Source organism: Thalassophryne amazonica, chromosome 17 (genome assembly GCF_902500255.1).
Source record: "Thalassophryne amazonica chromosome 17, fThaAma1.1, whole genome shotgun sequence".
NCBI lineage: Eukaryota > Metazoa > Chordata > Actinopteri > Batrachoidiformes > Batrachoididae > Thalassophryne > Thalassophryne amazonica.
Genome location: NC_047119.1, coordinates 28,852,291 through 28,924,379, shown reverse-complemented (window position 1 = coordinate 28,924,379; position 72,089 = coordinate 28,852,291). Strand labels below are relative to the sequence as shown.

The window sequence follows — 72,089 nt, the reverse complement described above, 5'->3', positions numbered from 1 at the left end:
TTTTCAGTGAGTGATTTATCACTTTTCTTAAATATAGGTGTCACATTCACAACTTTCCATATGTCAGGTAAAGTCCATTGTCTAATGACTGCCCTAAATATATAATACGAGGGCAAGTACACATAGTATAGTTCTTTCAACAGCCTAGGATGGATATCGGCTGTGCCATTGGTCTTATTAGGATTAATATTTCTTAACGAATGTTTCCTACTGGGGAAAAAGTCACATCTTCAATACTCGCAACATTTTTCTGGTTCAGAAGCGTTACTATCCAACACACAATGTACAAAGTCATTAAAATAAATCAGATCCTTGTCATCTTCATTTACATATACAGATTGAAAAAATTTGTTCAGGTCCTCAGCAGTCTCAAGGTCATTACTTGAAACAGAAGTCAAAATAAATGTAATACTCACTGCAGGTGTCATTATTTATTTTTGCATTTTTCATACTGTCCCAACTTTTGCAAGTTTGCAATATAAAGAACAAACAGCAAAATCTCAAGATGATGCAGCGATTTTTCGATTTTTTTTTCCCCCTCAACATAAATTCTATAATGAAAGGTTTTTAAATTTTCTAATGTTACATGTTATTTCAGCTCTAATTCTAACTGGCTGCATGTTTTTGTGCTTGTTAAAAACATAAAAATGGGTTTTGTTGCTCTAATCAGTGTCACATGCTGCAGTCTGAGTCGCGGTTTCAGAGTCACCACAAAAACAAATCAATATCTAGTCATTATTTAATCATGTTTTACACACTAGCTGCATCGCTGTCAGAGTTCAGCTTTATTCTTAAACAACTTACTGATTTCACACTGAAATCAGTAAAATGTAAAAATGTCTGGCGATGCAAGAACCAGGTTTGAGTGATAGATTGCTGGAACACCAAACAAATTATACTGTATTTGTTGTCTTGATGCCTGATTCTGTTTTTTTTTTTTTTTTCTCTGTTTTAGGTGCGGCTCCATCCAAACATGGGAGTGGGTGTCTTATTCTGTAACCATCCCATCCTCTGCACCAGAATGGGCTCCAAAAATTTTCTTTATATACGTTTTGTCAATTGTGTTGGTAGCATGGCCCAAGCAGAGGGTCACCCCTTTGAGTCTGGTCTGCTTGAGGTTTCTTCCTCAAATCATCAGAGAGAGTTTTTCCTTACCACTGTCGCCTGTGTGCTTGGTCTGGGGGTTGATAAGGTTAGACCTTACTCGTGTGAAGCATCTTAAGGCAACTTTGTTGTGATTTGGCACTATATACGTAAATTAAATGAAAAATGAAGAAAGTATTTAAACTCATCTACTTTCACCACTTCTACTCGCTATAACTGCACTATTCCGGTGGGCTCCCTCTAATTCACACACATATACCCATTCTTGCTCCTAGAGACTTTCATTCCCCCACTCTCAAGAGTGTATCTCCACATTTCCAGGCTAGACTCAAGCTGCTCTGTACTCTCACTACAGATCACAATGTCATCTGCAAACAACATAGTCCATGGAGACTCCTGTCTGATCTCATCTATCAACCTGTCCATCACCACTGCGAAAAAGGCAAGACTCAGAGCTGATCCTTGGTGTTATCCCACATCCACCTTGAATGAATCTGTCAATCCTACTGCACATCTCACCGCTGTCACACAATCCTTATACATGTCCTGCACTAGCCTCACATACTTCTCTGCCATAACAGACTTCCTCATATAATACCACAACTCTTTTCTTGGCACCCTGTCATGTGCTTACTCTAAATCCACAAACACACAATGTAACTCCTTCTGACCTTCGCTGTACATCTCCATTAGTACTCTCAGAGCAAACAATGCATCTGTAGTGCTCTTCTCAACATTAAACCATATTGCTGTTCACAGATCTTCAACTGTTTTCTCAGCCTAGCTTCTACTACTTTTCCCACAACTTCATGCTGTGGCTGATCAGCTTAATGCCTCTGTAGTTACTGCAGCTCTGCACATCATCCTTTTTCTTAAAAATAGGAACACTTCCTCTTCACTCCAAGATTTTATTAAAAAAATCTGGTTAGAAAATCCACTGCCATCTCTCCTAAACATTTCCATGTGAATCTCTTTCTCGTTACGCTTTCCTGAACATCTACACCAGGGGTGGGCAACGAGGGCCGAGACAGTGCAGGTTTTCTTTGCAACCAGTCACCTCAACAGGTGGGTTGCTGATGAGCTTCTCCCCTGAACATAAACACCTGATCTTTAATGAAATCACCTGCTGAGTGATCGGTAGAAAGGAAAACCTGCAGTGTTTGGCCCTTCATGGCACATGATTGCCCATCCCTGATCTACACTCTGCCAGCAAGTCTCCCTGTCTTCCTTCCACTGTCTAGATGTCACATCCAGTACCTTTCTAGCTGTCTCCCTCACATCTGCAGTATTCTTCCAGTTGTCCAAAACTGCTTCCCCTCATCCAGTGCCTGTCTCACCTGCTCACTGAATTTCACACAACAGTCTTCCTCCTTTCGCTCCCACATCTGATCCCTTGTTGAGCTCTGGCTATCTTACTCTTCATCACCTCTAAAGTCATTTCTTTAGCTTGCATCTCCAACAAAAAATGTAGTCCACCTGTGTGCACCTTCCTCCACTCATATGTCACCCTGTGCTCCTCCCTTTTCCTAAAATTGGTATTCAACACAGCCATTTTCAACTACCATCTGCTCTTCCACATACCTGTCCTTGATACCATATCTACCCATTACTTCCTCATCACATCTGTTCCCTTTGTCAACATGCTCTTTGAAGTCCGCTCCTATCACCACTCTTTCATGCTTGGCACACTCTCCACCACCTCATCTAACTCACTCCAGTAATCTTCTTTCTCCTTTGTCTCACAACCTACCTGTGGGGCATATGCACTGATGATATTCATCGTCACCTCTTCAAATTCCAACATCACACTTTTCACTCTGTCAGATTGTCTCGCTTAACCTCCAACACGCTTTTAACAAACTCTTCCTTTAAAATGACTCTGACAACATTTTTCTTCCTATCTACACCATGATACAACAACTTGAACCTACTGCCTATGCTCCTGGCCTTACTTGCCTTCCACTCAGTCTCTTGCACACACAATATGTCTCCCTTTCTCCTCTCCATCATGTCAGCCAGCTCTCTCCCTTTACCTGTCATACTGCCAACATTCATACTCCTGACTTCCACTCTTCTAGTTTTCCTTTTCTCCCACTGTCTCTGGACACGTTCTCCTCCTCTTCTTCTTCACCCAGCAGTAGCCCAGTTTCTGCCAGCACTCTGTTGGGCAAAGGCACCAGTGGCGGTCATTGTTAATCCTGGCCTCGACCAATCCTGTATGGAAATTTGATTTGTACTCTGCTTGTTTGTTTTTGGCTTGTTTTAACGCCGGATGCCCTTGCTGGCACAACCCTACTCATTTATCCGGGCTTGGGACCGACACTCAGAATGTACTGGCTGCACACCCCATGTGGCTAAACAAGGTTCAATACAGTTGACAAAAGAAAAATATCTCAATGCATGATGTACCACAATGCCGCCACCAGATAGCATAATTTCTTTACCATTTGAAGGGTACTGTTCAATTCTGTAACTCTTGGAACTGCTGCCCAGTTCGCTTTCAATCTTTTCTTCAGCACAAATTTTTCAAAGAATAATTTCCTGCTGAGGACCCCAGCAGGTGGAGAAGGCTCAGGGGGGGTGTTGATATTTCACCTGGCTGTGGGAGATAAATGGTTATTTTCAAGAGGTTGGTTTGGGTTGGTTGTCTGTCATGATAGTTGCCACCCAACTCCCAAGTTGATTCCGTAGTGTGGTGGATACAGCAAAACATGGCACCAAGGAATTCTCCCAGACTTGACTTGATTTCTCATAAATGAGTATCAAAGGTCACTACAGCACTTAGAAACTTGACCTGGGCACAACCTGGGTTGTGGAAAAGTGAACTTATCCTTTAACCTGTTGTGTGTGTGTGTGTGTGTGTGTGTGTGTGTGTGTGTGTGTGTGTGTGTGTGTGTGTGTGTGTGTGTGTGTGTGTGTGTGTGTGTGTGTGTGTGTGTGTGTGTGTGTGTGTGTGTGTGTGTGGAAAAATTGTGAAAACAGTCCAAAATATGATTTACTTTTCTGATTTAGTACATTTCTGTGCAGAAACAGGCATTCTCACTGGCAACCACACCTGCTCCTAATCCATCATCCATCAAGCATTCACAGTCATCTGCAGGCACATCTTTGGGATATTACCTGAGCTAAACAAAACCTAATTTTTGGATTGATCTGGTGAATCAATGTTCACCAGCCTAATTGCTCTCCCTTTTAATTTGCTGAGATACAAGATGATAGTATTCATCGTTTCTGATTGATCATTTTCAGGGCCAGTGCTAGCCATTTTGGTGCCCTAAGCACAAATGCTTTGTGGTGCCCCCCCCCGAAATGAACAATATAATTCAGAATTTGTTGCGGTTCTCTTTATTTCCCAAATAACTTCTCAATAATCAATATTAAATTAATATTGAGTTATTATTTTAATAACAATTTACTAATGTTTTGAAAACGGCTGCAAATAAATAATTTTGCATTAAAAATGGCACCAAACATGACAAGAAATAAATAGAAAATTTAAAATGAATAAATACCACCACTATTTAAAAATGTAATTAATAACTATAGTCTGTACGTAATTAATTATACTCCTCTCAGAAAAAGTTATTTTTTCATGTTTCAGCTTTTAACACATGATTTTGTGCTTTTCTCCCATTTATATCATTGTCAATTCAATTTTCTTCATATTTTTGGACCATGTCATGGAGGAAACATTATAAATTCGATGTAAATTTTCACAAATATGTGACCTTTTACACACTAAATTAATTCTGAAAAAAAATCAGAGTAATAATAAAAAGAATCAGCAGCTGCAGCATTAAACGTGGTGTACAGAACTAAAACATTTAGCAGGATCTAAATTGTGATTTTGAAATAAAATGTTCAATTACACGGCAGTTAAGGCTTATTTAACATCAGTGAGCATAAGTCAGAATTTAATCGCATCAAGTGTTACAGAGCCCTGGCTGTAAACAAAGGATCATTCAGCTCTCTGTAGCCTAATTCCAGAAAACATGATTCTAAAATGATCCGGGTGAGATCGCACTACAGAATATTAAAGTGATGCAGTGGCTTAAAAAAAAAAAAAACATACACTTTGGATCTGGAAGATTCAAGTTCTTACATGAAAAACAGCAGGAAAAAAACCCTCACTAATCTTCAAAGTCATTATACTTTTGCTCTCCTGAAATGTCAGACGGGAACAGCGTGGTTTTCTTCTTTTTAAAAAATGGAAACCTTCCGATGTGGCAACAGTGATTCCGGTGCACAGTCCGGATCTTTACCTGCACGATCAGTCAGTCTCTGCTCCCCTCCACAGCATGTCTTTTTCCTGGTTCTCTCCCTCAGCCCCAACCAGTCCCAGCAGAAGACTGCCCCTCCCTGAGCCTGGTTCTGCTGGAGGTTTCTTCCTGTTAAAAGGGAGTTTTTTCCTTCCCACTGTCGCCAAGTGCTTGCTCACAGGGGGTCGTTTTGACCGTTGGGGTTTTTACGTAATTATTGTATGGCCTTGCCTTACAATATAAAGTGCCTTGGGGCAACTGTTTGTTGTGATTTGGCGCTATATAAATAAAATTGATTGATTGATTGAATTTGCGACTGTAAAATCCAGCATGAACGTCCGCAAATCATCAAACACAACAGGGTTATTCCCTTAATCCATAAACTGAAACGTTAACTGTGATAATGCTAAACTGATTAACGTCTACAATATTTTGCTGAAGCTACTGCTAACCGCTAACTCCTATAGGTTGCCGTGGAGCCATGTCACTTTCAGCGAAGTGGCCAATCCGAAGGCGAGAATTTGTACTTCTGTGACTGGCCGCCCAATGAAAACCACCTCGGGCTGCATTGATTGTCTGGTTTTGTTTTGTCTCTAACTTGCTTCTAACAGCCAGCTGATAGCTCTCACTGCCTGGAACGATGAGATTTATACACCAAGCGGTGGTGGCCAAGTGGTCAATGCGCTTGGTTTCAGTTCGGAAGGTTCTGGGTTTAAATCCCACCTCTGCCACATTTCTCCATGTAATGTGGAGTTGCGTCAGGAAGGGCATCCGGCGTAAAACCTGTGCCAAATCAACATGCAGATCCACCTTGGATCTGCTGTGGCGACCCCGAGTGCAAACAAGGGAGAAGCCGAAGGGACTTACTACATACATCATACAGGTGTCATTCTTGTTTTTAACCTTAACGGGGTAGCAAACTCATAAATATGTTTTAATTAACTTCTACATACAAAGTGATGTATAAGTATGGCTCATTAATTTAACTATTTGAAAGTAACATCAGCAGGCAGGAGGCTGCATTTATAGTAAACACGTTAAATAGTTTAATTTCTTTCAGATGTGCAATGGTGTGCAAAATGTTCAATATCCAAATACAAAATAGAATCAAATAACATTCACATTATCTTAGAGAAAAATAAAGTTGTAATCAAAATTAAATACAATACTTAAATAATCTCCAAAATGAACATAGAAATCCACAACATAACAGCAATGTGTGTGCATAGCAATGCACAAACATTGCACTGGGGGCTATTGCTTTAACTTTGGCCTGCAAACCATTGAGAGCTGAGCTACTTTTCCCCACCTTTTGCACCAAAATAATCTGAGGAGTTGATCTACCCTGCTGTTTAACTCTAAGTTTTTCTTCGTAAGGAAGACTATCAAATGGCTTCGCCAAAATCCGGTCAACATTCAAATTGTCTGCCATTACGTGCAGCTTGCTACCTAGCTAGCTCGCTAGCTGGGACTGGCGCGAGGCTGGTGTGAAGTGTGTCCGCCTGTGAGTGCTTTGTGACGGTGGAGGAGCTCAGCAGCACCCGCTGCTCGGTAGGGACAGAAACTGCGATAGAAGTCAGAAAGAGTAATAGAAGTCAGTCTCCAAACACAAGCAGCTACAAAAAACAAAAACACACCAGAAACAAAAGCTCGATTTGTCGGTAGTCATTTTTAACAAAGAAAATACCCCTACGAGGATTAGGAAAGTCTGGTTCAATCAGAACAGAATGAAAATGCTCCCATGGATGGTTACACCAAAAGATCGCTGATTCGCTCATTTCACTGTCAATCAAAAAGGGATTCAGCCTAAGACAGATCATCCAATCATATTGCAGAAGCTGAGCGTCCGGGCCAGCCGAGGCCAGCCCACTGCCCCATAGACCCCAAGACACGCTGAGCGTCCGATGGGCGGGACAAAGCCCAGCATTTATCCAATGACTCGTCTCGTTTCGCTGCATGCTTTCTGTCGCTACACTGTTTAAAGCACTGTGAAGCTGCGGGTCTGAGTGAGCGGAAAGCCTCGTCGTTACCACTGATAGCTGATTCTGAAGAAAAGTTGAGCGCGTTGTAGCGCATATTTAGTCAATGACATGTACACACAACAACATATATTTGATAACTTATTTTTTTGACATTTTAGGGGAAGCTGAGCTTCCCTTGCAGTCTTAGAGCAATCGCCTCTGACTTTAAGACACCTAAAGCACTTTACACTAAACGAACGGAGCATTTCGCAAATAATGACAACAAAAATTGTAATATTGGACATGCAAACCTACTTTTGTCTTGTTTTTTCTCGTCTTCCAAATTCTTCTTTTTTCCTTTCTCCGCTCCAGAGGGATAATTTCTTTCTGAGACATGACTTACACTCACTTCTTTCCTCACGATTAGTCATCGACCACCGGACCCAAGCGGTGCATCTAAATTTGCCCAACGGTGGCAGCAGCCAACAGGAGGCATCAATTAACCTAGTATTGGTATTTAGTCAAAATGAATTAATTTTTTTCGGGTGTAATACAATTTCGTTTAAATTATTCAATATTATTTTAATTTCATGTATATATTTACTTTTTTATCACAACGTCTCGGTGCTCTCGGGCCCCCTGGTGGCGTGGAGGCCCTAAGCGACCGCGAATTGGCGTATGCCTTGGGCCGGCTCTGGCTGCTGGCTTTGGCCTTGCCGGGACAAAGTCATTTGAAAGCCCGCCCCCTCTCCATACAAAGTAATGAGTTCCCATCCAATCTCTGCCGTGACAGGAAGATTCCTCAACCAACAACATATTTTTTTTCGAAACTTTATTTCAACAAATGCAATAACAAACGAACAAAACACAAGAGCAAAGAGATATACAAGAAAAATAAAAAAGTTAAAGTTCCTTATGGAGGTGTCAACATTTTTTCTGTGTTCAACAAAATCTGCACAAGTGGCCATGGCATCGAATGACGACAGCGACCTCGAGGTTGAATTTGACTCTTTCTAGTCTGGTAATTAACACGTTTGTGTCCCTTCACAGAAAAAAAAATCTTTCTAGTCTGGTAGTGCATTTGCGTTCTTTTTGTGCCATAATTTCCCCATTACTATAATTACTGTTTAAAAATGTGACATAAAATTCTTTGGAAATAAAAAAAAAATGCTAAAATAGCTACGTTGTATGCGTTTTGTTTGTGTACGATAATTTCTCCCAAAATACGATAATTTTGAGGTTTTGGTACGATAGTTTCATATTTCATATCTGGCAACACTGAATCAGACACACATCGTGCAAGTGGCAAGAAGTAACACTGAAGAGATAGAGGAGCAGGAGGTAAAGCCTCAACATATTCAATTTTCAGCTGTTTTTAATGGATTTAGAGCTCAACAAGCCAAAACTAAATTCATATAGTGCAGGGGTGGCCAAGTTCGGTCCTCGAAAGCCACATTCCTGACACTCTTAGTTGTCTCCCTGCTCCAACACACCTGAATCCAATGAAAAGCTCATTAAAAGTCTGCTAACGTGTCTTTCATTGGATTCAGGTGTGTTGGAGCAGGGAGACAACTAAGAGTGTCAGGAATGTGGCTTTCGAGGACCGAACTTGGCCACCCCTGATATAATGGGTTGCTGCGGACTTTACACTGACCGCCCTCTGGTGGCCATTTCTGGCTGAAAAAACAATACAAATACATGTAATTTGGTCACTTTTCAAAGGGGTCAGACTGGTCAATAAAGTCAATTTAATGTACAGTGGCTCATTTCAGGTCCGCTTGGTGTATAAATCTCATCGTTCCAAGTTAGAGACAAAACAAAACCAGACAATCAATGCAGCCCGAGGTGGTTTTCATTGGGCGGCCAGTCACAGAAGTACAAATTCTCGCCTTCGGATTGGTCACTTCGCTGAAAGTGACATGGCTCCACGGCAACCCATAGGAGTTAGCGGTTAGCAGTAGCTTCAGCAAAATATTGTAGACGTTAATCAGTTTAGCATTATCACAGTTAACTTTTCAGTTTATGGATTAAGGGAATAACCCTGTTGTGTTTGTTGATTTGCGGACGTTCATGCTGGATTTTACCGTCGCAAATTCAATCAATCAGTTTTATTTATATAGCGCCAAATCACAACAAACAGTTGCCCCAAGGTGCTTTATATTGTAAGGTAAGGCCATACAATAATTACGTAAAAACCCCAACGGTCAAAACGACCCCCTGTGAGCAAGCACTTGGCGACAGTGGGAAGGAAAAACTCCCTTTTAACAGGAAGAAACCTCCAGCAGAACCAGGCTCAGGGAGGGGCAGTCTTCTGCTGGGACTGGTTGGGGCTGAGGGAGAGAACCAGGAAAAAGACATGTTGTGGAGGGGAGCAGAGATCAATCGCTAATGATTAAATGCAGAGTGGTGCATACAGAGCAAAAAAGAGAAATAAACACTCAGTGCATCATGGGAACCCCCCAGCAGTCTAAGTCTATAGCAGCATAACTAAGGGATGGTTCAGGGTCACCTGATCCAGCCCTAACTATACGCTTTAGCAAAAAGGAAAGTTTTAAGCCTAATCTTAAAAGTAGAGAGGGTGTCTGTCTCCCTGATCTGAATTGGGAGCTGGTTCCACAGGAGAGGAGCCTGAAAGCTGAAGGCTCTGCCTCCCATTCTACTCTTACAAACCCTAGGAACTACAAGTAAGCCTGCAGTCTGAGAGCGAAGCGCTGTATTGGGGTGATATGGTACTATGAGGTCCCTAAGATAAGATGGGACCTGATTATTCAAAACCTTATAAGTAAGAAGAAGAATTTTAAATTCTATTCTAGAATTAACAGGAAGCCAATGAAGAGAGGCCAATATGGGTGAGATATGCTCTCTCCTTCTAGTCCCCATCAGTACTCTAGCTGCAGCATTTTGAATTAACTGAAGGCTTTTCAGGGAACTTTTAGGACAACCTGATAATAATGAATTACAATAGTCCAGCCTAGAGGAAATAAATGCATGAATTAGTTTTTCAGCATCACTCTGAGACAAGACCTTTCTAATTTTAGAGATATTGCGTAAATGCAAAAAAGCATTCCTACATATTTGTTTAATATGCGCTTTGAATGACATATCCTGATCAAAAATGACTCCAAGATTTCTCACAGTATTACTAGAGGTCAGGGTAATGCCATCCAGAGTAAGGATCTGGTTAGACACCATGTTTCTAAGATTTGTGGGGCCAAGTACAATAACTTCAGTTTTATCTGAGTTTAAAAGCAGGAAATTAGAGGTCATCCATGTCTTTATGTCTGTAAGACAATCCTGCAGTTTAGCTAATTGGTGTGTGTCCTCTGGCTTCATGGATAGATAAAGCTGGGTATCATCTGCGTAACAATGAAAATTTAAGCAATGCCGTCTAATAATACTGCCTAAGGGAAGCATGTATAAAGTGAATAAAATTGGTCCTAGCACAGAACCTTGTGGAACTCCATAATTAACCTTAGTCTGTGAAGAAGATTTCCCATTTACATGAACAAATTGTAATCTATTAGATAAATATGATTCAAACCATCGCAGCGCAGTGCCTTTAATACCTATGGCATGCTCTAATCTCTGTAATAAAATTTTATGGTCAACAGTATCAAAAGCAGCACTGAGGTCTAACAGAACAAGCACAGAGATGAGTCCACTGTCTGAGGCCATAAGAAGATCATTTGTAACCTTCACTAATGCTGTTTCTGTACTATGATGAATTCTAAAACCTGACTGAAACTCTTCAAATAGACCATTCCTCTGCAGATGATCAGTTAGCTGTTTTACAACTACCCTTTCAAGAATTTTTGAGAGAAAAGGAAGGTTGGAGATTGGCCTATAATTAGCTAAGATAGCTGGGTCAAGTGATGGCTTTTTAAGTAATGGTTTAATTACTGCCACCTTAAAAGCCTGTGGTACATAGCCAACTAATAAAGATAGATTGATCATATTTAAGATCGAAGCATTAAATAATGGTAGGGCTTCCTTGAGCAGCCTGGTAGGAATGGGGTCTAATAGATATGTTGATGGTTTGGATGAAGTAACTAATGAAAATAACTCAGACAGAACAATCTGAGAGAAAGAGTCTAACCAAATACCGGCATCACTGAAAGCAGCCAAAGATAACGATACGTCTTTGGGATGGTTATGAGTAATTTTTTCTCTAATAGTTAAAATTTTATTAGCAAAGAAAGTCATGAAGACATTACTAGTTAAAGTTAAAGGAATACTCGGCTCAATAGAGCTCTGACTCTTTGTCAGCCTGGCTACAGTGCTGAAAAGAAACCTGGGGTTGTTCTTATTTTCTTCAATTAGTGATGAGCAGTAAGATGTCCTAGCTTTACGGAAGGCTTTTTTATACAGCAACAGACTCTTTTTCCAGGCTAAGTGAAGATCTTCTAAATTAGTGAGACGCCATTTCCTCTCCAACTTACGGGTTATCTGCTTTAAGCTGCGAGTTTGTGAGTTATACCACGGAGTCAGGCACTTCTGATTTAAAGCTCTCTTTTTCAGAGGAGCTACAGCATCCAAAGTTGTCTTCAATGAGGATGTAAAACTATTGACGAGATACTCTATCTCACTTACAGAGTTTAGGTAGCTACTCTGCACTGTGTTGGTATATGGCATTAGAGAACATAAAGAAGGAATCATATCCTTAAACCTAGTTACAGCGCTTTCTGAAAGACTTCTAGTGTAATGAAACTTATTCCCCACTGCTGGGTAGTCCAGCAGAGTAAATGTAAATGTTATTAAGAAATGATCAGACAGAAGGGAGTTTTCAGGGAATACTGTTAAGTCTTCAATTTCCATACCATAAGTCAGAACAAGATCTAAGATATGATTAAAGTGGTGGGTGGACTCATTTACATTTTGAGCAAAGCCAATTGAGTCTAATAATAGATTAAATGCAGTGTTGAGGCTGTCATTCTCAGCATCTGTGTGGATGTTAAAATCGCCCACTATAATTATCTTATCTGAGCTAAGCACTAAGTCAGACAAAAGGTCTGAAAATTCACAGAGAAACTCACAGTAACGACCAGGTGGACGATAGATAATAACAAATAAAACTGTTTTTTGGGACTTCCAATTTGGATGGACAAGACTAAGAGTCAAGCTTTCAAATGAATTAAAGCTCTGTCTGGGTTTTTGATTAATTAATAAGCTGGAATGGAAGATTGCTGCTAATCCTCCGCCTCGGCCCGTGCTACGAGCATTCTGGCAGTTAGTGTGACTCGGGGGTGTTGACTCATTTAAACTAACATATTCATCGTGCTGTAACCAGGTTTCTGTAAGGCAGAATAAATCAATATGTTGATCAATTATTATATCATTTACTAACAGGGACTTAGAAGAGAGAGACCTAATGTTTAATAGACCACATTTAACTGTTTTAGTCTGTGGTGCAGTTGAAGGTGCTATATTATTTTTTCTTTTTGAATTTTTATGCTTAAATAGATTTTTGCTGGTTATTGGTGGTCTGGGAGCAGGCACCGTCTCTACGGGGATGGGGTAATGAGGGGATGGCAGGGGGAGAGAAGCTGCAGAGAGGTGTGTAAGACTACAACTCTGCTTCCTGGTCCCAACCCTAGATAGTCACGGTTTGGAGGATTTAAGAAAATTGACCAGATTTCTAGAAATAAGAGCTGCTCCATCCAAAGTGGGATGGATGCCGTCTCTCCTAACAAGACCAGGTTTTCCCCAGAAGCTTTGCCAATTATCTATGAAGCCCACCTCATTTTTTGGACACCACTCAGACAGCCAGCAATTCAAGGAGAACATGCGGCTAAACATGTCACTCCCGGTCCGATTGGGGAGGGGCCCAGAGAAAACTACAGAGTCCGACATTGTTTTTGCAAAGTTACACACCGATTCAATGTTAATTTTAGTGACCTCCGATTGGCGTAACCGGGTGTCATTACTGCCGACGTGAATTACAATCTTACCAAATTTATGCTTAGCCTTAGCCAGCAGTTTCAAATTTCCTTCAATGTCGCCTGCTCTGGCCCCCGGAAGACAATTGACTATGGTTGCTGGTGTCGGTAACTTCACATTTCTCAAAACAGAGTCGCCAGTAACCAGAGTTTGATCCTTGGCGGGTGTGTCGTCGAGTGGGGAAAAACGGTTAGAAATGTGAACGGGTTGGCGGTGTACACGGGGCTTCTGTTTAGAACTACGCTTCCTCCTCACAGTCACCCACTATAACTCAATAGTGCAGTTATTTGCTGCACTATTGAGTTATAGTGCAGCAAATAACTGAAACAATACTTCACATGGTGATAAAAGCACGAAATCCAGCACAAATTCTCCTTAGACATTACTCTTTTGAAAAAACCGATGGACCACTTGAATTTTCAATAGGTGGCCACGTAGGGGTCAATTGAAGAATTACATAGGGGTCAAAATATAAAAAGCTCCAGTCATATTGAAAATTATACCACATTATTTGTCTGATTGGAAAGATTGCAAAAAGGTATAGTTTGGACTATCTATGACTGAATGTTATGCAGTTATGTGCTAAAAACCTTAAGAATGGTGACAAAGGTCAATTTCAGTTTGTAGAGGGTTCAAAAATTAAAGTTGCTCCAATTTTAGTAAAAAACGGTGCAAATTGTTGATTGAGCTACTTGGATTAATAAATGGAATAGTTTTGACTGTGTTGAATGCTTGGTATCTAAAGTAAAGGTCAAATAATGTTGTCGTCCATTGAATTCTATGACATGTGACATGTTACCCCGTAACGTGATAGCTAAGCATGATACATGGTGCAAACTATTCCTTTTTGAAACCCTATTAACTCAACCAATAATTTGCATCACCTCTGAACAAAATTGGAGCAACTCTAACTTTTGACCCCTGTACAAACTCAAACTTTGTCACCATTCTTGTTGTTTTTACCCCATAACTCTATAGAATTCAGTCATAGACAGTCCAAACTATACCTTTTGGAATCTTTACAATCAGACAAATAATGTGGTATAATTTTCAATATGACTGCAGCCTTTTTATATTTTGACCCCTATGTAATTCTTCAATTGACCCCTACATGGCCACCTATTGAAAATTCAAGTGGCCCGTCGGTTTTTTCAAAAGAGTAATATCTAAGGTGTACTTCTGCCAAATTTGGTGCTTTTGTCACCATTTGAAGTATTCCTCTGTAAATATTCTGGTATCTGCTGCACTATTAACGGAGCTGGTAAAATGGATATTTGCTACCGTAATCCAGCATGAACGTCCGCAAATTATCAGACACAACGGGGTTATTCCCACTGTAATGCAATTCCATCGTTTGCATGGTTTATTTTTCTGTAAGTAATTCAGTTGGTTGTTGGCTCATCAAAGCTTACCTTGCAGCAGCGTCTTCATGCTAAACTGGAAATTCTGCGAGCAGACCCACAGATTTCTCCATCTCGTCAGCTGCATTAAGTTAAATCCACGGTAAATTCATCAATCAATCCAGTTAAATCCACTTATTTCGACATTGTCATCGCCATATTAGTTTCTGTCACTCTCAGCTGCACCGCCATTATTGACACCTGCGTAGCAAAGCGCTAAACTGTAACTTTGTTAGTGGCATGCAGTGGAGGTTGAGGCTGCAACTGGTGGTAGGTACTTGGTAGAGGTTCACCACAAAGACCAGTTGCTGGTAGTGGCTAATCTTGCAGTAGTATTAGCTCAGAATGAAGGTAAAGACTATAGCTGCTAATGGCTGGGTGGAATAGCTATCAATGGAGAATGAAGCTGTAGCTTGCTAGAAAAGTGATCAATGAAGGGCAAACCTATAGGTAATAGTGGCTTGCAGTAAAGGCAGAAACTATAGCTAGTAGTTGAGGCAAGTAGGCCCAGGAGCAGTAGCTACTAGTACATAAGGCTAGCCTGCTTTGCAATTCCAGAAACCATCACCAAACATTCACACAATCACAAAATGCAGCTAGATTTCAAAATTGTACTGACATTTTGTTTTTACTCCCACCCCCATTTAATTTATTTCTCACAACCTTGCCAGTGTTCTGCTAGCCGTGTTCAAGCATGACCATCAGTGTTGCCAGATAGTTTATGCTTTCCAGCCCAAAAGCTGTCCAAAAACTGCCAAAACGCACACAAAATTATATAAATATAAAAATATTTGTTATTTAAAACATAAATATTTTATATCCATCCCAGTTGCTTAGTGTATCATAAAACCCAATGCAGACGGAGCATTCATATAAATCCTACAGGAACAAAAACTGTTTGTTTGCAACAAACCAAATTCATCTGCCTTACCATCTGCCTTGGCTTCCAGGTCGACTAGTCATCCTCAATCATTTTTGATGGTTTTAGGATGGAGTCAGCAAATGAATCTCATGAAATAATGGTGCATCATCCTCTGGAAGTAATTTACAGATATCTGAGTATTTTAAAGTGTTGAGGAAAAAACAGGAATACAACCTGCAGAGGTGAGAACATACTGGCGCTCACTGCCGTGGAAAAGTGTCTGGCAACAATATTAATGGAAAATGCATCATCTGCAATATTCAACACAAAAGGAAGAGAAGATCGATGAAGACAGAGTGGGTCAACCTGGTAAATAAAGCCTTACATTTTAGTGCACAGCAGTTACTGCCCAGTGTTAGCACTGAAGTTACTTTATTTTACATACAATACATTTTCCTACACATTTCTAGATTTGAATACACATCACTGCCTGACAGCATGCAAACCTTAAAGCTACAGCGTGTAGGATTTAGTGCCATCTAATGGTTATGTTGCAAATTGCATGATGCAGTTGCTGGTCACAGTTTTGAGTTATGTTTTCCTTCACATTCCTGCTGATTTGGCAACAGGGATTCATGCTCCCTTGCCTTCTCTTGTGATTAGAACTATGTATGATCATACATTTAATGGAAATGAGGGTTCTCAAAGTTGTTAGCTTGCACGAGCTACCAGTAGACAGTGTGGAGGGGAGCAACCACCGATTCCTCTTCTTTTTTTTCTTCAGTCTTACAGCTGCACTGTAAAATGCAAAAGACAGTAAGGATGTCCCTTTTGGGCTACCATATAAACATATTGCTGCAACATGCGGGCCTCTGCGAGAGGGCCCACCCCATGTAGATATGAAGGGTTCATTCTAAGCTTATGAAAATGCATCAATGAGTTGTTAGAGGTAATTGTACACCAATGATGAATGCGAGGGAAGGAGGAATAACAGGAAGACAGAGGTCAGGAATGAGAATGAGAGGAACAGTAGTAGCCAGTAAACCAGTATTGATCAGTATGTTTGGTATTTATATTGCAAACTGATTTTTCTTTTTTTGCTTTCACATTTGATACTCTGTGTGCTTCTTCGCCTATGTGCTGCTATACAATGCTGCTGGAACCTCAATTTCCCTGAGGGAGTCTTCACAAGGGATCAATAAAGTTCTATCTAATCAATCTCATTTTTAAGACTCTGCAAAGTTTCTTCCTAATTTAGTCAAAGAGAAAATCTATCGACTGTGCATAAGATGCATCATAAAAAGTGTTTTATTAAGTTCTAAATATTACCAATAGCATATCAAGTCATTGTATTCCCTGTAAGGAAGGAGGAAAAGGAATATGCATTAGCCCATCTGTGGAAATCAAGAATTAGCATCATAGAGAGGAAAAAAATCAGAAGTTGCATCGTTCTAACAGCAGAAAAACTTAATTAACTAGGTGAGCCTTGAGGGCTCTTTCAAAACGCCTCCCCAAGCAACAGCAGCCGAGCAAGAATGACCCCCAGCTACCACAGACCTGCTTACTGATACAGAAAATGTGATAGTTTTTCATATTCCAGTGAATTTTCACCATTTCCCCCATTTTACCTCAGGAAACACAGTCGCTCCCAACACAAGGATAGGTGCACTGCAGCAAAAAGGGCAGCTCACGTGGGCGTTATTAGCTAAATGAATTTTAATAAACAACAATGAAACCTAATGAAACGTAAGACAATGTGAGAGGAGAAATTAAACGCTTGAGATTCGTGAGACAGATAATGGGACACACTGGGAGAACAGATGAGTTTAAAAAGGTGTACCGCTTGTTCAATTTATATGTAAATCAATCCACCTAATAGAATGGCCTCAGCCAGGTGCCAGAGGACAGGAAAGCGATCCCGTCCCATAGCATTTTAGAATTTTTGAAATCTCCTGAGCTTTGCGTCAACTCAGCGCTACAATAACCTAACAGAGAACTGGCTAATGAGGTGATTTATTTGAGTTCCGCTGAGAGTTCTACAAACGCCGAAGCAGTCTTCACGTTTGGTGTCTATGTGATATTACCCCCCGGGGCGCAGGGTAGAGGAGGGAGAGAATTCGATAGATGAGTGGCAGACATCCAGGCGCTATCTGTCACTGAAGTGTGTCACATTTGGTCCTGCAAGAGAAAAGCTAACTGTCTGTCACACTGACCTTCCTTGTTAAGAGAGACAGCAGAGGATAATCAAGAGAGAACAAATGATGTGCTTCAAACCTCCTGCTGTATGACCTTTGACCTGGCGCCTACTGTAGACACGCCGGCCGGCCGGCCGGGTGGGCTGCCGTGCTGCGCGCCCCTACAGTACATCTAACAAGTGGCTCATGCACGTTCAAACAGACTTTTCCTTTTGCAAAAACAGAACGTAGATGTGTTCCGAGGAGTTAAAAGTGCTCGTCCCGCCGTCTATCTTTCACTAATGGTGGAAAGCAGCAGGAGCAGGACACCTGCGCCTGCTGCCTGATAATGAATATGATGAAGACTGATAATACTTTACCCTGTCAGAAACCCTGCTCTCAGCCGGGGAGTGATTACTGCTGTAATTAGGTTCCTCTGTGACTGCTGGAGACACCGATGATGAGACTGTCTTGACTAAAATGTAGATAACATTGACATTATTCATATTGAACCCAAGAGCTACAATTTAACAAATCACAGCTGACAACCTGATAATCAAACCTGCAAACTGTCTGATTTCCTGGATTGGCAGCGTGCATGTGTGTTATTTAATACCCTCAACACTCAGGTGAAAGAAGCGAATGATCTCCACATATAATCAGCACTCGATTGCAAAATCCTGATTGGGCCAATAAGTTTTACATAACATGAAACATGTTGTTACACGACTGTCTCTTGCACTTATGCACCATGTATGTAACTGAAGTAGAAGATGAGGTCAGTCCTACATAGGCCCTGAAGCACATTGGTCTAGTGCTTATCTCCACATACAGTAGCAAGAAGCAGATAGATAGATAACTTTATTAATCCCCGAAGGAAAATTTCGAGGATTAATAAAATTATCTATCTATATGAGAGTCTGGATGGGATGCCACCCCAATGCAGGTTATTTCCCTCCCCAAGGCGGGTACCCATTTACAGCTAGGTGGACTGTGACAATGCAGATGAAATGTCTTGTCCAAGGAGACAGACAGGTAGCATGACTGGGAATTGAACCAAAGTTTATCTATTGGTAGCCCAACTCCTTATCCCATTAAACTACCTACTATACAATTAGCAAAGAACAAGAAGTAAGTCCTATACAGGCCCAGAGGCCCATTGGACCGGCGTTTATCCCTCTATACTCTAGCGTGAAAAGGATAAGAGACCATGAGTGCTTCAGGAAGAGAAGTTTGGTCCATCGCAAGTTACTTCCAGCAGTCAAGGCTGGCACCCATATACAGCTGCAGGTAAAGCAGGGTGCTATGCAGAAAAAATGCCTTGTCCAAGGATACAGACAGGTAGGATGATTTGGAATCAAACACAGGTCAACATGGGCGCAATTTGGTGGGGGATAGGGGGGACATGTCCCCCCCACCTTTTCAACCAGGGGGGACAGAATATGGTATGCTCCCCCCCACCTTCTGACATATATGTGTGTACTTGAAACATGCTATGCCAGACTCAGTAAGCGCATCGGAGGCAGCGCAATCGCAGTGATGCCGGTGCCGGTGGCGCGACCGGCCCGCCTGATAAGGATGCAGAACACAATGCGCTGTTTATCTCTGCTTCTATGGTGTCCGGTGGGTTGCGCGCACCGCATACAAGTAGTTTCCGTATTCAAAAGACCAAGATTCCTTGCGGATAGGACATGCACAGAACACAAAATAATGTTCCTTTCTATGGGGATATCCCGATGTGCATTTATATGACCTGATATTCGGGTTAGAAAAGGAGTAACCCAGGGGTCTTATTTGGGTTTTTAAAAACTGGAATATGAGCATATTCGGGTTTTTGCGGGTGTTTACATGGCCGTGCGCAACCGGGTTATTGCTAATATTCCGGTTTTGAAAGGGTTATTGGTTGCATGTAAACGTAGTCACTGCTGGCTATTCTCAGAATAAAGTACTTATATCCACAGTTTCAAATTGCATAAGTCAAATAGTGTCCACTTTATGGTCTTCTCAAAACATTAAAATTACTATTCTGGATGCTCAGAATGCATCTGAGCTTATCTAGAAACCGTTGGCTGCGGGCCTCGCACTTTGTCCCCCCCAATTTCTACTTCTAAATTGCATCCTTGCAGGTCAACTCCTTATCCCAGTGAGCTACCTGCGCTACAGTTGATGAAGAAGATGAAGTACTATATCCCATATAGGCCTTGAGGTGCATTACATCTGTACTTATTCCCAGGTACTGTAGTGTGAATTGCTGGAAGGGATGTTAGTCCATCACAAGTTACTTCCTCAACCAAGGCTGCTACCATTTATAGCTGGGTGGACTGGGACAATGCAGAATTGTCTTGTCAAAAGACACAGACAGGTAGCAGAGTTTGGAATTAAACACAGGTCTACATATTGGTAGTCCATCTCCTTATCCCAGTGAGATACCTGCTCTACAAATGAAGAACATGAAGTAAATCCCATACAGGTCTTGGGGTCCATTGGGTCTGTGCTTATCAGTGATGCCGGTAACGCGTTACTCTAATCTGACCACTTTTTTTAGTAACAAGTAATCTAACGTGTTAATCTTTCCAAATCAATAATCAGATTAAAGTTACTTCTCCAAGTCACTGTGCGTTACTATTATTTTTACATTGTGGGTCGATAGCAGCATTAAACTTGGTCCGTGGGCAGGAGGTCGGGGTTTGACTGAACAGCCCACTTTAAGCAGAGCTGTGAGCTTTTCATCCGCGGTTTTCTGTAGCAGCTCGTCCTCACCTCTTAAGCGCGGTGATCAGCACACCAGCACTGAACTTTACAAAGACATTTTTATACTTTTTTCCCTCCTTTATTTAGAATTCTGAGCTGAGCCGCTCCGTATCGTCTCGTTAAAAACAGCTGATCCTCCGCGACGCGTCAACAACTAACACTATTTTCCACTCAAATGCACCTAAACTCTCTTTCTGAGGACCACATGATGTGAAAACGCAATAAAACTTTCTTACCTGTAAATCTGGTCCTGTTTTCCTGCATAAATAAATGTTATCCATTCTTTGTGCTCAAACGCCAAAGCAGGGGCGAATCCAGATGGAATGGGGGCGTGGGGCAAGGATGTGCCCCCCCTCCCCCACAACACCCCTAGATTAAAGGTCCAGTTTTGAAGCCGTTTTTTATTACAACTACTAATATTGCTTAAAATAATAATAATTTCGACAAGTAAAATGTTTAGAGAGAATTTAAATGTTAGAAAAATGTTAGAATTTAATAGTTACATTTATAAACAATGTAGGTTCGAAATTGCAAGTTTTACTGTTACAGTGCTGTCAACAGTTAAATATGAGGTCAAGAGAGAGGTCTTTATTTTACTTTTTTATAAAACAAGTATTTATTTTCATTGAAGTCAAGAAAGGGTGACTATAAAGTGAGTTTTGGCAAAACAGGTATCATTGTCATGTTGAGGTGGCAGAGGGTTGTTGTCGGCAGCTGGGGAAAGTAACTAAAAAAGTAACTAGTAATCTAACTTAGTTACTTTTACAATTGAGTAATCAGGAAAGTAACTAAGTTACTTTTTCAAGGAGTAATCAGTAATCAGTAATTGGATTACTTTTTCAAAGTAACTGTGACAACACTGGTGCTTATAACATGAAATGCACAATGGGAACTGAACACTGGTCAACATAGTAGTCCAACTACTGTAACTGAAACTTGATATAAAAGTGTCATAGTGTGCAACATTGGTAATTATTTACTCTTTCCTTTTAAAGATGTTTGGGATTTCATATTAAAAAACTTAAAGATCCAATAAGTCTAGAGTTGTGCAGAAACCACACAGCTGTAAGCAGAATATAGTCCTGAAATGTTTCAAAGTGTGTTCCCATTATCTTGGTCTTGTTCTCTGTGCACCATATTGTCTATACAGATATTTACCAGCCCAGAACTGTCAGTGACGATGCACTTTCTTCTGCTTTGCTGCCATTGCTAAAGATAGCTAGCATTAGCTCTTTCATTACTTCAGCTACATTGTTTAACACTTCAAACTGCTTTTATAATAGACAGTTGCAACTGAAAGGTGGCATTTCACCGTGATTAACTTGCTGTTACTCAGTTCTGAAATTCACCATATTAGCACTAGCATCATTGCTAAACATAGCTAGCATTAGCTCTTTCATTACTTCGACTACACTGTTTAACACTTCAAACTGCTTTTATAATAGACAGTTGCAACTGAAAGGTGGCATTTCACCGTGATTAACTTGCTGTTACTCAGTTCTGAAATTCACCATATATTAGCACTAGCATCATTGCTAAACATAGTTAGCATTAGCTCTTTCATTACTTTGACTACATTGTTTAACACTTCAAACTACTTTTATAATAGACAGTTGCAACTGAAAGGTGGCATTGATTAACTTGCTGTTACTCAGTTCTGAAATACACTACATATGATATTAGCATTAGCATCATTAGCATTGTCAGGACAGTCACCGCCCTACTCAACACTCACTGGCTGTGCGTACAAAGGTCACACTGATGGGGGGGTCACACTGCAAGGAATGTGAACTTTCAAAAAAGGGGGAGCCCCTCGCAGTACATTTGGCTAAACTATAAGTAGTGGGTCACATACACAAAAATGGAGATACGGTACACTCAAATTATGTTTTACCACAAAATTTCAACACAATGCTTGACTTTGGTGACATACGACATGTTACTGGCTTTTACATATGACTATGTATAAGACTTTATTGATCTCACAGAGGAGAAATTCACATTACGTCAGCTCTTAAAAAACACACAAGATGGGTGCGAGTAGAGTACATATATAAGCACAGAGTGTGTGTGGGAGCAAGACAAGCAGACTCTCCTCCCTTAGGAGGGGGCGTGGCAAGCAACACCTTTCCATTTAAAACAACAGGTGCAAAAAAAGATTGTTCCCGATGGATCTGAAAATGGATGATTTTTAATATGAAGCACCTCGCTGTTGCATTTTGGGTAGAGGTGAGGAGGCTGCAAGCAATAATATCTGTTTTTTAACAGGCATGTGATGACCCTTTTTTTCTTGTTAAAAAGGAATCCGAGCAGAAAAGCATTGCTCTGCTTATTACTCGTCCTCTTCTGCCAATGAAATTACTCATTTCTTTGAGCTTCTCCGGTGTTTGCCCAGAGGTCTCCACTGAATGTTGATTTTGCACAAGTTTTGCACAGGATTTCTTTCCAGACACAATGGATGGCCTCAATCCAGGAATCTTCTCACTGCTAACTTGTTTTTTCCAAACCCACAAGAAATTTGGAGCAAAAACTGGACCTGCAGTAGCAAAATGTTAAATTTTTCAGATTTGCATAAAGGGGACAAACTTAGCATTTAAAGCAATCTCTTTTTTAACACCAGATGTTTGGGCTTGGCAAAGAAATGTGTGAATGTCAGTGTTTTCCTTGTTGTTGCTGTTATTTTTATAGCCGTTACACATATTTATGACCCCCGAGGGGTCATTAGCAGATGACATTGTAGAATTTCTTCTTCTGTGGTAAGGTTGTTGGGTCTCCTGAGGGATGATGGGTGTCCTTTAGGTAGTGTCCGTGTGCACGGTGGGTGCCAGTACCACAGGAGGGTGGGGTGCTGTTAATGACCATCTGCTCAGAGAGTTTTTAATGAAGATGGATGCTGGGAGAATCTGACCAGGGGGCTGCTGCAGGCGCGGGTCTAATGACACCCTTCAATGGAACTTCTTGGTCGTCTTCCTCGCCCTGACAGCCCTCACCACATAGAAAATCAGACTCACAGACTTACTGAAGATATTCTACAAAGTCAACTCCAGAGGCATTTCCTGTATCACTTAATTATGACAGCTCCAGTGGTACAACTTGTATGCTGTATAAATACACACCTCTGTCTTAGACCATGGGGTTTGTCATAAATACTGCTGCAGAAGATTTGCCATCTCCATAGTTACGGCTAACTTGGAAATTATGCTGTTACTGACTTCTGCTTGTTGGTTTATCAACAGTTTATTTCAATTCTAGTTAAAATTGGTGAAAATTATAAATACTGTATTATGGTGAAATATTAAATAGTGTAATCTATACCCACAATTATGGAAACTATCAAAATTGTCACAACCCAGTGCTGTTTAAAGGAGTTAAATAAGGATGGGGTTACATGTTAAACATCCTCAAAGTCCCATCTTTTTATGTGTGCGTGGAGACAAACTAGCCTGATACACAGCAGCGGCATGAGAATTTTTTTCTTGGTGGTGCTAGATGAGGGCACAGTAATTTTGTTGTGGAGTGAAATAATTTGCAATAAATGTGTAAATGTATTAAAGTGCATATGCCACACATTTTGTTAATTCACACATAGAGTACACAACAGGGCCGCACCGTAGCTCAGTGATTAGCAATGGGGTCACTTCTCACCTGGTCCTTTCCGTGTGGAGTTTGCATGTTCTCTGTGTGTTCCCTGCAGGTTCTCCGGCTTCCTCCCACTTCCAAAGACCTGCACGTGGATTCTTTAAATTGACCTTAGGTTCGAATGCATTTGTCTACATGTCACCCTGTGACACACTGGCAGCCTGTCTAGGGTGGACCATGCATCTCACCCAGTAACCGTTGGGATAGGCTCCGGCTCCTCTGTGACCCTAAATTTGATTAAACCCACACAGAAGATGGATGGATGAAATGAACAATAGTAGAGAAGCTTGAATCTCCGACTGGACTGGGTTGCTTGACGCAAGGACGTTTCGCTTCAAATCGCAGAAGCTTCCTCAGCTAAAATTCTTGCTGTGGTAGTCTGATGTCTGTCTTGACTCTTGTAGAGAAGAATAAACAGAAGCCACAAAAGCTGGAGTTTTAAACCTAACCAGACCCCTCCTACCGAGAGGCAGACTGTCTCTCCCTTATTTAGCAAGGAGCAGGGGAAAAACTACAGAGGATCTTCAGACAGCACAAAATCCCAGTTTACTTTAAACCGGTTAACACCTTGAGACAGAAATTAGTTCACCCTAAGGACAGGATCCCTAGTTACAAACAGAGCAATGTAGTGTATTCTATCAGATGTCAGGAAAACTGTAACGAACACTACATAGGTGAGACTAAGCAACCTTTACACAAAAGGCTATACCAGCACCGCAGAGAGGTCGCCAGTGGACCTCAGTCTGCAGTTCATCTCCACCTTAAAGACATTAACCACACGTTTGAGGACAATGAAGTTAAAATCTTAGCCAGAGAGAAGAAATGGTTTGAGAGAGGGATCAAGGAGGCATTCTAGGAGAGACAGCTGCCCTGTCATTAGGAGAGTGGTAACTAGAGCACAATAGGTGCTAATTAGAGCTATTGTTTAGTCACTAGCCTATAGCAGTCTGCCTCTCGGTAGGAGGGGTCTGGTTAGGTTTAAAACTCCAGCTTTTGTGGCTTCTGTTCATTCTTCTCTACAAGAGTCAAGACAGAAGTCAGACTACCAGAGCAAGAATTTTAACTGAGGAAGTTTCTGCGATTTGAAGCGAAACGTCCTCACGTCAAGCAACCCAGTCCAGTCGAAGATTCAAACTTCCCTACTATGGAAACCACCTGGACAACTGAGAGCCTACACAGAAACGAAATGAACAATAGATAAAACTCACCATAGCAAATGAAATGAAAAAAATTGTAATTATACCTTTCTGACTGGGTATGAATTCAAATTTTATAAATTAGAACCAACTTCTACAACTTATACTTCTACAACTCAAATTTGATATTAAAGATTTCATAATATCCAGTTAAAAAAAAAAAGGAAAGCGACACATCACAACACCCTGAGGCTTCAAACCTGAATGCGAACTTAAATTAAAAGTGAGCCCGTGGTCTAACAGGTTTTACACGAGGAGGCTGCTGTATCAGCGGAGCTTTATTAAAGTCATTCTGCACAAAATCACAAAATGAGGAGGGAAAGAGGTGGCGCTGGTAAACACACACTGGCTGCCAGCATCTTCCATGATGTTCTTTCTTTCTTTCTCATCACATGTCATTTATGTCTAAAGATTAAGTCTGATATGAGTGATGGAGGAAGATGAAAGCTACTCAGAAGCCCATCACTCTCTCTCATATCTTCATGTTATAATATAGATACACACACACACACACACATACATACATACATACATACATATATATATATATATATATATATATATATATATATATATATATATATATATATATATATATATATATATATATATATATATATAACATATATATATATATATATGTGTGTGTGTGTGTTCTTATGGGCATAGCAACTGTGGGGAATGCAATTTTTAAACTTATGCCCCCCCCCATAAACACACACACACACACAGAAATTGGATTATATATGTGGATGTGTGACAGAGTTATTAAGTTTTAGAATGTAACACTGTCAAACAATCAGAAAGTAACAGTTAAGTAAATTTCTGTGTTGAAATTCTCTCTCTCTCTCTCACAGACCACATTCACTGTGTACCGTGTTCCACCATCCCCCTTACTTTTTTATATCAATGCTAAATTCATACAAAATCCTCTCTGTTGGTTTATATATATATATATATATATATATATATATATATATATATATATATATATATATATATATATATATATATATATATATATATATATATATGTGTGTGTGTGTGTGTGTATATGTATGTATGTGTGAGTGTGTGTGTGTCAATCCAGCATCCACTGTTACAAGCACAGGTTATTAAACAGGAAAAATTAAGTTGCTTTGTTGTTGTTCATCATATGTAAAAGCGTTTGCCTTGTTAATTTGGTGGGTTATTATTTTTATTATTTTTGAGTTATTGTGTTAAACCCAAGTGATGGACTCGTGTTCATTTTTTCATTCAATCCTTCATTTATTCTCTCAGTTTTTCAGAGAGTATAAAAACATAGGACTTCATAGTTCATGTTACATTCATGCTAACTCTCAATGAACACCATTAGTAGCTGTAACTTTTTTAAAAATTCAATACATTTTTTTTCAGTGTCCCATAAATGGTGGCAATGTTAACCTGATTCTTACTGTCACTGACCACCTTTAGTAACTAATTTTTGAAAAGGAAACAAGTCTAAAATAAAAAGCAAATAACCATTCAAATGTTTCATTGTAATAATAACCCCAATAATAATAATAATATTAATAACACCAATAACAATAATAATAATTTTCTTATATTCCACAGTTAGAAACATAAGAAAGTTCTATTGTCACTTTCTGATCATGTGCAACCAAATCCAAAAGAGATAATGTTTTCAGTGCACATACGAGTATATGGGTAAAAATATTTCAAAATTGCTAACTTGTGAAAGCAATGTGAGATCTGATTGTGTGTAAGTGCGGTGAGCACAATAAGTGGCATCATGGGCACACAGGAGCTGTTAGAATGAGGGATGATACCAATAGATGAAAGCACAGTCTTCTCTGTGGCCGCAGTTAAAAGGATTGACTCAGCCTTTGCTAACCTTGTGTTTGACTTGAACTGTCATTAGCTAATCAAAAGCGGATTAATTAATCACAGGTCCATCGGGGTGTGCATTACCTTAAGTGACTATTGTAATGGAACTTAAAGAGAAATCGCCCAATTATTTCTCGTCTTGACACTGCGACCAATGCTTTGCTCCTTCCAGGAGTGCTGATGCTGTCATCAAGAGAGGGAAAATGGATCTTGTAAGTGGTACGAAGTCTATAAGCTCATTAATTGTGCTGCAAATAGAGCACTCTGCAAGGCTGAAGTCTTACTTACCTTCTACCTTCAAACAGCATTTACCAAACCTGAATCATCCGGATTGTACAGTGGGGTTTTAGGAACGCTTTTTGCATGTTTTGCAGCCCAGATTCTTAAAGAGGTCGTATTATGCAGCTTTATCTCCTTACTGTGTCAGCTCGCCTTCTGGAGAGGTGCCATCTCACAGTTTCTGCACAGCAGACCTCATGGGTGACCACAATCTGGATTAATGGGCGTGACCTTATAGTGGGGTGGCATAGCAAAACAAGTGTTTATTTTGTGGTAAAAGCATGGAATTTGGCACACATTCTAAATTAACTAATGTTTATTTTCAGATATGGAGCCATCCTGGAGCTGACCTCTAATGAGCTACAGGAGTCAATAAAGAGTTACACAGGGGTCAGAATTTTAAAATGTTCCAATCATGTTGAAAACTATACCATATTATTTTTATGATCATAACGATTCCAAAAAGGTATAGTTTGGACTATCTATGACTGAATGTTCTGGAGTTATGGGGGAAAAACAGCAAAAAATGGTAACAAAGATCAGTTTCAGTTTGTACAGGGGTGAAAAGTTAAAGTTGCTCCAGTTTTGGTAAAAAGTGATATCTCATATACGTATATATTAAAAGTGTATTAAAAGTATATTAAAAGTGCCTCAATCAATCTCCGTTGTGACAATGAGATACAAACTAGCACTCACAATGAACAGACTAATCCACATCTGACCCGTATTGCAGATTTAGTGGATATTTGGTCTATATTTTGTATTATATTTGAGTTTATGAAAAGCCACTTCTAAGGACAAGGTCAAGGTAAAAACTTGTGGAATTGGAAACTAGTGTTGGCGGAGGTTGGCGCTCTACGAGTGTAGTGCTCTAGTTATTTAGTTTGTTTATTTGTTTGTTTTTCATATGAAAATTCTTCTCTCTTCTATTCCACCAACTGTGTTGATTGTGTCACAACAGACAAAAGTTACACTCTGCAGTTTTTCCCATCACAGCCACAGAAACCTATAAGTTCTGAGGTGTCCTGATTGTCTTGGTGGCTTCCCTCACTGGTCTCCTTCTTGCCTGTTTAAATCGAGTGCAACTGTCACTCAGTTTGTAGGTCAGTCTGTATATTAAAAAAGACTGTGGGTTTGATCCCTAATTAGTGCCTAATTTTGAAGCAGTCTTCACCAAAACTGCAGTCTTTGACCAAATTGACCCTACATGAGGGAGGAAAAAAAATCTAGAAAATAAAACAAGAGGAGAGATTCATCTAGCAACTTGGTTTCAATCAAAAAATACTTTGTAGCATCCAGGATCCCTTTGAGAAAGCTAACTGCTAAAATTATAGAGCATGTGAACATGCAAAGGCACAAGAGAAGCTTAGCGAGGTGGAGGGAGTTTCTATGAGACCTACTGCACCGCTTGAGACTGGTAGTGAGAGTAAACATACATTAAAAAGAGTGGTTCAAACACGTGTGTGAGTTTGGCTGAGGTTGTGTGAGTGAGCTGTCCGGCCTTGCAGGCAAAATCTGAATGGATTAATGATTGGTGACACAAATGATCAGAAAATAAACACGAATGCAGCAGCAGTGCAGCCAATGCAAATCAAGCTGCAAACTGCGACTTCAGCGCTCTATCTGAACTGATGCATAAGTTTAATTAATATCCGCTGGAACATGTGCGCGTATTTCACTGAAATATGTCCTTCTAATTGTCTGTCAGTCGATGCAGATGGAAGAAAGGCTTCCCAGTAATTCTGCACAAAGACAGAAAGGCAAAAATGGTGATGACAGTGCAGATGAAGGTTAGCTTTCCTGCAAAACAGGAAAAAAGAGATGATTGTTTCACTTCCACAAACACTGTGATCACCTGGAAACGGCGGTGTTGCAAAGTGTTAATGTTTGTCATGGTGATTAAAAACAGTAAGTGGCTACGTCTGAGTGTTTTTTTTGTTTTTGTTTTGTTTTTTGCTGCCTCAAGCTCACACAATCCTCCATCCGGTTCCACTCTGACATTTGGAGGCACCGTGAGTCACTGAGCCAAAGGATGAGAAGGCCGAAACACGGCAGGTACAGCGGATCACCGCTTCCAGCATCAAATCCCACCAAGACCCAGAATGTTGTCAATAATAACGCAAGCAAGGACACAGCATCATGTTTTGACCAGTCTGCTTCTGATTCCGATTATTTAAAAAAAAAAATTCTGCAATTAAAAATATCAAACGCCACTGACTTGACCTGCAACCATCCCACAAGTGTTGTAACAGCTCCCCCTGCTGGCACCAATAGGGATTTCAAACAAACCTGAATCAGCAACAACAGGAGGAAAAAAGACTTTTGTTCAATATAAGAATAATGAATAATAATAATAATAATAAAGAATAATGAATAACCTTATGATATTTGGATAATTGTACACACACAAATACATACACATAGCATGATTTGATGTTTTCATCAAATCATGCCAGGCACCCAGCACTTTACTATTATTATTTGGAACTTTATTTTAAAGATATTTTCAATTAAATGCCAGCAATTTTTTTATTGTTGGTTTTTCTTTTTTCTTCTTCCGTTTTTTTTTTTTTTTTTTTTTTTTTTTTGCCGTTTTCACGTACCTGTTCCTGCGGTGGTTTCATAATGATCTTGTTGCCATGGTTGGCGAAATTTGCTATGCTCACTGAAATTGTTTAATTAAATTAATAAATTAAATTAAATTTAACAGGCCATACAGGTAGAGCCACTAGAGGTCGCTGTGACCATGTATTCAAAACAGAAATCTTCGTGCAATGTTGAATTGTAGGTTTCTAGTTAATTAAAAATAATACATTAAAATATTTTTAATTTGGCAAATAATTTAACAAATATAGTTTACAATTTGTACATTTTATATTTTACAATCTAAATAATATTTTATAATTATATATATGTATGTATATATATATATATATATATATATACCAATGGATGACGTCATCCATTGGTATATATATATATATATATATATATATATATATATACAGTGTATGGTAGTGAAGAGAGCAGATGGAAGATTCATGACAAGCTTTGCAAGAATGCACAGCAGGAAAAAAAAAGAGAATACAAATGCAAAAAAGAAATGACTTCTTTGTTTAGTTGAGCCCATTTACACAAATGGGTGCACTGTATGTAACAGTTAAGCAATTAACAATCAATGAAATACTGTGCACATCCACTTCATTTAGTTACAGTATGGAGCTCTGACAGCTATTGAGTCAGACAAACTTGAGTTCAAACAACTTAATAAATTAAGTTGTTTGAACTCAAGTTTGTAAGTTAATTTGATTCATTTAGGTTTTACGAATTGTAACACTTTTTTAAGTTGGTTCTTTTTTCAGTGTGGTGATGGTACCAAACGTTTTGTAGATACTACAAACTAGCTCAAAACGCTACTCTGAAATATTCTGAAACCTTTCAAACATTGGAAGCATATTTTGAACATTGTTCCAGTGTCAGCATGAATTGGAATGCTGCTGAACACTGGCACCTGCTGGAGGGTTTAGGAAATTGTATCCATATAAAATGATGAACTTCATATTGGCTACAGTCAGCAAGGCTCTGTCCAGTGTCCAGGCAAGATGAAAAGCTCCAAGTGACATAAGAAAAAAGAGGGTTCATTGTTTCAACTCACCCGGCGAGTGTTTCAGCAAGAAACGTGGCTAAGGTCGAGTTTGCGTTTAGATTTATGGGAAAGGGGTGAGGATCAGCACTTTGTGAACAGCTGCGTGAAAAAGTAGTCCAACAGTTTCAGAACAATGTTTCTCAATGTTCAATTGCAAGGAATTTAGGGATTCCATCATCTACAGTCCGTAATAGAATCAGAAGATTCAGAGAATCTGGAGAACTTTCTACACGTAAGCAGCAAGGCTGAAAATCAACACTGAATGCCCGTGACCTTCGATCCCTCAGGCGGCACTGCATTAAAAACCAACATCATTGTGTAAAGGATCTTACCGTGTGGGCTCAGGAACACTTCAGAAAAACATTGTCAGTTAACACAGTTCATCGCTAGATCTACGAGTGCAAGTTAAAACTCTACCATACAAAGGGAAAGCCATACATCAACAACATCCAGAAATGCCGCCGCCTTCTCTGGGCCCGAGCTCATTTGAAATGGACAGACGCAAAGTGGAAAAGTGTGCTGTGGTCTGATGAGTCCACATTTCAAATTGTTTTTGGAAATCATGGACGTCGTGTCCTCCGCACAAAAGAGAAAAAAGACCATCCAGATTGTTACCAGCGCAAAGTTCAAAAGCCAGCATCTGTAATGGTATGGGGGGGTGTTAGTGCCCATGGCATGGACAACTTACACATCTGTGATGGTACCATCAATGCTGAAAGGTACATTCAGGTTTGGGAGCAACACATGCTGCCATCCAAGCAACGTCTTTTTCAGGGACGTCCCTGCTTATTTCAGCAAGACAATGCCAAGACACATTCTGCACGTGTCACAACAGCGTGGCTTCGTAGTTAAAGAGTGCGAGTACTAGACTGACCTGCCTGCAGTCCAGACCTGTCACCCATTGAAAATGTGTGGCGCATTATGAAGCGCAAAATATGACAACAGAGACCCCGGACTGTTGAACAACTGAAGTCGTACATCAAGCAAGAATAGGAAAGAATTCCACCTACAAAGCTTCAACAATTAGTGTCCTCAGCTCCCAAACACTTATTGAGTGTTGTTAGAAGGAAAGGTGATGTAACACAGTGGTAAACATACCACTGTCCCAGCTTTTTTGAAGCATGTCGCAGGTATCCATTTCAAAATGAGCAAATATTTGCACAAAAACAATAAAGTTTATCAGTTTGAACATTACATTTTTTGTCTTTGTGGTGTATTCAACTGAATATAGGTTGAAGAGGATTTGAAAATCATTGTATTCTGTTTTTATTTACATTTTACACAACGTCCCAACTTCATTGGAATTAGGGTTGAAAACCAAAATGAACCAGTCATGAAGGGGGATGGGGGTTGTTTCCAATAATGATGACATGATTCTCCCTGGTCTCCCCTATGTATGCTACAAGAATGATAAATTAATTCCTCTTCTTTTCCAGCAACATTGATATGAAAATACGAGGTCTGTTAGAAAAGTATCGGACCTTTTCATTTTTTTCAAAAACCTGATGGATTTGAATCACGTGTGCTCATGCAAGGACACGTGATTCAAATCCATCAGGTTTTTGAAAAAAATAAAAAGGTCCGATACTTTTCTAACAGACCTCGTATAAGGTTTTTTATTAAAGTGAAATATCTGCAAGTAAATTCACAATAAAAAAAACCAAACAAACAATTAAAATTAATACCATAAACCTCAATTAAAAAAAAAGTAAAAACTGAACAGAAAATACTAATTTACTGTACTGTGGAGGCAGCTTGATGGAACATCATTCACAAAACGTTTTTTTTCCAAGGACAAAAAGAAAAAAGTTGCTGAGAATTGTGCAGAAGAGAGAGAGAGAGGGAGAGAGAGAGAGAGAGATGAGGATTATTTGGCCCAAGTCAAAGACCACAGTGCAGCAGCCAGTCCACCTGACAACGTGTCACTTCTTTGGAAACGTCTCTAAGAAAACAACAATAGGTGAGTAGTTAAATAAAAGGACTTAAAAGGTCACATTTTATTCTGCACTTTGACAGAACCACTTTCACTCTTTACAGCGTACATGAAACATTCAGAGTAGATAAATATGTTAACTTCATACTGCATTCAAAGATCAGGAAGAAAATTCACTTATTTGTACTCCTTTACAGTAACAATATTGATGCTGTTGTAGACAGTAACCTTCCTCATCCTCATCACGTTTTGTGTGTGTGTGTGTGTGTGTGTGTGTGTGTGTGTGTGTGTGTGTGTGTGTGTGTGTGTGTGTGTGTGTGTGTGTGTGTGTGTGTGTGTGCAGGCGCATCAGAACATGATCAAATGAGTTTGTGTTTGGTAAACAGGTAACCGGCAATCTAAAGCAACAGACAGGTGTCAAACTGTCGGAACAGGGGCCGTGTTCGGCCATAACTCAGTCGTTAGCAGCCTGCAAAATGTGAAATGTCTCCTTCATGAGTTGTACATTTAACTCTAGAAGCTGGATAAAAATGGCAGCAACTGCAAAAACCATATTTATATAAATGTGGTTTTGTCAACCAAGGAATTTTTTTTTAATTTTATTTATTTATTTAATTTTTTTCTCACAAGATGATCTCAGTCACAACATAGGAGTAGTTATGATACCAGTGTTTTTTGTTTGGGTTAGATCAATGAGATCTGATGGGATCACATGCACAACTAGAGCACCGCGTTCAGAGTGCAAACCTCCGCCAACACTAGTTTCCAATTCCACAATTTTTTAAGGTCAAAGTCCTGTTAGAAGTGACTTTTCATGCACTAAATTAGATGTAATCAAATGTCAGGAGTATGTAATTATTTCAAGCACTTGAATCAAAGTTGTTTGTTTTTTCGAGGGGGGGGGGCAACTTTTTCAGTTCCTGAATTCTTTTTCAGATCATTTTCACAGAACATTTGTTTTCTCTGCTTTGCACAGTTTGTCATTAATTTTTGGCACTTGTTTCTGACTGATAACTGGAAGACAAACACATAAAATTGGAACCTCCATCCATTTTTGGTGGTGCAGGTAAATCTGTAACAGAAAAATGAGACTGATTGAGGCACTTTTGATTGAGATATAATGCAAAATGTACACCAAATGGGCTTTTCAATGTTAAATTCAAACCTCCACAAAATCCACAATCCAGATCAGATCTGGATCAAACTTTGTCAGGCGATGGTGAGTGCTAGTCTGCACCCGACTTTCAAGTATAAGAGTGATTGAGGCATGTTTGATTAAGATATAATGTAAAATGTACATTAAAAGGGGGTTTCCAATGTTAAATTTAAATGGCCACAAAATCTCTAATCCGGATCGGATCTAGATAAAACTTTGTCAGGTGATAGCGAGTGCTACTCTGCACCTCACTTTCAAATATGACAGTGATTGGGGCACATTTGATTAAGATATAATGCAAAATATACATTAAATTGGATTTTCAATGTTAAATTTAAATGGCCACAAAATATGTAATCCGGATCGGATCTGGATCAAACTTTGTCAGTCGATAAAGGGTACCATCCTACGTAACACTCTCAAATACGAAAGAAATCCAATCTTTTTTGACAGAGTTCTGAATTTTTGAAAATTCATTCAATGTTAAAGGTAGGGATTTTCCAATATTTTTCCTAACTTAATCTTTGACCTATGACCTTGAAAATTGAATCAGTTATTGCCTATCAGGATATGAATCCTCTGTAAAATGTTTATAATGATATGTGGAAAATTGTGGGTTCCAGGCTGTTCACAAACAAACAAACAAGCTTTGTTGGTGGAGGTAAAAAGGTCAACATCAAGATCGAGAGTAAAATTTTGACTCAGAGAAAGCTGGGAGAAGAAAATATGACCTTTGCATTGATATTTGATGTTTTATTCATCACAAAATACACTTAAACTGAAAGTTATAGTGAACTGCATGAACCACGTCTAATGGAAATGTTTACAGAGCTAGTTTCTTCATGGGATAGGACCCTTGGCCTACCAATATGTAGACAGGTTCAGTTCCCAGTCATGCTATCTGTCTGTGTACCTGAACAAGACACTTTTCAGTCTACCCAGCTGCAAATGAGTACTGGCCACAACTGGCAAAGTAACCAGGTATAGAGTAGCATCCTGTCCAGAAGAAGATGTAAACTCTCATCTGGTAAAGCACAGACGCTAGTGAACCACGGGTTCTAATACAGGAGGAAGAGTTTACAGCACTGACAGTTTTCTGGAGCTTGTTTACTTTCACAGAGTAGTTATGTTTTCATTTCAAAATACATTAATGCTTATACTTTCGGATTCCACATTTCTAATTTATCCATACAGCTATGTACTGTAATATGTATATGATACTGAAGGATCTGCTTCAACCAGGAAGGCCTGTCAGAGCCTGGTGTTTTCATGCAGGGTGGGCATGATCATAGGACAAGGGTCCCAGTCCATCAGGACCGCAAGCTGGACCCATCTCCCCCGCCAAAGGCCTGATCCTGATCTAAGTCCATCCTCCAGCATGGGCAAAGTGACAAAAGAAGCCCTGCAGTCCTTCCCTTCCATAAAACAGAGCAGAAGCCACGTGGTTCGGCCGACGCTAAGCCTCCGCAGGAAGCTGTTGACCAATGGAAAGCAGCTGAACACACCAGATGTTTCACCAATCCACCACGTACCCAATCATCAACCCCCAACCACGATGGTGACCGCTACCATCCAGGCCGGGTTCTGCTCTTCCAACAACTTCAAAGGTAAACTTACCGAAGGCTAAAAATGGCTTATCAAATTTACCACATAATGTAGGTGTGTCCTTTTCTAGAAAGTTATTTAATAACGTAGGAAGCAGTGTGGCATCACACCACAACAGTTTCTTCATCTGGTCCAGTATGTATCCACATTTTCATACTTCCTTCCTCTTTCAACCGTTGCCGTCTTCACGCAGAACCTCTTGCTCGCTTATTTATTGATAATTAACCAAACAATAAACTTGACCCAGTGTTATTCACAAAGGAAAGTGGATGAGGGTGAAAATCTCAAAGAGATTAACAGAGGAGGTTGGTGAGGGGAATTCCTCTATGTGGTACGCAGACCATCAGGAACTGTTGTTGACTTGTTTTTCTTGTTTCTTTGACTTGTCTGAAGGATTTTTCAAAATCTGATGACCTGATTTTAATCAAAGTGGGTGAAAGGTTTGGCTATAGTTTATAAGAGATGCTGTTCTTTTTGGGGGAGGATCCAGATGAATGAATTTAAGTATGTGTGTGCATGTGCGTGTTTATGGTTATGACTAGTATATTCACATTTGAATAGTGTGTTTCCAATATGTGTGCTGTGTATTTTGATTTTAAGGGCTTGTATCCACCAGGTTGTGCCATATCAAGGCCTATGATGGACGTATTAGGCCACCCAACTGGTTTTAACTTGACAGTGACCAGTAGTCCCATGACTGTGACAGGCCAGGAATATTATGCAGGACCGCACAGTGGAAATGTTCCCTATGCTGATGCCAGGTGGGTCATATCACTGACAATATACGATGATGAGGTCACTAAAAATCTTACTGTGTTAATAAAATGGATAACCACAATCTGTTTCAGGCCGTTGCTGTCCAGCGAATCCTTGGTGTCCACTACACTCAGTCTGTCTGAAACCCAGTCAATGTTTAGTGGCAGACATGATTGGCCGTATGGCTACCGTGTCCTTCCCCCAGTGGGTTTGCATCAGGCCAATGAGGGCAGGGAGCAGCGCAGCGTTCCTCCTGGCACAGCCATGTCTGGTACAACCATACCAGGAGGAACAAGCACTTCTGCCTCTCCGCCCTCACACCTCTTTGCAGGTGACGCAGGAAGCCCCAGACAGCATTGTTCCAAGAAGCGAGCCCTCTCCATGTCACCTTTGTCAGATTTAATGGGTATTGACTTCAACTCCATCATACGAACCTCGCCAACTTCCCTTGTAGGTTACAACAATGGATCCCGCAGCTCTCCGTCCTCCCACCCAACACTGTCACCTGTCCACTCTGAGGGTTATGGACACTTTTTGGGAGTGAGAGGATACTGTATCCCTCAGGCTAGTCCTCTCAGTGTGCCAGAAACCTTGCGGGCTGTGGCCGCACAAACAGAATGTGGTCATGTGCAGCTGCTTGAAAAGGGAGGAGGTTTGGAAAGCCAGATGGCAAAAATGGTGGTGGAGCAGCAGTGTTTCCCAGAGGAAGGAAGGGCATTGGAGAAGACCTTAGAGAGCCAAAACCAACACATCACCAACCTACTGCCATCCCTTCATTTACAATCAGGACCAACTGCTGCTCAAGGAAATGATATTCTACAGGGTCCTCCACCACCTTACCACTCTCACAAGCACATCTACCTTCACAGACATCACAGCCAGATAAAGACCACCTCTTTCACTCAGGTCTCCACTGGACCTTACAGACATCGGATGAGCTTTTTACCACAGGTTCCAATGCTGGAAGAAGAGGAAGGTGAGCGAGAAGAGTTTGGGGGCTTTTGCTGTATGTGGTTGGACTGCAGTGCAGTATATGACCAAAAGGAAGAGCTAGTAAGACACATTGAAAAGCTACATGTGGACCACCGCAAGGCTGAGGACTTCACATGCTACTGGGCGGGATGCCCACGCAACTTCAAACCCTTCAATGCCCGATACAAGCTTCTGATCCACATGAGGGTCCATTCTGGAGAGAAACCCAACAAGTGCACGGTACAGCATGATCACATTTCCCTCTACTTTTGTGCAACTGAAACCAAGCCGTAAGCCCTGTTCCCACATATGCGATTTTGACCATGACACCACCATGACTACCAAATCATGGTGGGTCTCGGCAACTGTCTAGGTGAGTCTTCAACACTCTTGATTAGTCCTGATGGTACAAGATCCCATCACAACAGTTTTAACCTGTTAAGACTGATGTCACCTTTTGTGGAAATTGTTGCCATCTTGAAGACAATCCTATGCCTTCTTGGATATTCCTGTCAAGTCGGCCAGCAAGACTATACAGGACTGTACCACAACAGAGTCTTAGTAGACTCTTGATATAGTCTTGAGGGTGTTGCACTAAATCATGATGGTTCTTGGTTCAGTCATGATGAATTATCTTGTACGTCACAATAAGGTTATGGTGTTGTCTTAGGGAAGTTGGCAGGACGTAGTCAAGATTCACCCCAACAACTGATGTGGAGAATTTGTGAACAGTCATGATCAAAACCATGGTAATGTGGGAGCGGAGCTTAATGCAGTGTTGTTGTTTTATATACATCTCAATTTAGTCCATGGGCCAAGTAGTTTTTTGGTACCACTTAAGGGGAAAAAATGACACTTAGAATCCAGCCTCAGTGTATCATGGCCTACACAAAAATGTATGATAGCCATCCCAGGGTGGTAGCTGTAGCCAGGTAGGGGCCAATGAAGAATTACACAGAGGTCAAACTTTAAAAATGCTCCAATCATGTTGAAAACTATATCACATCATTTGTCTGATCATAACAATTCCAAAAAGGTATTGTTAGACCATCTATGATCGAATCTTCTGGAGTTATGGGGTAAAAACAGCAAAAATTTTGACAAAGGTCAATTTCAGTTTGCACAGGGGTCAAATATTAAAGTTGCTCAAATTTCAGTAAAAAAGTATTCAAATTATTGTTTGCGTTAATAGGGTTCTAAAAAGGAATCGTTTGCACCATCTGTCATGCTTAGCTCAAATTTCAGTAAATAAGTATTCAAATTATTGTTTGCGTTAATAGGGTTCTAAAAAGGAATAGTTTGCACCATCTGTCATGCTTAGTTATCATGTTACAGGGTAACATATGTCACATGTCATAGAAATCAATGGATGTTGACCTTGTTTGATCTTTACTTTGGAGACAAAGCATTCAACACAGGCAAAACTATTCCATTTATTGATCCTTTTATTTCAACCAATAATTTGCATCATTTTTTGCTGAAATTGGAGCAACTTTAACTTTTGACCCCTGTACAAACTGAAATTGACCTTAGTCACCATTTTTGCTGTTTTTACCCCATAACTCCAGAACATTCCATCATATGGAAGGATCAGTAAACCTCCTCAGCCTAAATTTAACCGTCTGGTAATTAGCAGAATCTTTGTAAGCTCAATTACGCAGGTATTCGGTGAACGTGAAGGTTGGTTCTCAACACAGTCGACCTCTGTTTGCGCCTAACTTGGCCATTGCTTTGTTAAAATCCATCCCTCCATCCATTTTATGAAACCCGCTTAGTTCAGTTAAGGGTCACAGGAGCCTATCCCAGCTATTACTGGGCAAGAGGCAGGGCTCACCCTAGAGAGGCAGCCAGTCCATCGCAGGGTCATACTAATAAGACACACATGCATTCACACTCTTTGTCACAACTGCCATCACCATCACCAGACACCATTTCACCTAACCTGCATGTCTTTGGAAGTGGGAGGAAGGTGGAGCACCTAGAAAAACATACAAACACAGAGGAAACATGTAAACTGCACACAGGATGGACCAGGTTGGACCTAGATATGCCAACCGCTAATCCACAATCCTGTCCCATATTCTCAGGACATAGAAGGTTTATTCAAAAATCTGAAGCTTTCTTTTTCCAAGATAAATGGCATTGTTCCATTTTTTTTACTTTATTACCCCTTGAAGTTGTGTTTGTTAAATTTAGAAAATTTCTGATGACTTTACATGACATCATGTAATCTCATCCACATAAAATTCTTAGAAGATTGCCTTGCATCAGTGAGAAGCTGGATGTCTAGCAACTTTCTACTTTTAAACTCTGATAAGACTGAAATGATGGTTCTTGGTCCAGTGAGACATCAGCATCAATTTGACCAGCTAACGCTTAGCCTAGGTTCATGTGTCATACATCACACTGACAAAGTGAGGAACCTTGAGGTAATTTTTGGTCCTACATTGTCCTTTGACCTCCACATTAGAGATATTATGAGGACTGCTTTCTTCCAACTGCAAAATATAGCAAAGATTCGTCCCATCCTGTGCCTGATGCTGAGACCCTGGATCATGCATTTGTCTCTTCTAGATTGGACTACTGCAATGTTCTATTTTCTGGTTTACCACAGTCCAGCATTAGGACTCTCCAACTGGTTCAAAATGCTGCAACCAGACTTTTGACAGGAAGCAGAAAGTTTGACCACATTACACCCATTTTGGCATCTCTTCACTTGCTTCCTGTCCCAGTGAGATCAGATTTTAAGGTTCTGCTACTAGCCTATAAAACTGGTCACAGACTGGCATTTCCCTACCTAGCTGACCTAATTAAACCCTACGTACCAGCCCGGGCTTTGCGTTCTCAGGGTGTAGGACTACTTTGTGTCACTAGGGTGAATAAGAAGTCTGCGGGTCACAGAGCTTTCTCTCATCATGCCCCTGTTCTGTGGAATGATCTCCCTGCGTCAATAAAACAGTCAGATTCTGTAGAGACTTTCAAGTCCAGACTTAAGACGCACTTATTTTCACTTTCGTATGCCTAGCATACTGGTATAGTATGTTACTATACTTTTTACCCTCTTAAATTAATTTTATTAGGAAACGGTGCGTGCCACAGCCTCAACTTTATCTAAAGTCTGGGTCTTTTAGTGAAGCTTAGGGCTAGTGGCCGGCAGTCAACTTAGTATTTCCTTTGTTTTTCTTGTTGCTTAATGCTGACAAATTATACTGTATTGATGGTCTTTCTGATGCCTGATTTTGTTTTCTCTCTCTCTCTCTCTCTCTCTCTCTCTCTCTCTCTCTCTCTCTCTCTCTCTCTCTCTCTCTCTCTCTAAGGTGCTGCTCTATCCAGAGATGGGTGTGGTGTCTGTTTTCTGTTTCTGCAACCCTTCCGTCCTGTGCATCGGCAACATTTCCTGCATTTTTGTTTTGTGAATTGTTCTGTAAATTGTGTCGGTAGCATGGCCCAAGCAGAGGGTCACCCCTTTGAGTCTGGTCTGCTTGAGGTTTCTTCCTCAAATAATCAGAGGGAGTTTTTTCTTACCACTGTTGCCTGTGTGCTTGCTCTGGGGGTTAGTAAGGTTAGACCTTACTTGTGTGAAGCACCTTGAGGCAACTTTGTTGTGATTTGGTGCTATATAAATGAAAATAAATTGAATTGAAATCATGTAGCAAAATCAGGTAAACGACTAGCATACCAATCTGAATTCCCTTCCTTCCTTCCTTCCTTTTCTTTTCCTCGCTCCCTCAAGAAACCATCAAACACAACACTCAGATGAGATCTGAACGAATATGATGTGCTTATTTACTGGACATGACATTCTTTCAATAAAACTTGTTGCAAACTAGCAGTCAATAGACCCCACCCCTGATATTTTTATTCATCAATTTAAAAAAAAAAATATAAAGTAATAACACACAAATGCAAGCAAACCAGTAAATTTTGTGTACTAATTAATCAATCAGAATAGACTATCTTGGCACAAAAATGACAAACCTTTAACAATTCTCAATGCATATTGAAGGAATCATTATCCAAATTAAATATATTGTACAATTTTTCTTTTATGTTATACATATTGTTTAGTATACTTGAAACCCATGATCATGCATTCTTCAAGTCGCTGCATTCTACAAGTCAATAATTAACAGCAAGTATACAGGCAGTCAACCTTTTGTACCAAAATACTTACTTATTAGTCGGAGCTGGGTTGGTTGCTAAGGGGCTGTAATTATAGAACATGTCTATGTTCCATAAAATGGTTTAATAATTAGGAATGCATTGAGGGTCACAAAAACAAAAAGAAAATGAAAAAATAATGCCTGTGTGTGTGTGTGTGTGTGTGTGTGTGTGTGTGTGTGTGTGTGTGTGTGTGTGTGTGTGTGTGTGTGTGTGTGTGTGTGTGTGTATATATATATATATATATATATATATATATATATAGAATAGAATAGAATAGAATGCTTTTTATCATTATACACAAGGTACAACAAAATTAAAAGACAACTCCCGTAGTGCAAAGGTGTAAAAGTAAATATAAAAAATATAAATATATATAAGACAAATAAGAATATATACATGTATTTACAAGGGAGCCAGTAGGTGTATATAAACAGAAGTCTGTGCTATTCATTGCATTCACCTTTATAAAATAAATGCAATGAATGGTGCAGACTGAATATATATATATATATATATATATATATATATATATATATATACACTCAACAAAAATATAAACGCAACACTTTTGGTTTTGCTCCCATTTTGTATGAGATGAACTCAAAGATCTAAAACTTTTTCCACATACACAATATCACCATTTCCCTCAAATATTGTTCACAAACCAGTCTAAATCTGTGATAGTGAGCACTTCTCCTTTGCTGAGATAATCCATCCCACCTCACAGGTGTGCCATATCAAGATGCTGATTAGACACCATGATTAGTGCACAGGTGTGCCTTAGACTGCCCACAATAAAAGGCCACTCTGAAAGGTGCAGTTTTGTTTTACTGGGGGGGATACCAGTCAGTATCTGGTGTGACCACCATTTGCCTCATGCAGTGCAACACATCTCGTTCGCATAGAGTTGATCAGGTTGTCAATTGTGGCCTGTGGAATGTTGGTCCACTCCTCTTCAATGGCTGTGCGAAGTTGCTGGATATTAGCATGAACTGGTACACGCTGTCGTATACGCCGGTCCAGAGCATCCAAAACATGCTCAATGGGTGACATGTCCGGTGAGTATGCCAGCCATGCAAGAACTGGGACATTTTCAGCTTCCAAGAATTGTGTACAGATCCTTGCAACATGGGGCCGTGCATTATCCTGCTGCAACATGAGGTGATGTTCTTGGATGTATGGCACAGCAATGGGCCTCAGGATCTCGTCACGGTATCTCTGTGCATTCAAAATGCCATCAATAAAATGCACCTGTGTTCTTCGTCCATAACAGACGCCTGCCCATACCATAACCCCACCGCCACCATGGGCCACTCGATCCACAACATTGACACCAGAAAACCGCTCACCCACACGACGCCACACACGCTGTCTGCCATCTGCCCTGAACAGTGTGAACCGGGATTCATCCGTGAAGAGAACACCTCTCCAAAGTGCCAAACGCCAGCGAACGTGAGCATTTGCCCACTCAAGTCAGTTACGACGACGAACTGGAGTCAGGTCGAGACCCAGATGAGGACGACGAGCATGCAGATGAGCTTCCCTGAGACGGTTTCTGACAGTTTGTGCAGAAATTCTTTGGTTATGCAAACCGATTGTTTCAGCAGCTGTCCGAGTGGCTGGTCTCAGACAATCTTGGAGGTGAACATGCTGGATGTGGAGGTCCTGGGCTGGTGTGGTTACACGTGGTCTGTGGTTGTGAGGCTGGTTGGATGTACTGCCAAATTCTCTGAAACGCCTTTGGAGACAGCTTATGGTAGAGAAATGAACATTCAATACACGAGCAACAGCTCTGGTTGACATTCCTGCTGTCAGCATGCCAATTGCACGCTCCCTCAAATCTTGCGACATCTGTGGCATTGTGCTGTGTGATAAGACTGCACCTTTCAGAGTGGCCTTTTATTGTGGGCAGTCTAAGGCACACCTGTGCACTAATCATGGTGTCTAATCAGCATCTTGGTATGGCACACCTGTGAGGTGGGATGGATTATCTCAGCAAAGGAGAAGTGCTCACTATCACAGATTTAGACTGGTTTGTGAACAATATTTGAGGGAAATGGTGATATTGTGTATGTGGAAAAAGTTTTAGATCTTTGAGTTCATCTCATACAAAATGGGAGCAAAACCAAAAGTGTTGCATTTATATTTTTGTTGAGTGTATATACACATACACACACACACACACACTTTATGATAGATCTCCCTCTTTCGACTGGGTAATTTTCCAAGCTGTAAAGCCCACTTATATTCTTCAGGAAAGCTTGGCATGTGAATAAACCAATGAATAGCTAATGAAATGTGGCCACACTGAGGTAGCTCTGGTTACACCGTAAGCGTACAGGGCAGGCCCAGACTCGTATGTGTTATTTACCCGTCTGTTTCATGATGACTGGCCAGTTAAAACATGCTTGCCGTACCTCACCACTCTGTTTATATCTGTCATTTCCACTGGGTTTTCTTTATCAAACATAATTTGAACTTCAAACATGAGCAGGCATATATGAGACAATCACTTCAGTTGTACTTTTATTGTGTGTCTCTGATGCTGAAATATTTGTTCCGTAAAACAGTAACTTGACATTATTAGCACCTACTAGGGCGTTCCCTGGAGGTTCCCATTGCTTTGGCTGCACACTGATATTCCATAATGGCTCGCCAAAGGTGGGTTGATAATGTCAATATCTGTCCACTACTTTTTTATCCTCTGGAATGGAATGTTTCATACACTGAACAAAAACATAAAAGCAACACTTTTGTTTTTGCTCCCATTTTCATGAACTGAATTCAAAGATCTAAAACACTTTCTGTACACACAAAAGACCTGTTTCTCTCAAATATTGTTCACAAATCTGTCTAAATCTGTGTTAGTGAGCACTTCTCCTTTGCCAAGATAATCCATCCCACCTCACTGGTGTGGCATATCAAGATGCTGATTAGAAAGCATGACTATTGCACAGGTGTGCCTTAGGCTGGCCACAATAAAAGGCCACTCTAAAATGTTGGGTTTTATCAAACAGCACAATTCCACAGATGTCATAAGTTTTGAGGGAGCGTGAAATTGGCATACTGACTGCAGGAATGTCCACCAGAGCTGTTGCCCGTGAAATGAATGTTTATTTCTCTACCATAAGCCATCTCCAAAGGCGTTTCAGAGAATTTGGCAGTACATCCAATCAGCCAGTCATACTATCAACATTCCATTTTTGCAGCATTCATCCTTGACCCAAAATACATAAGCATACCTAACGGCAAATGTCAGCTGTCCACAGTTTGTCTGTGATTGAAGGTGCATGGATGCACAGCTGCTGTAAGCAGGTGTTTTTAATTTGACACAAAAAAAGATGGTGGCAGATGACACTGAAACCACTACACAATTTCACTCATGATACCAACATAAGATTTAACTCACTCATGGTAAGAGCAACATAACACTTAACTAAACTGACTAAACCAACTGAACTACAAAAATACAATAAATCAATACCATTAACAACACTGTTAAACTAGCATGAACCACAATAACAACATTTAAAACCTCAACACCCTGAACTCCCATGGTGCATTGCAGCACAATGTCCGTTGTTTACTGGTTAACTAAAATTGCTAATTTCTCCAAAAATATTTGTCATATCAACTTTCTGTTTTCGCAGCATTCATCCTTGACCCAAAATACGTAAGCATACCAAACAACAAATGTCAGCTCTCCCCAGTTTTTGTATGATCAAAGCCATACACACACGTACACAAAAGCCACTTGGCTGTTACAATATAGAAGATATGTTGCCTATTGCACATTTATTTGTATAACTTGCTTTTTCTTAGTTTGTTTCTCTCGCTCTCTACGACTTTCCATTGATTTTTAATGATGACTGAGTAGGAAGGTTGGTGATGTGTTTCTTACATAGTACCTTTATTTTCATTCACCTTATACTGTACTCGAATAAGGTCAGTGACATCCCCCCATTAACATTCTCTCTGGGCTTTTGCATCTATGACTAGAGTATACCATGTGAAACAGTTCTCGACAGATGCAGAAGTTTCCCTGCATTAGTTACAAACTGACAAGGCGGCTCTCGCTGAGTACACCTTCTGTGGTGGTTTTTGGCAAGTGCCATAGTAGTGCAACCAGTTCCAGCACTATGTTCCCACCTGCACTACTGAATCATTGCCCTGCTGCCAGCAGCTTTGTTATGCCCTGACTAGGGAGGCTAATGGGTACTAGGCTTTGCCAGTGGGCCACTTATACAGGTGTTCCCTGAGGTAGCACACAAGTCTACCCACGTACCCTAATATAAGTATCAGCAAACGCTGTGGTGTGCACATGCACTACACTGAGCTCCTGCCCATTGTGTTGAAACAAAAGTTTTACATACAGACAAAAGTGTGGCTTATACTGGGTTGTGATGTAAGTAAGTCCCTTCAGCTGCTCCCTTGTTTGCACTTGGGGTCGCCACAGCAAATCCAAGGTGGATCTGCATGTTTGAATTGGCACAAGTTTTACGCCAGATGCCCTTCCTGACGCAACTCCACATTACATGGAGAAATGTGGCAGGGGTGGGATTTGAACCCGGAACCTTCTGAACTGAAACCAAGCGCATTAACCACTTGGCCACCACCCCTGCTGTATATATGGCTTTTCTCCTCTTCAAAAGGGAATTTTTCAAAAAGGATTGGCCAACACCAACAAATGCAAGGACACCAGTAAATTGTATTGATTGCAAAATCTTGGTGGTATTACTACATAAAGCATAACTAAAGAGTTTTCAGTGCATATTGAAGGAATCGCTATTCAAAACCAGTGCATGCTTTGCCTAACCCCACATGTTGACATATCTTTCTTACAGTAGGTAGAAGGTAGAAACACCACTGCTTAGACAGGGAAGAGTACAAACTAGAACATATTGACCTCAGAATAAGACCCGGGCACCGGACTCTGCTGGCACAGTCTGCAGCTGTCATTGTTTAGTGGAGCACAAGTACCTGCCAGGACCTGTCAGGAGCTGGCTCTAACACCAGTCCTCAGTGAGGAGCCGTGCTGTTTTCTTTTCAGCCTAAATGTCCCTCAGCACACACAGAGAGATAATACTGAGACACCCTGGACTACAGCTAAGCTCCCAGCAGTGTTAATTTTACTCCCCATGTTCTCACTTTGGTCCTGAAAACCCACTTGTCATGCTTTTTTCTGTCAGACACTGTTGGAGGAACCTGCTGTTAATCATTTTCTTCACACTACCGTATATTTAGGTGCAGTCTGCATTGTGAGCACTTCATTGCAAGCGTGTAATGCATGTAATACAATAGCACTCAAAAGTGCTCAAGCAAAAGATTTGCTCAGATGCGTAGGAGGGACATTTGAGAGGATATTGATTTTCACAAGCTTGTCTTTCACAAAATATTCAGGATTTGTTTGTAGCCATGAATGTCTGTATCATTAGCAGAGCACAGATCTTATTAAAGTAGTGACTGCGATAACATTTGGATATTAGTTAGAACTCTTCTCTTAATACTGACATTTACATTTTTCAGGTTTCAATTTCAGAATGAAAACTGGCATTTTATATACACCGAACAAAAATATAAACGTAACACTTTTGTTTTTGCTCCCATTTTTTATCAGCTGAACTTGAAGATCTAAAGCATTTTTTATAAACACAAAAGGCCTATTTCTATCAAATATTGTTCACAAATCTGTCTAGGTCTGTGTTAGTGAGCACTTCTCCTTTGTCGAGATAATCCATCCCACCTGGCAGGTGTGGCATATCAAGATGCTGATTAGACAGCATGATTATTGCACAGATGTGCCTTAGGCTGGCCACAATAAAAGGCCACTCAGAAATGTTCGGTTTTGTGAGATTAAAGAGTCATAACATCGCTGGGCAGAGGTGTTCGGCGATGCTGACATCTTTGCAGGATAATGAACGTCCAAGACTTTAGTGTCATGGTGCTTCCTCTCTTGCTGTATTGTTATGAGAATTAAATGCTAACCAGTGACCTAAGACGACAAGGCAATGACTAGACGTCTTTGGTATTAGGCCTCTTTGGAAGATACTTGGGTACCATTGGAATAACTTTGTGTCAAATGAATGGTTACTTTGGGAGAGGAGACTCAGATGAGGGGTATCACTTTCATGGTAAAAGAACATCAGCTCTGACATTCTGGCCATGTGACCCACTTCAGATGCCAGTGCCTGAGTGGTGAGGACTCCAGGGACTGGAGAAAGTCAAGACACCACCCAGGTTTCACCTGGTTGCAGCAGATAGATGGTTACTTTCAGGTGATGGCGATGAACCGGTTGTCTACCTGAGTGTTTGCCATCAGGGACCCAAAGCGATTTTGTTATGTGGTGGACCTGGTGACGCATAGCACCAGCACATGCTCCCAGATACGGCATGAAAGTGATGTATGCTTTTGTGTTGATTATAGTGAATTATTCATGGGGAAGCGAGGCACTTTTTTTAAAAGACACGTTTTGGCTGAGCGGCATGAGTATGCGAGGAATCCAGTATTGAGAGAACAAAATAACAAAACTGGACATGGTCTAAGCTTAGTAAGGACATACGAAACTCCCCCCCGTGAAGCTTTAAAATGCGGAAGCTTTAATGAGTCACATATCTTAGAAGTGAAGTCACTGTGGTACTGTGGCATGATACCGCAAAAGTAAAGCTGTATTATTAGGCTGGATTAGTGTAGTATTATTACATACCTGAAGCCCTGGAAAAACAGTGCATGGCCTGGTGTGTAAGTGTCATAAATATAAATATAATGTATTCTCTCTTTTTTCAGACTTCCTAAAAAGCAGTAATTGTATTATACCTGCTGTCGTTCCAAGATGCAGAACTGAAAACTTAAAAATTACACTAGAATGATGTGTGTGTAAATGCTGACCCCTGCTGGTGAAATACACAACTCATTATACATGCAAAATATGGCTTTTATCCATCCATCCATTTTTTAAACCCACTTATTGCAGTTAAGGGTCAATGGGGGGCTGCAGCCGAGAGACTGAGTCCAACCTGTGCAGGCCGCTACAGCTGAAATGTGTGTTGTTGCAAGCTGCAAACACACCATTCAAAAGGATGATGCAATATGGAGTATTTTTGCGTAATAATTAAGTAGCGTTATAATTGAGACTGTTACAGCTGTTTAAAAACAAAGACATAAAAATAGCAGCACAGCATGCTTCTTATTGTGTATTATCCGTATGATTCAAATGTCATTAATTAATTGGGTGTGATATGAATTGCCCTTTTAGAGATCAGTAAAGTTGCTTGAATCTTGAATCTTGATTAAATGACTGAAAAGTTGTGTGTGTGTGGGGGGGAGTTTCACCTGGCAATTCAGTGTGGCAAGCCGCAACAGAGCTAAGTGCCAATTCAGACTGAATAACTGTGATTCTGTCACTCAAAAGGTTTTCTATTTCTTTCTGTCACCTTCTCCCACACACACTCTACACTCCTTGTGGCACCTTCGAGCTAATAAGTTCATAGCTTCAGGTACTGAACAGCACACTGTACATGTACTATCAAAAGTTAGACAGAAGTACAGATATTTCTGAATATTACATTATATGCAGTTTGTTAGAACCACTTTTTTACCCATTTTATCTGACTGCCCAGACAGATTAATGCTGAATTAATTGGCCTTGGTTGATATCTGTGGTCATAAGGCTGGTACAAACCACGTGTGGTCAAACAGTCTGACAGGTGTGCTCATCAGAACAAATCTCATTCAATTTCTTCAGTTGGTAACACTGAAATTATATGTATTTGTCCAGATAGCTTAGATATCAAATTCACTACGATCAGCCTAATTAATTTGAGAGTAATCAATTGAAACACTTTTTGGGGGGTTGGGGGAGCAGAATTTTGTTTTTTTTCTTCATCATTTTTTCACTGGAAGACTCTCATTTTGTAATAATTTGTGCCTCCAAACAGTGGGAATGGGTGTTTTGAAACAGTGAGGAAACACGACAATGCTGAACATAAGGGAAACAGGAATACATGCACAGAGACAATGCAGTGTTAAATCACTGTACATTTAACTGCTATTTTGTGACTCATTTGTCATCATTATTAAATTGCTGTATCACATAAAACATATCAGCCTGTTCTTTAAATCAGCATCGGTCATCAAAATCTCATGTGGGTCACCCAGTTCATTGCTGTGATTTTGAGCACATTCATACAGGTTTACTATCCATTACTTTCAAGAAGGATATCCTTCAGGGCCCTATCTTCCACCTGATACAAGGTAGCGTGCAGCGTAAATAGCATTCCTAGTTCCAACCCATTTGTTTTCACACCCACTGCACTGCCACATTCTTTGAACAGCAAACCTGTGCTCCTCTCTGCACCCATCTTTGTGTCAAACTGAGGTGTGGTCAGTTAGAGTGTGCACGCACTTTCAGCATGAGAAAGCAACAGAAAAACCTGGTCTACAGTCGAGAGCTGATTGCTTTTCCTGACACAATATACTGCACAATATTCAGATATGCCTTAAATAAGCAGGCTTGCAGTATTTGTACAGACAGGGATATGCATTTGTTACAACAAACTACAACGTGCAGGGGTGGGGTGGGGGGTACCTGGTGGGATATGCAGGAGGTCTTGTAGAAATTCCTGTAATGTTTTAGCTCGGCAAGCTGTGGTGGATGACTGCTGCTCCTGCTTGTGCGCAAGCCCCATTCGCTAGTGCATCTTCCTTAAAGGCAATAACAGATGACATTTTGATGGGTTTATTTCATATTGTGCTCCAAACACACCCTCTTTGTGGGTTACTTTGCACTCAGATTATGATGAATACATTTCAAAGTACAGTTGGACACACCAAAGAGTACTTGTGTTATGCTCTTTAGACTGTGTGCTAAAAATAATCAAGATAAGGCCATTAGTGTATTTCCAAAACAATGTGAACGCATGTCGGATGTTGTGCAAACCAAATTAGTCGACATGACTTATATTCCATGCAGGATTTCCTTAAGATATGGATTTCTGTGACATATGTCACTCATGCTTAAAACAAAAAAATAATCATTTCTACATGCAGACACATAGCTTTGTGTATATTTAAGATGAAATTCCAACCATATTTAGCTGTATAAGGGAGCTATGAAAGTGATTTTTGCTTCATATGACTCCGTGAATTTGCTTCAGTAATTTTTCCCCCATTGCAATGTGCACTTGCAGTTTGAGGGATGCAAGAAGGCTTTTTCTCGGCTCGAAAATTTGAAGATTCACTTGCGCAGCCACACAGGCGAGAAACCTTATGTGTGTCAGCACACGGGATGCCAAAAGGCCTTCAGCAACTCGAGTGACAGAGCAAAACACCAGCGTACACACCTGGACACAGTGAGTGGACTGATTTTAGACTTTGTGCGTGTTTTTAAAAATATTTGTGAAGTTGTGTATGTGTTTGTTTGCAGAAGCCATATGCATGCCAGATCCCCGGCTGTGCCAAGCGTTACACGGATCCCAGCTCCTTGAGGAAACATATGAAGTCACATTCGAATAGTGAGCAACAGCTACGGAAGAAGGTAAATACACCGGGCGCTAAAGGGGTAAAATATGACGTAATTTCTCTACTTCCGGGGACAGAAACGTGGCATTTTCTCCGAGATTGTGGGCAAATTACACACAAACAAAGTGAAAATGCAAAGAAAAAGTGACAATGCGGTGGAAAGCGGACGTGTGCTGCGATTACTCATTCTTAACGTCACTACCCAAAGTTCATGACCATCAGTGAGGACTGGAACATGAATCAGCTTGTACATCAAAAACCTTCTAACGCATCTCCACTTTCTCCACAACAGTATTTTCACTTCAACCTGTTAGTTATTTGTACAAAACAGAACCAACAATTTACTTCTTTTAAATAAAATTCATCAAGTGTCCAAAGAGAATGCAACTTTTTGATTTTTTTGCAGATATTTAAACTGGTTTCTTACGTTAAACGTATCTACTACTAGTTCATACTAAAGTAGGGAGGTGTGTTTGTAAGGTTTTTTTCTTTACTTGTTTAGTTCAGTGTGACAGTGGATGTCATGAAGATGTTTTGTGTTGTTCTTTAGCTCTTGCTGACGGTAATGTCACCATAGATACAGCCACAGAAGATGGGTTGTTAATAAAAAAGTGACATTTGAAGTCTCCCACATGAAACGCATCTTTCATTAAAAACTAAAATAACCAATTTTATTCAAAAACGTGACTTTGCAGATGCCTCCAGAGATAGAAGGCATGGGACATTTGTCTCTTACTGAGAATATACAGTAGTGTTCAGAATAATAGTAGTGCTATGTGAATAAAAAGATTAATCCAGGTTTTGAGTATATTTCTTATTGTTACATGGGAAACAAGGTACCAGTAGATTCAGTAGATTCTCACAAATCCAACAAGACCAAGCATTCATGATATGCACACTCTTAAGGCTATGAAATTGGGCTATTAGTAAAATAAAGTAGAAAAGGGGGTGTTCACAATAATAGTAGTGTGGCATTCAGTCAGTGAGTTCGTCAATTTTGTGGAACAAACAGGTGTGAATCAGGTGTCCCATCTTTAAGGATGAAGCCAGCACCTGTTCAACATGCTTTTCTCTTTGAAAGCCTGAGTAAAATGGGACGGTCAAGACATTGTTCAGAAGAACAGCGTAGTTTGATTAAAAATTGATTGCAGAGGGGAAAACATACGCAGGTGCAAAAAATTATAGGCTGTTCATCTACAATGATCTCCAATGCTTTAAAATGGACAAAAAAAAACAGAGACATGTGGAAGAAAACAGAAAACAACCATCAAAATGGATAGAAGAATAACCAGAATGGCAAAGGCTCACCCATTGATCAGCTCCAGGATGATCAAAGACAGTCTGGAGTTACCTGTAAGTGCTGTGACAGTTAGAAGACGCCTGTGTGAAGCTAATTTATTTGCAAGAATCCCCCGCAAAGTCCCTCTGTTAAATAAAAGACGTGCAGAAGAGGTTACAATTTGCCAAAGAACACATCAACTGGCCTAAAGAGAAATGGAGGAATATTTTGTGGACTGATGAGAGTAAAATTGTTCTTTTTGGGTCCAAGGGCCGCAGACAGTTTGTGAGACGACCCCCAAACTCTGAATTCAAGCCACAGTTCACAGTGAAGACAGTGAAGCATGGTGGTGCAAGCATCATGATATGGGCATGTTTCTCCTACTATGGTGTTGGGTCTATATATCGCATACCAGGTATCATGGATCAGTTTGGATATGTCAGAATACTTGAAGAGGTCATGTTGCCTTATGCTGAAGAAGACATGCCCTTGAAATGGGTGTTTCAACAAGACAATGACCCCAAGCACACTAGTAAATGAGCAAAATCTTGGTTCCAAACCAACAAAATTAATGCCTCGCAGATGTGAAGAAACTCTGGTTATACAACTAAATACTAGTTTAGTGATTCACAGGATTGCTAAAAAAGCAAGTTTTGAGTTTGTAGCGTCAACAGCAGATGCTACTATTATTGTGAACACCCCCTTTTCTACTTTTTTTTTTACTAATAGCCCAATTTCATAGCCTTAAGAGTGTGCATATCATGAATGCTTGGTCTTGTTTGATTTGTGAGAATCTACTGAATCTACTGGTACCTTGTTTCCCATGTAACAATAAGAAATATACTCAAAACCTGGATTAATCTTTTTAGTCACATAGCACTACTATTATTCTGAACACTACTGTATATCATGTAACAACGCTCATAAACAACATGTAGCTGAAGGGACCAAACTGGATTTAAATTAAAGCCAAGGTTTTCATCATATATGAGTGCAAATATCAGCTGCATGACCCAACCAACAAAAATGACACGTAGTTGACTGTCCATCCATGTGGACTTTTGTGGCATATTATCTCATGAGCTGGTTGTACACTCTTAATTTTGGCAGAAAATTATTTGCAACATACCATTTCAACAGTCTCTAACAAATACATTTTGTCAGAAAATAAAGTGTTACCATGGTAACAGTCAGAAAATGCAAAATCACACACTATTTAGATGTCAGTGACCACTGATGCTACAGGGAAGATCTTGGATTTAAATTAAGAGACACCAAGTTTTATTTAATCTAACTGAACATTTTTTTTCCTGTAATTGACCAGTGATGTGGTTCACCCTTTGACCCCAGTGAAATCACACCTTGCTGTGTCTCAGTAACCACTTACACTAGAGAACAGATCTTGTGATGACATTTCTCACTGAGCCAAAGTTGCTATTTGATCCATCTGAAAACTATTGGAAATTGGTGTTTTGTCCTTGGACCCAGATGACATGACCCCGATTTACCAGGTCAGCAAAATTCTTCCACTCAAGACAAAATCACAGTTGAATATCCACCACTTAGTAGTGTAGATAGTAATGCAGCTCAGTCTCACTGCAAATACATTTGAGTGTAAATGATTTAATTTACCAGGATTAAATTCATGTTGTTGTACAAAATGGCCCCCAAAATATGATGTGTTTACACAGTACTTCTGGAAAGTATTCACAGTGCTTCACTTTTCCCACATTCTTTATGCTACAGCCTTATTCCAAAATGGATGAAATTATTTTTTTTTTCCATCAAAATTTTACACACCATACCCTATAATGACAATGTGAAAAAAAGGTTTTGTTTATTTGTTTGTTTTTGTTTGTTTTTATTTTTGCGAATTTATTAAAAATAAAAAACTAAGAAATCATATGTACATAAGTATTCGCTGCATTTGCCATGAAGCTCAAAATTGAGCTCAGGTGCATCCTGTTTCCAGTGATCATCCTTGAGATGTTTCTCCAGGTTAACTGGACTTCAGCAGGGGTAAATTCAGTTGATTGCACATGATTTGGAAAGACACACACGTCTACATTTAAGGTCCCACAGTTGACAGTGTATGTCAGAGCACAAACCAACCATGAAGTCAAAGGAATTGTCTGTAGACCTCAGAGACAGGATTGTCTAGAGGCATAAATCTTGGGAAGGGTACAGAAACATTTCTGCTGCTTTGAAGGTCCCAATGAGCACAGAGGCCTCCATCATCTGTAAATAGAATAGAATATTTATTTACCATTGTACACATAAAACAAGATTAGGGGTGCCACTCCGCAACTGAAAAGAAGTTCGGATTCACCAGGACTCTTCCTAGAGCTGGCCGCCCTTCTAAACTGAGTGATGGTGGGAGAAGGACTTAGTCAGGGAGATCACCAAAAACCCAATGGTCACTCTGTCAGAACTCCAGCATTCCTCTGAGGAGAGAGAAGAACCTTCCAGAACGACAACCATCTCTGCAGCAATCCACCAATCAGGCCTGTATGGTAGAGTGGCCAGACGGAAGCCACTCCTTAGGCACATGGCAGCCCACCTGGAGTTTGCCAAAAGGCATCTGAAGGACTCAGACCATGAGAAACAAAATTCTGTTGTCTGATCAGACAAAGATTGAACTTTTTGGTGTGAATACCAGGCATCATGTTTGTAGGAAACCAGGCACCATCCCTACAGTGAAGCATGGTGGTGGCAGCATCATGCTGTGGGGAAGTTTTTCATTAGCAGGAACTGGGAGACTAGTCAGGCTTGAGGGACAGATGAATGCAGCAATGTACAGACACATCCTAGATGAAAACATTTTCATGTTGTCATTATGGGGTATTGTGAGTAGAATTTTGAGGGGGAAAAAATTAATTTACTTCATTTTGGAATAAGGCTGTATCATAAAAAATGTGGACAACTGGAAGCGCTGCGACTACTTTCTGGATGCACTGTATATGAAGTACTACACAACAAAAAGTAAGAGACATTGTGTCATGATTATCCCAATACAATGATGTGTTATTCAGATTACTGTTGTTTCACACTGATTACTTTTATTTTTTAACCTTTTTTTCTAGATGAAATCCACTGTTGATGCGGCTCGGGACACACTGACAGGCTGTCTGTCCATCCAGCCTCTGCAGAGAAGCCTTTCTCCTCTGTCAAGCATGGACATCAACTTAAATGCATCCTCCAGCACATGTCATGAATCAGCCTCTGGTATGTTGGCACTTTGCTCTTAAATAAAATGTGTGTGTGTGCTACTGCTATAAATCTGGATCTGGACACATAAACATGACCTCCAGCAACAATATGCACATAATAGGTTTATCCGTTAGATTTAGGCTGTGGTGGACAACCCTGAAGTGACTGTCATCCCTGTTCTTCAGCTGCTCCACAAGGACAAGACCCCTCCAGTGGCCCTCACCTGACTCTGTTATGCTCCTTACAAGATAATTACAGGTATTGAGGGTATTTCTGCATCAGGTGTCAGGTTCTGAAAATTGAAATACCAAAAAAGATGCATGTAGTATGGTGGCTGTGAAGTGCAATCCAAATTTACATGTTAGAAAACAAAATTACAAAAGTAAACAAATTTGCAAAAGCAAAAAACAAATTATTTACATTTATAAAGCAAATTTAGAAAAAATAAAAATAAATTGAGAAACAGAATTGCAAAAGCAAAAATAAACTTACATTTAGAAAAAAAATACATTTAGAAAACAAATTTACAAGTTGAGAAACACATTTCCAAAAGTAAATTTAAATTTTGAAAAAGAAATTGGTTTTCACCTTGTTTTCTAACATGTAAATTTAGTTTGCACTTCCCAGCCACAGTAATATACTTAAATGTTACTGTGCAACATGTCCTCTGTGCTGTTGGTGTTAAAGTGTGGTTTTTGCGTGAGGAGTAATGATGCTTGCAGAGGTGTAGGGCTCTGTGATGGCCTTACTCTCAATGTGACTGTGCTTGCATGAATGTTTGCAAGATATCGTATGAACATTTAATCTGGTTTTGATCAAATGTGGCAGGCACTGGGTCTATGGATGGGAAGAATTGATTTAATTGTGTTTAGATCTGATTGTTGGTGACCTTACTCTTTTTTTGTCATTTCATGCTTAAAAGTATGTAAGTAAAAAACAAATTTAAAGCAACAGTATGTAGGATTTGTGCGAAATGGAATATAGCATTCATTAGTGTATAATTACCCGTAGCTACACATTGATGTGTTTTCATACCCTTAGATTGGGCACTTCATATCTATATGGGACCGGGCCCCCTCACGGAATCCGCCATGCTGGACTGCCAAAAGGGACATAATTACGCCGCCTTTCGCATTTTGCAGCACAGCCGGAAAACTGAGAAGTATAAGAGGAATTCTAGCACAGGCTAAAGAAGTAAAATTGTAAAGGGAAACAAAATTATAACCAGCAATGGCATACTGCAATCTGCAACCTCGCCACTAGATGACACTACATTCTACACACTGTAGCTTTAATTTTTTTTGGAGAGGAGGTGGAGGAAAGGTGGTGACAGTGTGTGTGTGTGTGTGTGTGTGTGTGTGTGTGTGTGTGTGTGTGTGTGTGTGTGTGTGTGTGTGTGTGTGCGTGTGTGCGTGCATGCGTAGTATTTCCAAAAATGGTCGCACTTTAAAGAATTTTATGAACTTTGTTTTTGTTTTGTGGGTAAAATGTGGTAATGAATTGCCAACAATGCAATTTGTTGCTCAAATTATCCAACTAGTCTCTTCATCTTTTGACATCAAAGCTGATAAAAGATTCCTGTCGTAAGCGGCCAGATGCCTGTAGCTCATCGCTGGCTGCTATTTTTCTCATGTCAGCAGTGAGCTCAAACACTCACAGTAGGGTGCTTGGCAGACAATGGGCCTCTCTGGACTTGACTGCCAGTATTTTGTATTAATGGAGGCCATAGACACTGAAGACTGGCTAAAGAATTCATTACATAAATCATAAAATCTAACTCTGGTTGGCTGCAATTACTTTTTTTTAGTCGGTGAATCAAACATAAAAGTAATTTTATGTTCAATTCCTTGATGTCTGCATTATGTTTTTAATAATGTCAGCAAACTTTTAGTATTATTCCTTTTGGCAAGTAGATGTGTTGCTCGTCCAAAATTAACAGCAGGGGTGTGAGCATCAGTGGCCTCTGAACAATGTTTCATTTACTCAGACACATCAATTAGGTTTGTCTCATAGTTTTGAATGACTGTGGGGGATGAAAGAGCAAAGTTAATGATTTCACAGCTAAAGCAATATCTCTGCCAAGAATGAGCATGTTCAGAATTGTGCATTAGTATTAATAACAGCATTACTGCTTGTTGGTACAAAACAACAACTTCCTTAGCGCTGTGTCTGTTTTTTCACAGTAAAAAACCCACATCTTGATCCACATCTACATGACATTTCACTGCACTGTCTGTCGTGGCCAGTGGTGGGCGCACCAAACCTAAAACTTAGTGTCAAAAACAGTTTTATGCTAACTGCAACCTTGGGATGGTCGCTAACAGCTAACAGGTAACTGCTAACCTTTATTGTACAAATTTAATTTGACTTGGCTTTTTGGCTGTAAAACCCTGAAAAACAGACCTCAAGAGCTGAAATTTGTACACTGTAGCGCAAACATGGTGGTTCCTGAAAAGGTTTAGCATGCCAAGAGTAGTCAGAAATAATTAAAGGTGTACTGCCTTTGGGTTGTTTTTTTTTTAAGATTAAAGTTATGAAAAGAGTTTTCTTTTGCACCACTGTAATTTTATTTATTAGCCTTTAAATATGGGATTCATTGTATGACATTGCCAATATGATCAAAATTCACATTGTATAGGAAAAAAATGAATAAATAATTCCCCTGAAGGTGTTGGGAAAGTGTAGGTACACAGACCCACAACAGGGGGCGCAAATGAACGGACAATGGAGTAGGTCAAATAACAACACTTTACTGTTGTGAATGTGCACAACAAATACAACAGATTGCAACAATAGACAAGAGTCAATTCACAAAGGTGTTGTGTGGGCAGGCTCGAAGATAGAAGACGCCTGTCCAAAGCAGAACCGGAACCACACGATTTCCTCCGCCACCAGACCCCGGGAATACTGGAGCCGCCAAGTCCCGAACTCCCAGGTGGCCACTGCCTCCGCGTGTCGGACCTGGTACTGCTGGCAAGGAACAAAAAAGCAATTAACTGAGGATGCGTTTGCACCCAGGAATCAGTACGGCAGGAAAGCTACCTCCACCTCTCGTTGGAAAAGCAGTCCACAATATAATGCACAAAGTCACAAAGGATACTGTCAAAACAGTCAGCTGAGGTACGTTACCTTCCAGGTAGAACGATATCTCGGCAAAGAGGTGGAGACATCGTCCTGCTGATGTACCCCTGCGCCCTCTGGTGCCTGGAGCCCGCACTCCAGACAGGGCGCCCTCTGGTGGTGGGCCAGCAGTACCTCCTCTTCTGGCGGCCCACACAACAGAAGGGGGAAATTTCAAGCAAATGGCCTTGAACTACATTCCTTAGTGACCCATAGAGTCTGTGACAGCGATGTCCTCACGTCATAGATCATAGATTCCTCCAACTTCCCTGAGGGATGCTCAAACAAAATAATCCAACATGGCAGAAAATGCTCCAAATCATCTTATTTCTGTATAACTCTAATATGTTTTTCATATATTTTTTAAAAGTTAGTGACAAATAAACACTTCTACATCTCAAGGTGCCGTTTTTTAAACTAGACAAAACCTCTGAAGTGATTTACAAGACATCTTATGGATGTTAGCGTGCACACCCCGTGCACAGTCATCATGCAAGGTCAAAGATACTTTCCGATAATTTCAAAGCCTCATGCATGCGCACATGCACTTTCTCCTGAAGACGATGTTAAAAGGGAAATAAGATAAATATGTTCTCTCCATGTAATGTGGAGTTGCGTCAGGAAGGGCATCTGGCGTAAAACCTGTGCCAATTCAACATACAGATCCACCTTGGATTTGCTATGGCGACCCCAAGTGCAAACAAGGGAGAAGCCGAAGGAACTTACTATGTTCTCTCCATTAAAATGAGTCGTAATTTTGAAACATATTTCAAAGATAATCTGACATTATAATGCTTGCATTTCAGTCGAAACTCAATTTTGTCAGTTTGGTGACATTTGAAAGGCTGTACAGCTTTAAATGAACAAATTTAATCAAATGAATTCAACATATGGCTTATTTACAATGTTGTACAGAGGCTAAAAGAGGGGGAAAAAGTCAATGTCAAAATACTTATGGACCTGTCCTGACTAATAAAGGCATGGAAACTATAAATACAACCGAAGTAAAATGTAGTGTAGTTTAGTCCTACAGGTCAGACATACTTGTTGCCGTTATAAAGCACATTAATCTTAATTGTGCGTAGCTTGTGTTTCTTTTATTAGAAGTGCTCTGCATTTAAAGCCAAGATTTCATTCCACAGATATTATTTCCTTGATTTGGTTACTGGGTATCACATTTGTAATTATAATGTTGTTGTTTTTGTTTGTTTTTTTACAAATCAAAACCTTGCAACCTCCTGCTGCACAGTTTATCGGTATTTCTGCCTTTGCTGCCGCAGCATGCTACTGTTACTGCTTTATAAATGCTGAACTTTGCTTGCCTTGTTTTACCAGCAGCATATTTACATGAGTCTGAAATATTTCAGGTTTGTTGATCCTTCTCCTTACCAGCGTTTCTCTGGGGAGCAGGGTGGGTATCGCTCTGCCACCTGCCCCCCACGGCCTCCCAAAGGAACGTCCCTGCAGAACGGCCAGGATTTGGAGCAGCGCAAGCAGCCTTCTGAGCTATCGGATCACAGCTCAGGTATACTTCAAGTTTTATCACCACCAGTGCATTTTTACAGTTTGCCAAAATGCTCTTGCTGCAGATGCAAATGCAGCTGTGCAGGAGCCAGCATACAGCCAAAGGGGGGTGATTATGTTTCTGAAGAAGGTTTATGGTGCGAGTATCACACCTGAAGCACCTATTAGCAAATGTGTGGGCGGTTTGATGGTCTGTTTGAGCAGATTTCTTTCACCTGCACATTAATCATGTAGTATATCTTTACAGTGTGCAGCAGGTGGCTGCTTATTTTTCTCGTTGGAAGCAGGCGCATCTACTCCTTGTACCTTTAAATAGACATCACCCCCCGAGACTAGACAGCCACAGTGATGTTGACAAGGTGTTCAGAAACACACGATTCAATTTTACATCCTGAATTAAAGGCAAGAGTTGAAAAGACTTGAAAATGTGCCGTTCTAGACCATTTGGGGGAAAAAATGGGTAATCTTGTAGTCAAAATCTGACTTGTTCTTCACAATAAAGATAAAAATGATAAAAAATGATGTTTTCTCACTGACGTTTTGCAGAGCTCCCACAGGTGCTGTATTCTTCACCGCAATGTGACGGGATCACAGCCCAGACAAGTCACCTGGTGCAAGTTGATGCCTTCAGTGACAGGCTGGTTCCAGTACTCAATAATATTCCCAGTGGGGTGACTGCCTCACAAATGCTTATTTCAGGTAATGAAAAGCCAGACAAAAGACAAATGGTCCAGATTAAGCACTTTAGTGCTATGCCACTTACTGTGCATACTTTCATCTGTGTGTGTGTGTGTGTGTGTGTGTGTGTGTGTGTGTGTGTGTGTGTGTGTGTGTGTGTGTGTGTGTGTGTGTGTGCGCGCGCGCGCGCGTGTCTGCAGGATTTGATGTCCACTGCCAAACCAAGGATACAGCTTCAGTTAGAATTAGAAGGAGGAGATTTCTGTAGTGTGGCTGGTTTCTGCACAAGCCACATCTCCTGCAGTCACACTGCTTGCAGGTTTCTTTTCTTGAAACAAGCTTGTGTCAAATTAAAAGAAGGACAAAGAGGCGCTGGAACCTGACAGCAACTCTGTGTGATGGCATTAAGCACAATCAAAGGATGTGTCAGGATGAAAAGAAAAAGTATTCATTTTTGCCCCTGGGTTTAAAAGAGACACCACTCATATTTTTCTCATTATTATTAGCTCCAGCTTCCCCCCCGCCCCGATAAATCTCTTTAAATGTAGTCTGACACACCACACTTCTGTCTCCTTAATCAACATATTGCAACCACTAAAAGGTTTAAATGTTCACAACCTCACTTTTTGCATATACGTACATCACATACAGGTATTTTTTTGGTTGTTTCTTATGACATTTTGTACAGCAATCTACAATAAAAGCAAAGTACACAGTGGCTCTGTTGCGATTCTTTTGTTAGAATCATGGCTGTGTAACTATAGTAACTTGACAGACTTACATTTTGCTGCAATTTTCCAATATGACATTTTTTTTATATAAAGCATGTATCTGTAGCACTAACAGTATGTCTTCCTGCCATCCAAGCAGTCATTAATTTCACTTCATTTGTATAATTTGAACATTTGTGTACACTTTGAGACTTATTTGGTATTGGTTTAAAAAAAACAACAACATGCTTTTCTGTTAAGCTGCATGTGCATGTGTGAATTTTGCAGTTGCAGTACCATGGAAATACAGCACACCCTTGATTTTTTTTTATTTTTTTATGTTATTTGTCTATGATGGATGTTTATAGCGAAGCAACTCAGGAAAACTAAAACAGTTTTTAGCAAAAAAAATTCATGTACAGTATGATTTATAATAAAGGAGCTAACATATATATACAAGAACCATGCAGTTACCCTTTCATTTATCTATTTTTTTATGTACTTTTGGAAGTATGCTGCTAAGAATTACATGAAAAGAAAACCTATTACATAATGCTGCATAAACAGAAGAAAGAGGTTAAAAGAAGCGGTTTAAATCACCATCCAAATGTTCTCAACTGATCCAAGGACTATCTTTCTACAAAAAGTCATTGTATGCCAAAAATTATTTTTTTACTTCTCATCTGCAGAAAAAGAAGGTTGATCACATAACCATTCACCAGAGAAGAGCCAGTAAAAGAGTAATTACACTCTCAAGACAGACCAATCCTGGTGTTTTGCATTGGGGTTAATATAACTGGTTGTTTCTAGCCCTATTTCTTAAAGCTACAGTATGCAGGATTTGCAGTCATCTAGTGGTGAGGTTGCAAATTGCATTACGCCATCATCGGTCACGATTGTTTCCCTTCATATCTTCTCTTCTGGTGATGAGGATTCATGCTCCATTTGGTTCTCTTGGGATAAGCAATATGTGTGATCCTACATTTCACAAATATAATGGTTTTGCAAACTTGGTAGCCTGCACTACACTCTAAAAAAGGAACTGCTGTCTCAACAAGAAAACTTGATGTAACAATTTGCATAGATTTTTTTTAGTTATTTCAACTTTCAACTGAGTTAATGCCACAACACTTCTCTAGTTAAGCTGAAATAACTTTTAAAAATCTGTGCAAATTGTTACAACACTTTTTCTCATTGAAACCATGGTTCATTTTTTGGTGTGTAGCAACTCTTCATTTTTCGTCAGTTTTCCAGTCACACTGCAAAATACCAAAGGCAGAGTAAGTTTGTCCCTTTTGGGCTACTTTATCAATATGGCGGTGCAACATGGCGGCCTCCACAAAGGGGTCCACTCCCATGTAGCTATGAAGGGCTCATTTGAAGCTTATGAAAACAAAATAACTCAGGGTTTGCGAGAAATTCTACACTAATGAACAGCTGGTTATGAATTATATATCCCATTTCTGATAACAAACACAAATCCTACACAATGAAGCTTTAATTAATTAAGGTTTTCACATGTATTAATCACTTTTTAACACCAATGTATGAACAGGCTGTAGCCATAAACTGTATATATACTGGACAAAGCCCACATGACATCACCCATAGGTTTTCTTTAGCGATCTGGAACAGCCAAAATGACACCCGTGTCTGGGTGTTGCCATATCGAGAGCCCCACCCACACTGATTCATGATGAACTCATTAATGCATAAAGGAGTGGAATGTGGGTGTGTCATGGAGGGGGAGACTATCTATAGAGTCCACAACTGGCTGTAAACATGTTTATTTGTGCTCTAAAGTTGGACATTTTAACATGGAGTCCTATGGGAATGTGCTTTGTTTTGGAGCCAGCTTCAGGCGGCCAGACAAGAAACTGCAATAAAATTCACTTCCGGAGAGGTGAGAAAAGACATCATCGAACCACTTGGTTGTAACTGTAACATGGCCAGCAGGTTTTCTCGTTACACCACTTGCTATCCGCATTATACAAATAACAGGTTTAATCAGTGTCAGCAGTGTTGTGTACAGATAATCTAATAGTTTGCTTTGATAACTGCTAATCTGCAAACTGAAAGGTTTAACACTAAAATGATAAACTGCTAAAATATGTAGTTAAAGCTATGACTAACTGCCAACTTTTATTATATGAATTTAGCTTTGATTTTGGGTTTCTGGCTCCATAAACACACCTAAAGAGCTGAAATGTCAGTTTGTTGAAGCGTAAAAACACTGAGGTCCCACAAAACTTTCCCATGCCAAGATCAGGTGATGATCAAAATATATGTGTAAATAATAAATAAATGAAATTAAGCAGTAGTTTCCATTTGCAGTTTTTCCAGCTTCTCCAAAGCAAAGCTGACATGGATCTGCATGTTGATTTGGCACAAGTTTCACACCGTATGCGCTACCTGATGCAAATCCACATTATATGGACAAGGGGCACTGCTGGCCATAAATTGGGAACCTTCTGCTTTTGAAGCAAGTGCACTAATCACTTTCACACCACTCAGAAAATATTCAATACATCAGAAATAACAACAATAATTACTAAAAATAATAAATACTGTCACTACTTATTAATAAATAAGTATTTACTCTAGTTTGATGCTTCCGGAGTAAAACTTGTGCAGATCCTAATGCAGATCTGTGCTGCGCTTGATATTTGTTGCCTTCACATGATGTGTCATTTTTACCTCCACCAACGAAGTTAGGCGGTTATATTTCACCTCTGTTTGTTTGTGAACAGCCTGTAACCCACAATTTTTTCATATATCGTTATGCAATTTTTACAGAGGATTCATATCCTGATAGGCAAGAACTGATTCAATTTTTAAGGTCAAAGGTCAAAATTCAGGAAAAATCTTGGAAAACTGGAAAAAAAAAATCCCTATCCTTTTAACACTGAATGAATTCTAAAAAATTCAGGACTATGTCAAAGAAGATTGAATTTCTATCATATATACGTTATGTAGGATGGTATCTGTTATCGACTGACAAAGTTTAATCTGGATCAGATCCAGATAACAGATTTTGTGGCCATTTAAATTTAACATTGAAAACCCATTTAATGTATATTTTACATTATATCTTAAACAAATATGCGCCAAGCAGTTTCATATTTGAAAGTGAGGTGTAGACTGGCACTCACTATCGCCTGACAAAGTTTGATCTGGATCTGATCCAGATTGTGGATTTTATGGACATTTGAATTTAATATTAAAATGCCCATTTGATGTACATTTTGCCTTATATCTCAATCAAAAGTGCCTTAATCACTCGTTTGTGACAATGAGGTGCAAACTGGCACTCTCACTGAATAGATCAAGTTTGATCTGCATCTGATCCGTATTGCGGATTTAGCGGATATTTGATTTTAACATTGAAAAGCCCTATTGGTCTATATTTTGTATAATATGTTAGCTTATAAAAAGCAACGTCTAACAGGAGTTTGACCTTGGAATGTTTTTTAAGGTAAAAATGTGTGGAATTGGAAACTAGTGTTGGCGGGGGTTGCACTATACGAGCGCGGTGCTCTAGTTGCTTATCAGATATGTGCCAAAACAGACAAATGTACGATTTTAGGGTTTATTTAGGAGGGTCATTTAACTTTTTGAAAAAAAAATGTTAGCTGACTTAAAGTTAGTGGAACTAATTTTAGTGGAAGCTAACTGGGTCACTAATAGTTGTTAAAACTAGCTGAAAGCTAATCCGCTAACAAAAAAGTTAGCTTCAATAACAATTAGCTGATTAGTTGAGTACGATGGCATTTTAGGACCACATGGAATTTTTTTTTTATTTTTAGACTTCGAGATTAAACTCGTAATATTACGAGAATAAAGTTGTAATTTTAAGACTTTGAGAATAAAGTCGTAATATTATGAGAATAAAGTTGTAATTTTACAAGAATAAAGTCGGAAATTACGAGAATAAATTCGGAATTTTATGAGAATAAAGTCATAATATTACGAGATGAAGTCATAATATAATATTTCAACTTTTTTCTTGTAATATTACAACTTTTTTTCTCGTAAAATTACGACTTTATTATTGTAATATTGTGACTTTTTTCTCATAATATTACAACTTTATTCTCGTAATATTCTGACTTTTTTCTCGTAATATATATAAAGTCCCAAAAAAAAAGAAATTCAATGTGGCCCTAAAACTCCATTGTAGTTGAGTGCTACCTTTGAACTGTTACTTTTTGAGAATTTTAATGTTAATGGATTTAGCTTCACACAATGCAACACACCATATGAGCATGAACATGAAGGAAAATAATCCAGTTTATTACGTTTTCTAATGCGTGTTCAAGTCATTATTTTTACACTGACTTGATATCTTTCTTTATTCGCAGACATGACCAAACACTATAGCGCATCTATTTCATAGTATAACATCAAAAGTATATGTAAATAAAAACCCACACACCGTAAACTGGTGTAAATCAAAGAAATAATTAGCATCCATCAGTGTCTGGGGCCAAAAACAGTATGAAAAGCTTTTACGTGTCCACCAGGCAGTGGTCTTCACAGCGGTGCATTTTTCTTGTTAGAAATTGAAAGGACAATCTGTTTTACTTGAAAATATTTTTTACAGGAAAAGAGTGCGTTGCTTAAGATGAGGTTTCAGTAGTTGCTAAGCAACAACAACAGCTTTTCCAAAAAGCATCTGTTTTGTACTGCTATCCTAAAAAGTAGTGCGTGCTGGAAACAGGTGGCTCAGCTTCTTTTTTTTTTATTGTAGGTTTTAAGCCCTCCTTATGATATCTGCTATAATAAACATAAATCCCCTACTTTATACCTGCAACAAAATATTTAAAAATTAATATGCCTCACTTTTGCAAAAGGACAACTCAGTTAGTAACTCCATATATAGAATCTTCCCCAACTGCACATATTCTATTTAATCAATCCATATATAAAGTTATTTTAAAATAATAGTTACACAGTCAGCTTTTATTCACTGTGTCAAATTTTTTGTGAGTGGCCGGTTTGCTGACACCAAGATGAGTAGCTGCTTGTTTAAACGGCATGGAAGATTCCAGAAACTAATGGCATTCTTCTCAAAAGTATGTGAATGACTAATTCACATATTTTTTAGGTTAATTGGAGCGTGTTTGGTTGTATTTAAGCATGTACATGTAGATCTAGAGAGGAAAATCAAAAGCTTGAAGCCAAAGAATCAGGAGTACAATTTTGCATTTTTACAAGTCAAATTCCTCCTATAAGATTCCTTGTATCACAAGTAACTCTACAATCTGTTATACAAACACATAAGAAAAAACTATTGATCATGCAGATTTCCTATCATTGAGGAAGGAAGCCCAAATTAATACCCAGGAATTAGATTTTGTACCAAAGGTCCTGCAGAACCCTGAGATCACAACAAAGAAGGTGAAGGAGTTGTGGGTATCAGATAAAAATGACATTGTCCATCTTCAAGAGAGTGCTCCATCACCATGACATATAAGGTGTAGATGTTGGACCAACATATGCCTTGGTGTTGATACCAAAAGTCTCTAGAACACTGCTGGAGTGAAGATATTTCCTCATTTGGTGTTTCAGTGATGGAAGTGAAGAGTGTTGTTTAATTCTTTGGTCCAAAAATCCTAATCGTTTAATTAGGATTGAGATCTGGTGACTGTGAAAACATTGCATATGATTAACATACTTTATGTACTCATCAAACCATCCAGTGACCCCCTCATTCCCTGTTATGGATGGAGGCATATGTTGTTCTCTACTCAGTTATTCAGATTTTTCTCAGTTCCTTAGTGTTTGAGTGCTGGCCCAAGACTGAACCCCAAAATCTGTTCAGTCTTATTTCCTGCACTGGTAACAGTGTGTTGGACTTGGACAGCAAAAATGGAGATGAGTGGGTGGCTTAGACCATACCAGCCAGCTTGTGTAGATAACAACTCAAAAAGAATAAATGCTATCATCTTGTAATTCGCCAAATTAAAAGAGCACATAATGAGGATGAAGTGATTAGCTGGTGGTTAACTTTGATACACCGGGTCAATCAAAAGAGCAACTTTGTTTTGCCTATATAATATCCCGTAGATTTGTCTGCCACCTGCTGGATGGTTAGTGGATGCTGGATGGATTAATGAAATTTAGAGGCAGATGTGGTTGAACTTCCATGTGGTTTGTCTGCCACCTTCTGAACACTGAAAATACTGCGTGTTCATGGGTGAACTCCATCCACCGGTGCCCACCATCATGTGACAATGTAAGGTCACAACTGTAGGGAGAATCATAGGATTTCACAGGATTAAATTCCATGTGATTAGCAGGACATGCATGGGATTAATGGAGTTAGCAAGTGGATCCATAAAAAAATCACTCAGTGACTACATAAACTCTACTCTGAAATTCTCTGATGTTCTGAAATTGTGAAATTCTGATAGACACAGGTGAGGACCAGTGGCCCTCCTGCTTTGTGCCATGTTGGCATCTTTTAACATGCAAAATGACCATAATGGAAAATAAAGAAATGACAGAAAGCCCTTGGCTGACTGCATGGTGACATGTGGATGACATGTATGTTTGTGGCACCAATCACTGGGTCCTGTTGACCACTAGAGGGCACTGTAGGTTATATACAATCAATCAATCAATCAATTTTTTTATATAGCGCCAAATCACAACAAACAGTTGCCCCAAGGCACTTTATACTGCAAGGCAAGGCCATACAATAATCATGCAAAACCCCAACGGTCAAAACGACCCCCTGTGAGCAAGCACCTGGCCACAGCGGGAAGGAAAAACTCCCCCCCAACAGGAAGAAACCTCCAGCAGAACCAGGCCCAGGGAGGGGCAGTCCCCCGCCGGGACCGGCCGGGGCCGAGGGAGAGAACCAGGAAAAAGACATGCCGTGGAGGGGAGCAGAGACCGACCACCAATGATCAAATGCAGAGTGGTGCATACAGAGCAAAAAGAGAAAGAAACAGTGCATCATGGGAACCCCCCAGCAGTCTACGTCTATAGCAGCATAACTAAGGGATGGTTCAGGGTCACCTGATCCAGCCCTAACTATAAGCTTTAGCAAAAAGGAAAGTTTTAAGCCTAATCTTAAAAGTAGAGAGGGTGTCTGTCTCCCTGATCTGAATTGGGAGCTGGTTCCACAGGAGAGGAGCCTGAAAGCTGAAGGCTCTGCCTCCCATTCTACTCTTACAAACCCTAGGAACTACAAGTAAGCCTGCAGTCTGAGAGCGAAGCGCTCTATTGGGGTGATATGGTACTAAGATAAGATGGGACCTGATTATTCAAAACCTTATAAGTAAGAAGAATAATTTTAAATTCTATTCTAGAATTAACAGGAAGCCAATGAAGAGAGGCCAATATGGGTGAGATATGCTCTCTCCTTCTAGTCCCCGTCAGTACTCTAGCTGCAGCATTTTGAATTAACTGAAGGCTTTTTAGGGAACTTTTAGGACAACCTGATAATAATGAATTACAATAGTCCAGCCTAGAGGAAATAAATGCATGAATTAGTTTTTCAGCATCACTCTGAGACAAGACCTTTCTGATTTTAGAGATATTGCGTAAATCCAAAAAAGCAGTCCTACATATTTGTTTAATATGCGCTTTGAATGACATATCCTGATCAAAAATGACTCCAAGATTTCTCACAGTATTACTAGAGGTCAGGGTAATGCCATCCAGAGTAAGGATCTGGTTAGACACCATGTTTCTAAGATTTGTGGGGCCAAGTACAATAACTTCAGTTTTATCTGAGTTTAAAAGCAGGAAATTAGAGGTCATCCATGTCTTTATGTCTGTAAGACAATCCTGCAGTTTAGCTAATTGGTGTGTGTCCTCTGGCTTCATGGATAGATAAAGCTGGGTATCATCTGCGTAACAATGAAAATTTAAGCAATACCGTCTAATAATACTGCCTAAGGGAAGCATGTATAAAGTGAATAAAATTGGTCCTAGCACAGAACCTTGTGGAACTCCATAATTAACTTTAGTCTGTGAAGAAGATTCCCCATTTACATGAACAAATTGTAATCTATTAGACAAATATGATTCAAACCACCGCAGCGCAGTGCCTTTAATACCTATGGCATGCTCTAATCTCTGTAATAAAATTTTATGGTCAACAGTATCAAAAGCAGCACTGAGGCCTAACAGAACAAGCACAGAGATGAGTCCACTGTCCGAGGCCATAAGAAGATCATTTGTAACCTTCACTAATGCTGTTTCTGTACTATGATGAATTCTAAAACCTGACTGAAACTCTTCAAATAGACCATTCCTCTGCAGATGATCAGTTAGCTGTTTTACAACTACCCTTTCAAGAATTTTTGAGAGAAAAGGAAGGTTGGCCTATAATTAGCTAAGATAGCTGGGTCAAGTGATGGCTTTTTAAGTAATGGTTTAATTACTGCCACCTTAAAAGCCTGTGGTACATAGCCAACTAACAAAGATAGATTGATCATATTTAAGATCGAAGCATTAAATAATGGTAGGGCTTCCTTGAGCAGGCTGATAGGAATGGGGTCTAATAAACATGTTGATGGTTTGGATGAAGTAACTAATGAAAATAACTCAGACAGAACAATCGGAGAGAAAGAGTCTAACCAAATACCGGCATCACTGAAAGCAGCCAAAGATAACGATACGTCTTTGGGATGGTTATGAGTAATTTTTTCTCTAATAGTTAAAATTTAAAAACTAACATATTCATCCTGCTGTAACCAGGTTTCTGTTAGGCAGAATAAATCAATATGTTGATCAATTATTATATCATTTACCAACAGGGACTTAGAAGAGAGAGACCTAATGTTTAATAGACCACATTTAACTGTTTTAGTCTGTGGTGCAGTTGAAGGTGCTATATTATTTTTTCTTTTTTAATTTTTATGCTTAAATAGATTTTTGCTGGTTATTGGTAGTCTGGGAGCAGGCACCATCTCTACGGGGATGGGGTAATGAGGGGATGGCAGGGGGAGAGAAGCTGCAGAGAGGTGTGTAAGACTACAACTCTGCTTCCTGGTCCCAACCCTGGATAGTCACGGTTTGGAGGATTTAAGAAAATTGGCCAGATTTCTAGAAATGAGAGCTGCTCCATCCAAAGTGGGATGGATGCCGTCTCTCCTAACAAGACCAGGTTTTCCCCAGAAGCTTTGCCAATTATCTATGAAGCCCACCTCATTTTTTGGACACCACTCAGACAGCCAGCAATTCAAGGAGAACATGCGGCTAAACATGTCACTCCCGGTCCGATTGGGGAGGGGTCCAGAGAAAACTACAGAGTCCGACATTGTTTTTGCAAAGTTACACACCGATTTAATGTTAATTTTAGTGACCTCCGATTGGCGTAACCGGGTGTCATTACTGCCGACGTGAATTACAATCTTACCAAATTTACGCTTAGCCTTAGCCAGCAGTTTCAAATTTCCTTCAATGTCGCCTGCTCTGGCCCCCGGAAGACAATTGACTATGGTTTGCAGGTGTCGCTAACTTCACATTTCTCAAAACAGAGTCGCCAATAACCAGAGTTTGATCCTCGGCGGGTGTGTCGTCGAGTGGGGAAAAACGGTTAGAGATGTGAACGGGTTGGCGGTGTACACGGGGCTTCTGTTTAGGGCTACGCTTCCTCCTCACAGTCACCCAGTCAGCCTGCTTTCCCGGCTGCTCGGGATCTGCCAGGGGGGAACTAACGGCGGCTAAGCTACCTTGGTCCGCACCGACTACAGGGGCCTGGCTAGCTGTAGAATTTTCCACGGTGCGGAGCCGAGTCTCCAATTCGCCCAGCCTGGCCTCCAAAGCTACGAATAAGCTACACTTATTACAAGTACTGTTACTGCTAAAGGAGGCCGAGGAATAACTAAACATTTCACACCCAGAGCAGAAAAGTGCGGGAGAGACAGGAGAAGCCGCCATGCTAAATCGGCTAAGAGCTAGTAGCTACGCTAAGCTAGCGGATTCCTAAAAACACGCAAAGTGAATAATGTGTAAATAATTTAGAGGTGATTCAGCAGAAGGAGTGCTTTAGTTAAGGCACGTAAAGATTACACTGGGAAACAAATCGTAATCTAGATAACTAGATCAATCTAACTGCGCAGATTAAACAGCTAACAGATACAGAAAAACACCGCTGTGCTCCGGAACAGGAAGTGATACAATACCGCAGTGAGAGCCAACCACCAGTAGAGGCAAGCAAGAAGCAATAGAAACAAGAAAGAAGAAGAACAAGAAAGTAAAACTGGAATTAAGAAAATGGATAGAGCATGCACTTGGGAATGATGACTACAAATTACTAATGCCAAACTTGAAATACTGCTGAGAAACGCTTCCGGAACATTGTCTCTGTATTAAAAAGAAGACATGGGCTACATATGAATACTCATACTACATTCCCATATATTGAA

The 72,089-nt window shown here is 40.0% G+C and overlaps 1 protein-coding gene across 1 annotated transcript; it reads left to right on the top strand.

Moving 5' to 3' along the window:
• The first annotated feature begins 32,965 nt into the window (after nucleotides 1–32,965).
• On the top strand, nucleotides 32,966–61,283 carry glis3 (GLIS family zinc finger 3). Its single transcript, XM_034192915.1, has 11 exons — nucleotides 32,966–33,037; nucleotides 35,442–35,773; nucleotides 36,388–36,532; nucleotides 36,620–37,739; nucleotides 50,850–51,011; nucleotides 51,086–51,196; nucleotides 55,543–55,684; nucleotides 55,855–55,927; nucleotides 60,157–60,314; nucleotides 60,860–61,012; nucleotides 61,192–61,283. The coding sequence occupies exons 2-11, from the start codon at nucleotides 35,449–35,451 to the stop codon at nucleotides 61,257–61,259; spliced, it is 2,457 nt and encodes an 818-aa protein (XP_034048806.1). The 5' UTR covers nucleotides 32,966–33,037; nucleotides 35,442–35,448; the 3' UTR covers nucleotides 61,260–61,283.
• The last annotated feature ends 10,806 nt before the right edge of the window (nucleotides 61,284–72,089 follow it).

Excerpts from the sequence above, each read along its gene's own strand:
- glis3 (XM_034192915.1), top strand. The coding sequence starts at position 35,449 with ATGATCATAGGACAAGGGTCCCAGTCCATCAGGACCGCAAGCTGGACC. Across the intron at positions 36,533-36,619 it reads GTTCCCTATGCTGATGCCAG|GCCGTTGCTGTCCAGCGAAT; the intron begins GTGGGTCATATC and ends AATCTGTTTCAG. Across the intron at positions 51,012-51,085 it reads AGCGTACACACCTGGACACA|AAGCCATATGCATGCCAGAT; the intron begins GTGAGTGGACTG and ends GTTTGTTTGCAG.